We start from the raw sequence: 69,541 nt of genomic DNA on the forward strand, positions 1-69,541 counted from the left end.
CAAACACCCACCTGTAGAAGCTGAGGCGGCGCATACTCCCCATCTGGAGTACTGCCTCCAGGTCTAGGGCCCTCAGTACAAGGAAGGCAGAGAGCTGTTGGAGAGGGTCCAGAGGAGACCCTCAAAGATCATCAGAGGGCTGGAGCACCTCCCCTACAAAGACAGGCTGAGGGAGCTGGGTTTGTTCAGTTTGGAGAAAAGAAGGCTGCGGGATGAATTCATTGCAGCCTTTCAGGACCTAAAGGGAGCCTAGAAACAGGAGGGGAGACAGATCTTTGAAAGGGTAGATAACAGCAGCACAAGGGGAAATGGTTTGAAGTTGAGGCAGGGAAGATTGAGGTTGGATGTCAGGGGGAAGTTGTTTGCTGTGAGAGTGGTGAGGTGCTGGAACAGCTGCCCAGAGAGGCTGTGGATGCCCTGTCCATCCCTGCAGCTGTTCAAGGCCAGGCTGGATGGGGCCCTGGGCAGCCTGAGCTGGTATTAAATGTGGAGGTGGAGGCCCTGCCTGTGGTGGGAAGGTGACAGAGATGATCCTTGAGATCCATTTCAACCTGGGTCATTCTGTGTGATTCTGTGATTCTGTCCTGGTTCTATCAGTGCTCCATGCCATCCTGCAGGCTGTTGTGCAGAGCGCAGTGCTGTGGAGCTGTGCTTCCAAGCTCTGTGCTCTCCAGCACTCTCATGTGAGTTCCGCCTCTCCCAGGAATCTCCTGTTCCAAGGAACCTCCACTGCTCCCTTGCTCTGTGTGCGCATATGTGTGCAGAACCACACACCGACGTGCAAAGACTTCCCCGTGCATTCACACACCTGCAAGCACATCCTTACACAGCCCTGTGTGCACGCTCCATCCATGTGCGTGCAAATGTGAGCAGAACCACACAGCCACGTGCAAAGACCTTGATGCACACACCCACGTTCATGTACACACATGTGCAAACCCACCCCATTGCACACCCACATGCATGAAGACACGAGCGCAGCTCCAGCCTTGCACACAGACACGTGCTGTGCACACTCTGATGTTCAACACCATCTCTGCACACCCCGTATGCACACATACCTGCACTCACAGCTCTATGACCAAATGCCGATTGCATGGCACAGCCAACATGCAGACGGTGGGAAATGTCAGAAAGAAAGATGTCCTGTTATGCTAATTCAATCTCCTCTCTTTAATGAGGGCACTGGGGCACAGCTGTAGCCTCATCTTGAGATGTGGGTTGCTACAGGATTCCTCGTTTGGACGCAGCGGGGTTAACCAGGAGCCACAGTCTGAGGGACACTCCTCATGTGCTCTGGAGATGGAAGTTATGCCAGGAGCAAAGAAAAGACTTTCACAGACAGCACAGGGGAGGAGTTCCTGGGCCAGGCAGTGACATGCAGAGCAGTGTCCACTGCCCTGGGATCTGCGTGTGTCCCGTTCCGCAGCAATGCAGAAGGGCTCAGGGTGCTGCACTGTGGCACAGCTCACTGAGGACACTGGGTTCAGCAGCACCAGGTGGGCTATTGGGGTCCTGGACTTGTGACGGAGGTCCTGCCAGGGACTGTGGGGGTCTGCGAGATCCAAGGGATGACCCAAGGGGGTTAGGGAGGTCAGAAGGAGGAAATAGGGGGGATCTAGGGGAGCCCAGAGCAGGGATAAGGGGTGCTGCTGGGGACTATGGGGCTCTGTGAGGTCCCAGGCTGGCTGTGGGGGAGGTGCACCAGGTCTGAGGAGCTCCTGGAGGAGTTATGGGGCTCTGTGGCGGGGTGTGGGGGATATACGCCCATGGGATGGATATGACAACAGAGCCTGCAGGAGCACAGTGCTGTCCAGGAGAAGGCAGGATGTGCGCTGCAGGTGGGACACTGGGATAGGGGGACACAGAAGGAAGGTGGGGATGTGAGGAGTGGTTTGAGGTAAAAAGGGGGTTGTGGGGCAGTGTTGGAGTGGATTTACTTCTTCCTGAGAGGGGACTGGGGGTCCCTGTGGCCCAAAGGTGGGGCCATGAGCCATTACCCCACACGAGCCATAACCCAAAATGACTACATAACCCTGTACGTGCGTGACCCCATGGCTGCACCTGACCCACGGCCCTGTGTGAACCATAGCCCCACACCACCCTGTGACTCCCTGACCCTGCCTGCCCCCATCACGCTGCGACCCGCTGCCATGTGGCCCCAGAACTCTGGGATCCCTGCCCCCACCTCACCCCCACCATCTAACTCCATGTGACCCGTAACTCCATGACACCCCATCTAACCCTACCATCCCATCTGGCCCCATCACTGTGAGCCGGAACCCCATCTGACCCAACGTCACCCCACAACTCTGTGACCCTGCAGGACCCCCACGTGACCCACTACCCCGTGTCCTCACCCCATGTGGCCATAGAACCAGCTGTGTGTGGGGAAAAGGCACCTCCGCCTCGGGGTGGCGCTGCCCCAGAGCTGCCCCAAAGAAGACATGGGCTGGGCTGCAGCCCTACATCTCGGTTTGGAGAGCTGGGAACTGGCCGAAGGGGCCAGAAGAAGGACGTGAATGCTTCTGTAGGGAAATGCCTGTTGCAAGGTTTGGTGGGCAGGAAGCTTCTGTTTCTCTAAGTGGACGGGAACAGAACAAACCGATCCCACTGCGACTGGGGAAGGGACTGGAGCCAGGCTGATGGCAAGGAGGGATGCTTGAACCAGGAATGGAGCTGGGATGGACTGAAGCAGATCAACTCCTGAATGGGGACATGGGAGAAGAAGTCCAAGTCAGCTGCAGAATGAACACAGAATTCCTTACAAAAAGGCGTCCCAGATTGGGTCAGTTGGAGCAGTAGGGACAGTGGTAAAGAAATTTGGAACAGTTGCTGCAACGACCCCGAGAAATGGACAAAGAACTCTTGACAGCAGCGCAGCACGGGGAGGAAGGATTGCATGGTGGTGCAGAAGAAGGATGGAGAACATCAGCGGTGGAATTCCCCTTTTCCGTAGCGGTCACCCGCTGCTACGGGACTCTGCAAGAAGAAGCTGCAGCCTGCCGTGGTCAGCATGGCTGTGTGTGGCAGCTGTGTGCTGCTGGAAATCATCTGACCTCTTACGGTTTCAAGAGTGGCAGAGAAAGTATTCTAATGTCTGCAGGGATAGCACAAGGTAGGATCAGAGTGACAGAGTGCTGTTGCTCAGCAGACAGATGCTGAGCAGAGCACAGCAGGGCCAGGACATTCTGACCAGGGTCAGGTGAAGACTGCACACGAGATAAGGCACAGGTGCAGGACGGAGCCTGAGACACAGCAAATGCAACAGCTGTAAGAAATCCTGCCTGCCTGTCTGCATAGAAAAGCACACAATAACCCAAAAGGAACAGGTTGGCCGTAGACCTCATCTGGAAAAACAGCAGAGCAGATGCGTGGCGTAGACTGTGAACCTGCAGTCCCCAGCCAAGAGGGAACAGGCAAGCAGGGACTGCCACGGGAGGAGAGCTGCAGGAGCAGAAGGAACTCACGCAGCAGCTGCGCCTTTTGTCCCTCACCACGAGGAGGGAGAGTGCAGTAATGCAATAACGGACGAGCTTTGCTGCTGCACCGAGAGCTGTGCCTGACGGAACGGCAGTGATGAGAGCGTTTCTCGCACACCCCGCAGGCACCGGGGGGATCTGCTGGGATGTGGGGAAGCCCTGCAAAGTTGTGGGACGGCTAAAGAACACCTATGGGAGGACCCCAAAGGGGCACTTTGGGGCAGCTATGGGGCAGAGCCACACCAAGGAGCTGCCTTTACCCAACACACAGCTGGTGGTGGAACTGCTGCTGGCCACGGGCTGTGGGCAGCGATGGGGCTGTTCTGGGGTGCTCTAGGATGGCTCTGGGGCAGCTACGGGGCAGCTATGGGACACACCCACAGCTCAGTGGGGCTGACGTAGCCCCACACGGAGCTGGCGGTGAATCTGCTCCAATCATGAAACCTCTCCCAGAGCCCCCCACTGCCCTTTTGAACCCCATCTTGCCCAGCAAGACGTGGGCAAGGTGAGGGTCAGGGGACGTTACAGGCAGCTGATCCACAGCGGCCCCAGAGCCACCCTATAGTACCCCCTGAACAACCCAAGAACAGACCCATCACTGTCCACAGCCTCATCTGCGGTTATGGTGCTCACAGGGTTATAGGTCATGTGGAGCCTTGGGGTCACGCCAAGTGATAAGGGGTTATGGGGGGTTATGGATCAGGGCTCCACCTTTGGGCCACAGGGAACCCCAACCCCCTCTCAGGAAGAAATCAAGAAATGCACTCCAACACCGCCCCTCATCCCCCATTCTCACCCCAAACCCCTCCCCACGTGCCCCCAGCCCCCCTACGTCCCCATGCCACCCCACGTCCCCACAGCCACAAGTCCCACCTTTACCTCACGCGTTACCTTCTCCTGCGCAGCATTCCGCTCCTGCAGCCTGTGGCCCATATCCCCACATCCCCTCATGTCCTCCCATGTTCCTGTGCCTCCATATCCCCAATGCCCCCCACATCACTTTCACCCACATCTGTGCCCTACACCTGCTTCAGCTCCGCAGCAGTCACCCCAGCCCCAGCACCGTACGGTTGTATGGGATCTGGAAGGAAAAGGGGGTGAGGAGCGACCCCAGGTGGGCTACTGGGGTCCTGGACTTGTGACGGAGGTCCTGCCAAAGACTGTGGGGGTCTGCGAGATCCAAGGGATGACCCAAGGGGGTTAGGGAGGTCAGAAGGAGGAAATAGGGGGGATCTAGGGGAGCCCAGAGCAGGGATAAGGGGTGCTGCTGGGGACTATGGGGCTCTGTGAGGTCCCAGGCTGGCTGTGGGAGAGGTGCACCAGGTCTGAGGAGCTCCTGGAGGAGTTATGTGGCTCTGTGGCGGGGTGTGGGGGATATACGCCCATGGGATGGATATGACAACAGAGCCTGCAGGAGCACAGTGCTGTCCAGGAGAAGGCAGGATGTGCGCTGCAGGTGGGACACTGGGATAGGGGGACACAGAAGGGAGGTGGGGATGTGAGGAGTGGTTTGAGGTAAAAAGGGGGTTGTGGGGCAGTGTTGGAGTGGATTTACTTCTTCCTGAGAGGGGACTGGGGGTCCCTGTGGCCCAAAGGTGGGGCCATGAGCCATTACCCCACACGAGCCATAACCCAAAATGACTACATAACCCTGTACGTGCGTGACCCCATGGCTGCACCTGACCCACGGCCCTGTGTGAACCATAGCCCCACACCACCCTGTGACTCCCTGACCCTGCCTGCCCCCATCACGCTGCGACCCGCTGCCATGTGGCCCCAGAACTCTGGGATCCCTGCCCCCACCTCACCCCCACCATCTAACTCCATGTGACCCGTAACTCCATGACACCCCATCTAACCCTACCATCCCATCTGGCCCCATCACTGTGAGCCGGAACCCCATCTGACCCAACGTCACCCCACAACTCTGTGACCCTGCAGGACCCCCACGTGACCCACTACCCCGTGTCCTCACCCCATGTGGCCATAGAACCAGCTGTGTGTGGGGAAAAGGCACCTCCGCCTCGGGGTGGCGCTGCCCCAGAGCTGCCCCAAAGAAGACATGGGCTGGGCTGCAGCCCTACATCTCGGTTTGGAGAGCTGGGAACTGGCCGAAGGGGCCAGAAGAAGGACGTGAATGCTTCTGTAGGGAAATGCCTGTTGCAAGGTTTGGTGGGCAGGAAGCTTCTGTTTCTCTAAGTGGACGGGAACAGAACAAACCGATCCCACTGCGACTGGGGAAGGGACTGGAGCCAGGCTGATGGCAAGGAGGGATGCTTGAACCAGGAATGGAGCTGGGATGGACTGAAGCAGATCAACTCCTGAATGGGGACATGGGAGAAGAAGTCCAAGTCAGCTGCAGAATGAACACAGAATTCCTTACAAAAAGGCGTCCCAGATTGGGTCAGTTGGAGCAGTAGGGACAGTGGTAAAGAAATTTGGAACAGTTGCTGCAACGACCCCGAGAAATGGACAAAGAACTCTTGACAGCAGCGCAGCACGGGGAGGAAGGATTGCATGGTGGTGCAGAAGAAGGATGGAGAACATCAGCGGTGGAATTCCCCTTTTCCGTAGCGGTCACCCGCTGCTACGGGACTCTGCAAGAAGAAGCTGCAGCCTGCCGTGGTCAGCATGGCTGTGTGTGGCAGCTGTGTGCTGCTGGAAATCATCTGACCTCTTACGGTTTCAAGAGTGGCAGAGAAAGTATTCTAATGTCTGCAGGGATAGCACAAGGTAGGATCAGAGTGACAGAGTGCTGTTGCTCAGCAGACAGATGCTGAGCAGAGCACAGCAGGGCCAGGACATTCTGACCAGGGTCAGGTGAAGACTGCACACGAGATAAGGCACAGGTGCAGGACGGAGCCTGAGACACAGCAAATGCAACAGCTGTAAGAAATCCTGCCTGCCTGTCTGCATAGAAAAGCACACAATAACCCAAAAGGAACAGGTTGGCCGTAGACCTCATCTGGAAAAACAGCAGAGCAGATGCGTGGCGTAGACTGTGAACCTGCAGTCCCCAGCCAAGAGGGAACAGGCAAGCAGGGACTGCCACGGGAGGAGAGCTGCAGGAGCAGAAGGAACTCACGCAGCAGCTGCGCCTTTTGTCCCTCACCACGAGGAGGGAGAGTGCAGTAATGCCATAGCAATAACGGACGAGCTTTGCTGCTGCACCGAGAGCTGTGCCTGACGGAACGGCAGTGATGAGAGCGTTTCTCGCACACCCCGCAGGCACCGGGGGGATCTGCTGGGATGTGGGGAAGCCCTGCAAAGTTGTGGGACGGCTAAAGAACACCTATGGGAGGACCCCAAAGGGGCACTTTGGGGCAGCTATGGGGCAGAGCCACACCAAGGAGCTGCCTTTACCCAACACACAGCTGGTGGTGGAACTGCTGCTGGCCACGGGCTGTGGGCAGCGATGGGGCTGTTCTGGGGTGCTCTAGGATGGCTCTGGGGCAGCTACGGGGCAGCTATGGGACACACCCACAGCTCAGTGGGGCTGACGTAGCCCCACACGGAGCTGGCGGTGAATCTGCTCCAATCATGAAACCTCTCCCAGAGCCCCCCACTGCCCTTTTGAACCCCATCTTGCCCAGCAAGACGTGGGCAAGGTGAGGGTCAGGGGACGTTACAGGCAGCTGATCCACAGCGGCCCCAGAGCCACCCTATAGTACCCCCTGAACAACCCAAGAACAGACCCATCACTGTCCACAGCCTCATCTGCGGTTATGGTGCTCACAGGGTTATAGGTCATGTGGAGCCTTGGGGTCACGCCAAGTGATAAGGGGTTATGGGGGGTTATGGATCAGGGCTCCACCTTTGGGCCACAGGGAACCCCAACCCCCTCTCAGGAAGAAATCAAGAAATGCACTCCAACACCGCCCCTCATCCCCCATTCTCACCCCAAACCCCTCCCCACGTGCCCCCAGCCCCCCTACGTCCCCATGCCACCCCACGTCCCCACAGCCACAAGTCCCACCTTTACCTCACGCGTTACCTTCTCCTGCGCAGCATTCCGCTCCTGCAGCCTGTGGCCCATATCCCCACATCCCCTCATGTCCTCCCATGTTCCTGTGCCTCCATATCCCCAATGCCCCCCACATCACTTTCACCCACATCTGTGCCCTACACCTGCTTCAGCTCCGCAGCAGTCACCCCAGCCCCAGCACCGTACGGTTGTATGGGACCTGAAAGGAAAAGGGGGTGAGGAGCGACCCCAGGTGGGCTACTGGGGTCCTGGACTTGTGACGGAGGTCCTGCCAAAGACTGTGGGGGTCTGCGAGATCCAAGGGATGACCCAAGGGGGTTAGGGAGGTCAGAAGGAGGAAATAGGGGGGATCTAGGGGAGCCCAGAGCAGGGATAAGGGGTGCTGCTGGGGACTATGGGGCTCTGTGAGGTCCCAGGCTGGCTGTGGGGGAGGTGCACCAGGTCTGAGGAGCTCCTGGAGGAGTTATGGGGCTCTGTGGCGGGGTGTGGGGGATATACGCCCATGGGATGGATATGACAACAGAGCCTGCAGGTGCAGGGGGAGAGGAGGGGCCTGGTATTGGTGTCAGGGGTGCTGTCAGGGAGTGTGGTTTTCTGTGAGTTCGGTAAAGAGCCCTGGAGGTGTTAAGGGAGGTCTGAGGGAGGAAATAAGGGGGTTCAGTGGTAGTTCAGTGGGCGATATGGGGTGCTGCTGGGGACTATGGAGGTTTGTGAGGTTTTTGGCCAGCAATGAGGGAGGAGTACCAGGTCTGAGGAGGTCAGTAAGGGGCTCTGGGCTCTCGGGGGGGTTGTGGGGTGCCTACGGGGTCTTGCTGGGGAAATACTGAGGGAGCTATTGGGGCTCTGAGGAAATTGCGGGTGGTCTGTTATGGGAAGGTAAAGGATTAGCTTGGGGGAAGCAAGGAGCAGCCTGGGGGATGGAAGGGACACCTACGAGAATGCAAGAGGAATCCGGGCTGAGGCAAGGGGACAGGTAGGGGAAGAACAGGGGAACGTCCCAGTAACTGAGTTCTTCTGTTAAATCCACGTCTTCTGCTTCCTGACGTAGCTGCAAAGCTGCCAGAGGAGCTGCAGTCCTGCTGCCCGTCTCCTGCCTGTGTCAGAAAAAGCTGCATGTTAGTGGGGTGCAACTGCCATTAAAATGCTGACTCCATAATTGCAGTCACAAAACCATCACCTTCACTATCTGTTACAGGCAGACAACCATGGCTTTGTACAGGAACCACTTGTACAGACCAAGGGAACACCTTCACTCCCTTAGGACGTGAGTTACAGAGGAAGAGCCCCAAAGCCATCCTAAGGCTATCAAGCCACTGACTTTGGAAGCTAAACACACCCTCTACTTCAAGAATTAGCTAGACAAATCAGTGCACCTTGCTGCTGGAGAGGGCTGTGCTGCATCTTCTGCTGCCATCCTTGAGCTGTCATCGCGCTGCCCATCCACAGTGCACTTTGAGGGGCAGCAACCTTGCAAGAAAGAACAGAGAGCAGAGAGTTCTGCCTTGCATTTCCTGCTGGAACACAGAGATGAGCCATACAGCCCTCGCTCTCTGAACGCACACCTCTTCTCTTACCAGCTTTCCATTCCTGCACAACACTGTTCAAACCCTTCCTCTATCTCTCCCTTCAAAACACAATGCGCAGCCTCTCCCCAGCGACGAGCTCCAGGCTGTTTAATGCCTGTGCCATCATCGGGACCTGCAGAACAAACCTTGGGGTTAAAAGGTTTGATTAGACAAGCACTCTGTCTGGCAGAATTCACCATCTTAAACACTTCAAAGAAGCGACTTCTTGAAAGCCCTGAATCTGTGTGACACATCAGGAGATGCTGAACTAAATCCGCAGCCTTCTCAAAAATGGAAGGGCTCTTCAGAACCAGCTGGAGGGGGAACACAGAGGTCTGACATCTTTGAACAAAACCAGGGCCACAGACACTGAGACATACAAACACAGGGAAATCCTGCATGCACGCAGATCAAATGGCATTACAGATCAACACTGCTTTACCTCGTCCGCACCAACAGGCTCTGCAGTGCCCCAAACGTCTGTCAGTGGCAGTCTGTGAGGAACGGCCCTGCAGAACACGCAGAGTCACGCGGGGTCTCCTCCTCCTGCTCCTCCAGACGCCGCATTCCTTCCTCTGGCACACGGAGCTCAGCTGCTGCTGCTGCAGGCAGTGCTTCCCGTGTCTGCCCAGCCTAAAGCTATCAGACAGCGTTAGTGGATGCCTGGTGCTCACATACAAGCACAAGTGCTGGTGGAAAATCACCGCAAAGCACAGATGGAGTGGCTGGTACCCTGCAGTGAGCAAAGGCTGAGATGCACAATGTCCTCACCTGCTTGCTTCTTGGAAGTGGAGGATCAACAGCAGCTCCTCTTGTGATTAAGTCCTCCAAAAACCTTCTTCTTTCTTCCTGATCAGGAGACTGGATAGTGAAACCTTCTCCAAAGTCATTATTAAACAATTTCCGTACCTGAAGCCCAAGGAGAAAACATGTTTCAGATTTAAGGCCACAAAACAATCCTACTCTATTCCAATACAACTCCAATTCTGATTTAAGTTTCATGACTGGCATTTCAGCCACCCTGTTATGGATAGGTTAAAGCCAAGGGGAAGGGAGGGAGAGGGGGGGCAGGGGAGCCTTCTAGCCCAACATCCCCTTATAGCCCACCCTATCACCTTATGGCCCCACACAGCCCAAGATCAGCTCTATAGCCCCTCCATAGCCTCTCACAGTCCCCTATATCCCCACCACAGCTCCCTCTGTCCCATATCCCCCTGTACCCCCAACATAGCTCACATACAAGCAGAAGTGCTGATGGAAAATCACCGCAAAGCACAGACTGAATGGCTGGTACCTTGCAGTGAGCAAAGGCTGAGATGCACCTCACTGCTTGCTTGTTGGAAGTGGACGTTCAGCAGCAACTCTACTCATAATTAAGTCCTCCAAAAACCTTCTTGATCAGGAGACTGGATAGCGAAACCTTCTTCAAAGTCATTATTAAACAATATCTGTACCTGAAGCCCAAGGAGAAAACATGTTTCAGATTTAAGACCACAAAACAATCCTACTCTATTCCAATACAACTCCAATTCTGATTTAAGTTTCATGACTGGCATTTCAGCCACCCTGTTATGGATAGGTTAAAGCCAAGGGGAAGGGAGGGAGAGGGGGGGCAGGGGAGCCTTCTAGCCCAACATCCCCTTATAGCCCACCCTATAGCCCTCCATCACCCTAGGGTCCCACACAGTCACTTCTGGAACCACGTCTTCCATTCACCCCCTATAGGCCCACATCTCCCTATATTCCCCCATTGCCCCTCTCAGCCCCTCTACGTCCCCCCCACAACCCCTTATTGTATAACAACCCTCGCTATAGACCCTCCCCAGCCCACTATTATCCTACAGACCCTCCCACAGCCCACCACAACCCCCTATAGTTCCATTAACCCTTTAAAGGGAGGGGGGAGCCTTCTAGCCCCACAACCCTTATAGCCCACCCTATAGCCCCCTATCACCCTATGGCCCCACACAGCCCCTTATAGAACCATATCCCCCATGCACCCCCTAGAGCGACATATCACCCTATAGTCCTCCTAAAGCCCATCCACTGCCCCTTATAGTCCCATATCCCACTAGAACTCTCCTACAGCCTTCCCACTACCCCTTATAGGCTCCCCACAGAACTGTATAACTTCCCCAATAGCTCCATATAGCCCCCCAACATCGGAACTATATCCTCCCTCCAGAGTCCCCCAGTCTTCTATATCCCCCCATATCCCCTTATAATCCATCTATAGTCCCCCCATTTTCCTATAGCCCCATATCTCCCTATAGCCACAATAAAGCCCCCTATACTCCCATATCCCCCTATAATACTTTTATAGCCCATCCAGAGCCCCTTATGATCTCCCCGCAGAACTGTGTAGCTCCCCAAATAGCCCTCTACAGTCCCATGTCCCCCCAGCTCCCTATAGCCTCATAGCACCCTATATCCCCCTAGAGCCCCAAAACCCTCCCTAAAGCCCCCCAGTGCCTTATAGCCCCATATCCCCTTATATCCCCCGCATAGTCCCCTCTTCTCCCGTATATCCCCTATACCTCTTCTATAGTCCCCACAGCTTTCTATAGCCCCAAATTTCCCCTGTAGCCACAATAAAGCACCCTATAGCCCCACATACCCCTATATCCACCCCCGAAGGCCCCCCAGAGCCCTATAGCCCCATACCCTCCTATAACCCACGCAGCCCTATATCCCTCTCCAGCCCCCCTAAAGCCCCCTAGAGCACCCAATAGCCCCCCCAACCCCATATTCCCCAACATTCCCCTCACAGCTACCTACACCCCACATCCCCCGATATCTCCCCACATCCCCCTACACCCCACATTACCCTATACCCCCCTCCCATACCCCATATTACCCCACAGCCCCTCTGCAGCCCCCACAGCCCCTAAACTCCCACATCCCCCCGTATCTCCCCCACCACCCCCGTACCCACAGCCCACCTCAGCCCCGGGGGGCACCGGGAGCAGCGCTGGAGGGCTCGGAGGCATTAGGGTGGTGCTGCCGGATGCGGGCAGCAGCGCTGATGCGGTTGGGGCCCCGAGTCCTTCAGCCGTCCCAAATCCCCGCATCCCACGGCAGAGGGAAGGGCGGGGCGGCTGGGGCCGCGCGCGGTTCCTCTCCTCTCCCCGGCCCGGAGCCGTTCTCCCGCACACCTCCGGCGCCGCTTTCCTCAGCACCGCTCCCGTCGTGCCGCGGTTCCGTCTCGGTGCTGCCCAGAGAGCTCCGGCGCGCTGCGGATGCGGATGCGGCTGCGGGGCCGTCGGTGTCTGAGAGGAAAGGCGGTCGGCTCCGAGCCGGAAGCAACGGCCGCTCCCGCGCTCTGTGCCTCAGCCAATCGGAGCCGGCGGCGCTGCCGCCGACCAATCAGACAGAGATCAGAGGCGGGCCGGAACTGCCGCTGACCAATGAGAGGCCGGGCGCGGGGCGGATCGGCTGTTGGTGGGGGCTCGGGGTGCTCTCTATTGCCATCGGGGGTGGGATTGGGATCGGAATTGGGATTGGGGACGAGGGATTGCGACTGGGATGAGGGATTGAGATGGACAGGTGGATGATGGGCTTGGGAGGAGGGACTGGGAATGAGATTTGGAATTGGGATGTGGGATATAGGATGTGGGATTGGCATGTGGGGTAGGATGTTGAATGTGGGATTGGAATGTGAGATTTGGGATTGGGATGTGGGGATATGGATATGGGATGGATATGGGATGGGATATTGGGAAATGGGATATGGATGGGATGGGCTCTGGATATGGGATGGACTTGGAATGGATATGGGATCACAGAACCGTAGAATTGCTCAGGTTGGAAAGAGCTTCAAGATCATCAAATCCAACCACAGCCCAACCGTGAAATCTGTTCAGCCGTGCTTTGGTCTCTGTGACGTCTATAAAGGTTGAGGTAAAATGCCCAAAGTAAAAGGAGGGCTACAATCAGTGATTTCCGGGAACTCTGTAGAACTGAAGAACTTCTGAAACAAACTGACATTTCTGTTCAGCAGAGGGAAATTAGTCATTTCAAGATAAAACCTGCTGTCCAGAAAGTCTGCAGATGTATGGTGGAACATCCTCTCTAGGCACTAAGAGCAAGGTTTTTTTTCCCTTTCCCTTTCCCTTTCCCTTTCCCTTTCCCTTTCCCTTTCCCTTTCCCTTTCCCTTTCCCTTTCCCTTTCCCTTTCCCTTTCCCTTTCCCTTTCCCTTTCCCTTTCCTTTTCCCCTTCCCTTTCCCTTTCCTTTTCCCTTTCCCTTTTCTTTCTCATGTTGTGCAGACTTTCTCATTGAGTGTCTGAAATGTAAGGGAGATACTCCAATGTAGTTCACCTTACCTTTTTTGTAAATAGTCAATATGGAAAATCCCAAACTGCTGTTCTGAATGGCACCACCCCAAAATACATGATATGGGTTTTTTGTTTGTTTGTTTCTTTGTTGTTTGTTTGTTTGTGGAGATATTTCGTGTTGATGACTTTTATTGGTGGATAGGAGCCTTAGAGAACTCCAGGGTAAGGACTCGAGAACTTTGATCTCATTTGCAAATTCCCTTGCATCCCTCTGGGCATGCTTTTAAGATGTTGGTCTTCCTCCAGAGAGATTTTTATTATTTTTTCCCCTCACTCCCCTTCACTCTGTTCCCTCCCTGTCCCTCTTCCCTCCCCTTCCCCGTTTCCTTAACTTCCCTTGCCCGACCTTACCTTCACTTGCGTTTTATTTTTTACCTTTTTTTTGACTACTGACTGGGTCAACAGGAAGGACGTAGACACCAAGGAAAGCATAAGCTTATTTTATTGCCTATTTCAAAGCAATACGAAAAGAAAGCAGTGCCCTGTAGTGAAAAGATAAGCTTAGCAGGAAAGGAAATAAGCAGTGCAGTGGGTCTAATCGTTACCGCGTCATAATATAACGACATGTAGCGCAGTGATAGTGATTAAGAAAGATGCATCACCAGTTGCCCTGCTCCTTTATCATCATCCAGATTCACAGTTGCTGGGGAGCCCCCGTTGCAGGAAGGATCTGGAGAACCCGTCCCAGCAGTTGGGAACTCATACGGCGATGTGTCCACCCCGGAGGTGAGGTCTGCAGAGGCACTGCAAGCACGTCCAGCCTTGATGCCCTTGAATAATCTGGGGTAGGCAGCAGTCAGGTGGAACGTCCGGTTTCCTCTTTCTCGTTCTGGTTTTCACCCTGAAAACCCTGTCCGGGGTTCAAGGAGGAGCAGAAAGAGCTGTGCCATCTGTTTTGGTGTAGCACGGGCCTCTTTGGCAAGACTGAGCGCCCAGACCCCCGGCAACAGGCTTAGTCGGGTGACAGACATTGCAGCCGAGTTCCCTTGTGAGCAAGGCTCCCCACCTGACTGTGAGGTCACGCGGCGCAGTGCTCAGAACCCACGGAGCACTCGGCAGAGGTGTTTGGCCGAGTGCTGAGCAGGAACGTGCACGACGCGCGACTGCTGGCTTCCCGCCGCTTCCTCTTTCCCGTGGCGAGGCCAGCGCTCTACCGACGACAAGTGCTGGCCGGAGGGCCGGGTTCGGTGCCATGGCACGGCGCACGAAGCCCGAGGTGGAGCGGTACGTTGCCTTTGTGCGGTCCGCCGCCTCTTCTCCGAGAGAGGTGAGTGCTGTGGGCCTGGCCGGGACCGCCAGTGGAGCTCCTGCAGCCTCCCCCGGGTCACGATGGGGGCTGCTCCCTGCCCATCCCGCCCCCTCGCTCCTCCCGCGGGTGCCGGGCCTGAGGGGTGGCCGTGGCCTGGCCCGGTGCGTGGGAGGCCGGATGGCAGGGGGAGTGGAAGCTGAGGGAAGCGGCTGTGTGGGAGGGCACGGAGCTGACTTGCTGGGAAGATGGTTTGCCAGGGCTGTGCGCTCTTGAAACCGGTGAGCCCTCGGCAGATTTACGAGGAGCCCAGCACTGTGAGTCCGTACAGATCCCTCCGGTTTTGTGGAACTGAAGAGCCCAAATAGGGGACAGGTGTTCCTAACTTCTGGTTTTCTTTCACATGCTGCGTGGTTGATATTCCTGTCTGTGTGGCAGCGCTGTGGAAGGTCAGGAAAAAGAGAGGGAGAGCTGGGCCAGTAGAGTTTTGCTGCTGTCCCTGGCAGCCAGATGATTCCCTGCGATCTGGAAACGGTGCACAGATCGTAGAGAGCCAACCAGTGCAGTTAGTGGGAGCTATTTAATCCCCAAAGGTGCTGCCCTGCTGCTGTGAGTGGGTTTTATTGCAGAGGCAGCAGATTCGGCAGTGTGTTGCAGAGCGTGAATGCACGCGGGCTGCCGTTCTGCAGCAGGGTCTTAGTGCGAGGCAGCGTGCATCTTCATGTTGAGCTTTTCCAACAGCAACAAAGTTCTCCTGTGGCTTTGTTGAGCTGACTTGGGTGCTGTTTAGACTATGCAGTGTGGAGCGTACCGCTGCCAAATTCAGAGATGCTCTTTAACCGTTCTGAGATTCCTGTTGGGCTCAACAAAAACCATCGCCTCTCTTCTTGTTGTGCTCGAGGTCAAGTTCTGCGGTTTGGTTTCATCCTTGCAGTGATGCTTACAACTCATGTCTAGCACAGTCAGTGGTGGAAATAGTTACTGGTTATCTTGTGTTGATTTTGGAAGGGAGGGCCTTTCAAGGCTGCCAACATGTCTGATGAAGTTTCTTTTTAACCCTGTTTACAAGGAGATGTCAAGCATGGTCACGCATCAAGCATGATATGCTCTGGCGTATGTCAGAGTGTCCTTGTTTTACTTCAGAATACAGACTGAAGCTCAGGAGACTTGCGTGAATAACTTCCCCCCCCCCCTCCCTATTTGGGGGTGGGAAGAGGGTTGGAGATGAAATTCAGGCGTATCTAGACTACAGAGACTTGTTTCACGTTACTTAGTTTACGTCTGACGTGAAGTTTTTGCTTGTGACTTACTAGTTCTCTAGCTCCTTCATGCAGGTAGAATCTGCTTTTTGGATGCAGTAGTCTATTTCTGATGTTTTCAGCCCCTTCACAACACACACTGCGTGAGTGAAAGGTGAAACGTAAGTCTCCAAAGGTATCTATGGAGGGGTAGAAGGAGGAAACAAAAGTGAAAGTACAAAAAGCAAAGCAGATGGCAGAGCCGGCAGGAGGGGAAGATGGCAGAAGCATGAGCAGGAGGAGCTGGGGTAACATCTTCACTCAGTTTGTAGGATTTGTTTTCTCCTGCAACACTGTTACGTTGCAACAGCAGCAATAACAAAAAGCTCAACTGTAGCGGACCCATTCTCCTAATTTCTTTGGTCAGAAGTGTTTGTGAAATGTACCAAGTATAAAGATCGGTCGCTTGCTTTGCTAGTCGCCTCAGTTTTCCTTCGGTAGCCTCTGCCCGTGATTGGAAACAAGATTCCTTTCTTAATCCCGTCTCTTTCAGAAACAGAGGCTTGAATACAAGAAGTAATGGTAATTAACTGTTAGCAGTGTTATGCGTTGCTAAGAAGAGTGCTCTCCCTGTTCGGTTACTTTAAAAGAAGTGTACGTCTGAAATGTGCCTGTCATGTTTGTTTTCTTTTTCCATTCAGAAATCATTGAAAGGATTCATCTGTGCTAAGCTGTATTTTGAAATAAAAGAATATGAACTTGCTAAAAGGTAATACGTGTTGATGTACGTGGTTGATCTGTTCTCGAAAGTGTAATAGAAAAGCTAGTTGAAGTAGAGAAATCAAGATCACGATCATGCCATTTCTGGATGGAAAGGATTGGGTGCCACCGAAATCCTTCTAAAAGAGCAACTGCATTAGTTATGTGGCACCAAAGAATTCATGGAGTTGAAGTGGCTTTTATTTCATCATATGATGCATCTCGTTCTGTGAGCTGCTGCTTTTTTAATGAACGTCAGTACTTGCTGGCAAATAAGTAGCTCTGGTACGTGTAAAAATAATGTTTCTCACATTAGGGTCTAGGTCAAGTATCTAGAAAGAAATGTAGCCCTGCTCTCCATTTGACAGATTAAATTCCCTTTAGCTTTAGCTACACGGTGTGGGGGGACTTGTATTATTGAGAGTATTGATCTTTCTGGGTTTTCTTGCTCTGTAGATATATATCTACTTATCTCAGTGTCCAAGAGAGAGATCCCAGAGCACACAGGTTTCTTGGACAAATCAGGACGAGACAGAAAAAGCTGTTGGGTGTTACAAGGTAAGTGCTCCAGTGACCCCCAGTCACGTCCAGCTTTCTTCCTTTGTAAATGGACTTTTAAAATGCATCTGTGCTGTGCATTCCTTAAGCTCAGAGAGAAAATGTGTTGTTTGTGGACAAATTAAATTGTATGATGTACATTTTTTATTGCCACATCTGTCTATGACGTACTTAAGAAAGGATTCTTTTTTTGGTAGAATTGGCATCAGTTTTTAATTATTTTTTTTTTTCCAGTTGATTTTTTCTTTTGTGTCCTGACTTGATCCTTGTGGTAGCTGCTGTGATAGTCTTACTGTTGCCCTTTGGACTAAGGGTCTGTGCCTGCAGTGGAATTGCCTCGCAGGGATGATGGTAATCTAGTTGCAACTGGAAGACTCGACCGAGGGTGTTTTTCAGTGGCACTGTTTGTTTGTTGCTGGTGGTGGTTTTGTTTCAGAGGTAGAGAGGTGCAGGGCAAATAAAGTGCTGATTAGGCAAGTGCATACATGTGAACGTCTCGATCAAAATTCCTTTGTTCAGGCTTTGGGCAGGGGGAGGGTGTGCTGGAAAGTCCTGTTGCCAACAGAGTGAAGCGCTCTTGCCCTTGATGATGTACTTCTTCTTTTTTTCCATAAGTCACCATATTGAGTTAGACGAGAAGTCATAGTCCAGCTGCCTACATACAGCAGTAAGCAGATGTAGAGGAAGAGGATCTGGTTTTGGCATTCTTCCTCAGTCTCTTCTGAATTCCAGCAGTTATCTGAGTGCTATAATCTAGCGGTGGCCTTTTCAGAGTGAATTCAGAAAGTATTTACTGAGAGTTGTAGTTGGAATATTTGGGTCCGTTGAATGGCCATCATTTTCTTTCCTATTTTCTTTTCCCATTTTCGTTCTATCCGGATTGCAAGATCAAGGTCCCAGTAACCTTTTTTGTCTTGCTTGTGCATGGGGAAAACTAGCGTTCTCTGGAGCTGAACCCAATATACAGAAAGATCTGGTGCTGAAGATTGCGGAGCTATTCTGCAATAAAGACATCAGTGATGGAAGAGCAAAATACTGGGTGGAGAAAGCTGCCAGGCTGCTCCCTGGGAATGCTGCTGCTCTCAGATTGAAGGTAAATTCCAGCTTCTCATCTCTGCTCTGTGCCTTGAAGAAACTTTCCGTATCTGACTGGGTGCTTCTGGCATGTCATCTAGTCATCTCTCAGCGTATTTCCTTGGCTAAATTAGTTTAGCATCAGGAATCTTAAATCTATTACATGTTAATTTCTTTGCTGTCTGATGTTTTGGTTTAGCTTGCATGAAAATTGCAGCTCTGGGCTTTCCCACGCGTTTGAAGATTGACGCGTTCAAAAATGTGGGGAAACTGTGTCAGCAATAATATCCAAGAAGTTGAGTTTAGATAGGCAGTACTTGATGTGTCTATTGCGACTAAGCTGCTTTTTGTTTTTTTGAGTTTAAAAATGCAGAATGTAGGAAGTGCTGTCATTCTCAACGACTGTGTAAATGCTTTCAGTTATGCAGTGTCACTTTGGCACTTAGTTTTATGTAGCACAGCTGCAGGGACACGGAGGTTCTTAGAGGCTTCTGTTGGTTTTCTGTTGTCCTATTTGGAGCAGCTATTCTGTAACAAGGTGTGCTGTCTCTGTCTCAAACAGCCTGACAGTCTTAACTTAGCATCTACAAGAGGCACACTGAAGTTTTTTCCCCTGTTATCTCGTTTCTAAGATGTTGGAGTAATTCCAGCAAGTCTGTAGTCTGTGTAGTGGAGGTGAGCAAACTGTCAGGTAATGTGGATGTTGAAAAGACTGATGCAGGAAAAAAATTAATTATGTTGTCTTCATGTTTAATAGGAGAAGTTACAAGAATATAAAGTTGAAGATGGCTGGAATGAGCTCTTTTATGTGACTCAAGCTGAACTCTGTGCAAGACCTGATGACGTCTAACTTAACATCAGACTTGTTGCACTGTACCGCTCATGCAATAAATTGCAAGATGCTGTGCTCCGTGTTCAGGAGGCAGAGAAGAAAATACCTCTGGAGACAAGCTTGGAATGGTGCTCCTGTGTCGTAAAGACACTTGAGGTTTAAAAGCAAGAGCGTAGGGATCATTCCTTAGGTTTTCTTCAAATACCTATGGAATACCTTTATGTTCTCTTAATTGAAACACTGTCTTTAACAGAATGAAATTCAGGAAATTAAATGTAATAACTCCAGTGTGAGTGTGTCATCTCATCGATGGCCTGCTAAAAGCCGTGGAACAGATGGTTCTGATGGTTCTCAGCGAGCACAAAATCTTCAGGAAGCTCCCTTAACAGGTAAGTTGTTATTCCAGAGAAAGCAACTGCAAAGAACTGTGTTTTGTGCCAAAGCCCAAATCCAGCTCCATGGGAAACACGTGGCCCCCCATTAACTGAATGTGCTGCAAGTTTCAAAGCCAGCCGTAATACTGCACAAGAGAATTTTGGATCTGGCTTTGCTACAATGGAAGGTCAGTGGGACTGGAATGGTGAGAAACGAATCCACTGCCTCCTAGCGTGTTGCCTGCCAGAATCCAAGCAAAGCTAATACAAAAGCATCTCTTCAACAATTTTCCTTTAAACTTGAACAAGTAGATGCTCCAAAGACCACTCAGAATTACTTGAAAACTGCTTTTTCTATAGCTGTTCTGTATGCCTAGTCCAAAATAAAGCAAGTGATGAAAACTCTTGTTCCAGTAAGAATCCTAACTTGCAAAGTCAACCTAAAGTCAGCCTACTATCCGTCGTTCAGGTGGATTATTATATACCCTGTAAATATATTAATATATATGATATTTATATTATATATGTGTCTGTTACATTTCAAAGACTGAGCAGTATTCCGGTTGTCTCAGGAGCATGGAACTAAAAGATGACTTCTTGAACAGTGAAAGTTTCAGTAGCAGCTACCCTGGTAATAGGTTGAGATTAGTTAGTAAAAAGCACAGATTTCCCATGAGTAATTTGAAACAAGTCCTCTTTAGTTGCTGTTTATTACTGTCTTCTGGAATTTCAAACGCTTGAAGTTATTCAGTAGTCCAAGTTGATTTTTGTGTTGCTTTTTTTTGCGGGGAAACCAAGCCTTACAGATTTGCAGTTCCCATGCCACTCTTAAATAATGGTGCTATTTGAAAAGTTCTAGCCTTACTTTAAGATGTTCTGGATATCATTAGGAAAATTTACAATGTAGGTGCCAAAAATTGTCTCCATATTAAGCTACCTCATCATCTGTTTTCCACAAATTTTTGTTCTTTGCGGTAGGTGTCACAGGCGGGACTGAATTGGAAAGTGAAAGTGCTACTGCTATGGAACCTCAACCAACTCCTGGTGAGAAAAATACAGGACAACTTCTGCAGGATCTTTCTGCATCTCCCCGGGGCACTGGCAGCAGTGCTGAAGGCACTCAGACAGAAGTTAAAATTCAAAACATGAAAGTAAGAATGAAGTCTTTACAAAAGTTTTTGTCACTAAATGCAGAGAATTATTCTCAAACCTCTACTACATGACTATTTTCACTTTGTAACAAATAAAACATGCAGGGGGAAACACCATCTGACTCCTTTCACTGTGCCTCAGGTCTTTTCTAACACTGGAAGTGAGGCACAGATCTTAGGTTTCTCAGGGAGAGTAAGGAGTTACAGCTGTATCCAAACCTGGAAACAGCTTTGGCTAGTAAAATTCCTCCTACCGTGTAGGTAAGGATTAATAGATTTCAGGGAGAGATTTTAAAGAGAAACGGTTTATTTTATGGAATGATACTACTTCAAGGGAATAGCAGTCACTTTGGTCACCCATAGTGTAACACCATAAATGAAAGCAAAACCCCATCTGCAGGACAAAATCGGGATTAAGTGAAAATCAAACAGCTTTGGGAGCCATTTCAACTTTTTCCCTTGATTTTTCCAGCTCCTGGAAAGAGAAGCAGCTCTAAGGGAGCGAGAAGCCTGCCTGGATAAACTAAAAGAGGTGTGGTAGTTTAAGGATGCTTATTGCCTTACGTGCCATTTCACTTGGTGTTTGCTATCTGAAGCCATGATGAGCTTGACAGCCTTAATGCTTCTCTCTTTAAAGTACTTGAAACGTGGAAATGGAAATTCATTGGAAGTTATTTGAATACTGAAATGCCACTTAGCTTGTAGTTGTTTCTAGAATACTCCGGTTAATCATGTTTGAAATGTGATATTTCCACAGCAGAAGGATGCAGAAGTGCAAGCGCTAGAAACGTCACTGAGGGAGATCTCCAAATGTCGGGACGATCTCAGAGAAGCAAATGAATCCTTGAGAAAACAGGCAAGAGGAATTATTTCCTACCATCAGTAACTGTATCAGTCTGAGTAAACAGTGTTAATTGTCTGAATAGGATGTTTGCAAAATTGATGGTTTTCCAAGACAGGAATTGCATGAATGCATGAAATTACTTTCTGACCCTTTTTTGGGTGCATCTGCTCCCATGGTTACTCAGTAGCTTCAGTTGTTTTCAGGACTGCTGATGAAAGCAGTACTGTCTCTGTTCTTAATGTCAAGCTGAGGCAGCAGTTCACATTAACACAGAGTTAAAACTTTCCACTCACTCGACTGCTGAAGCTGACCTAAATGCTGACAGGGAAATGGATCTTTACCAGGGATTCTTCGCACTAACTGAAGAAACCAAATAGCAATCTAGAGTTCAGGGCATCAGACTCTGTTTCTCCTGGCAGGTATTTGCATTAACCAGTAGTTCTGGAAGTAAATGCTGACTTTTAAAGGTCTTTTGTTTCTACATGAACAGCCAGTTGGAGTTGCTTCCTGTGTTTCAGGATGCCAGGCAGTGCTGCCACAAGTCAAAGTCATTTGTGTTAGTGTGAGAGGGAGCTGAGCATAGATGGCCATTAGCACATTTCCAACTAGTCAGCTGTTGTGTAAAGTCATAAATAAAAACGAAACCCCATATGCAGGCAAAGTCAGGATGAAGTGAAAATGGAATAGGTTTTGGAGCTACTTCATCTTTTTTCCCTTGATTTTTCCAGCTCCAAGAACGAGAAGATGTTCTAAGGGAGCGAGAGGCCTGCCTGGATAAACTAAAAGAGGTGCGGTAATTTAAGGATGCTTATTGCCTTACGTGCCATTTCGCTTGGTGTTTGCTATCTGAAGCCACTATGTGTTTGCCAGCTTTTATGCTTCTCTCTTTAAAGTACTTGAGATGTGGAAATGGAAGTTTGTTGGATTGTTTTAATACTAAAATTGTAGTTGTTTCTAGAATACTCTGGTTAATCATGTTTGAAATGTGATATTTCCACAGCAGAAGGATGCAGGAGTGAAAACACTAGAAACGTCACTGAGGGAGATCTCCAAATGTCGGGACGACCTCAAAGAAGCAAATGAATCCTTGAGAAAACAGGCAAGAGGAATTATTTCCTACCATCAGTAACTTTCCAAGTTTGAGTTAGCGCCGCTACTTGTCTGAACAGGATGTTTTCAAAATTGATGATTTGGTTTGTCCGAGACAGGAATGGTGTGATTGCATAAAATTATTCTCACCCTCTCTGTTTCTGAATTCTTTAGGCATTTTTTTGAGTGTGTTCTTTTATGTTTCTTCTTTATGAAAAGAAGAGAAAGAATAGAACTGTTGTTTATTAAATCACTTTGCTGCTCAGGAGCTCTGTCAAAGGATTTCAGAGTGTTGTTTACAAAAAAAAAAAGTGTTTTCCATTCACTGATGTTTGAGTCTTTTTCAATTCTTTCAGTTAAATGATGAGATTGTTCAGAAGTACTTGAATGAACAAATAAGGACAGGAGAAGCTCATTTCAGCTGTCTGGAAGTAAGGTTTTTTCTTATCTGTGCATGCTTCCTTCGTAGGTAAGAAGTAAAATAGAATTCATGGTTCTTTTTTGTTGTAGTGGAAACATCAGTTTATAATGGCAGAGATGTATAAGGATACCCGTGAAGTGGCACAACAGACGACACCTTTTGTGCAGGAAGAAGTGAGGGCAGCATCAAAAGGGGATAAGGTAAGAACTGGGAAGGTGAAAAATTCACTCAAAAGCCTTTTGGCATTGGAACATGCTCTGTATACCTGTTGAAATACGAAAACGTAGCTGCTACTTTTTTACATTCTAATAGGTATTAGGTTACAGAAAGAATAGAGTCTATTTGGGGGAAGCAGGCAGTAAATGGAAAGAGTAAAGCTTGCTGCTAAAATTGTCTTCTGAATTTTATGTTGTGTATGTATCTACTTTTTATTTGTTTGCTGTGTTTTCCTCTCACCTTCTCTCTCATCTGTCAAAATTAGATTCTGCTCATCCTCCTCCTTTGTGGTCATCCAAGCTGCGGTCTAGTTTGCTTACAAGAGAAGATCTCTACTAACTAAACAAGTTCACATGAGAACTCCCTGCTGGCCCTTGACACAAAGACAAGTCCGTGCAGGTGATGGCGTGGTCACCTGTACCAAGTGGGAGCTGTCTGCAGACTCCTTTTTAACAAGGAGCTGCCCGTATTTCTCCCGCAGCCAGCGGGGACTTCTCAAGCCCTAGATACAAGGCCCAACAGAGCAGGCACGGCCTGTTCCAGATTACTGCTTCCTCAGAGATAATGTCTTCCACGGGCTGCCGGTAACTTCTGTCCTGAGCTTTGTCTCCTTTTCCGTTAAATGATGCATAATTTGTCAGAACTAACGTGCTCTGGCAGGCATGTCCGTCTGCTACTGTTTGGTTTAGAAGGTCGTCAAGTTGAAAGCTGAAATAGCTGATGATGTGAATGTGTTACAGCTACCACCGAACTCTGAAGTTTATGGGCTCCTGACTGTTCTTATGGATTGGATCTCAGATGAGCACCTTAGCAAACTCCAGAGACAAGAAAGAAAGGACGGTCAGAAACCTCAGTCTAGCGAAAGAACCTACATCCAGGAGGTAAAGGGACTTGAGTTTGCTCTGGTTCATGTGTTTTCAGAGTCACGTATATATCGACTGATTTTATTGTGAGAGTAGAAAAGGTCAGCCTGTTTTGTATAGACCTCGGATAGAGTAACAAAAGCAGAACGACAGTTACTAAGTCAGTATGAATCCCAGCAGTCAGATGGAATGGCTGAGTTGTCACTTATAAAACAGAGCCATCATTTTGAGGGAAAAGAGTTGTGTTCAGTCTCAACTTGCCTTTTATTACCAGTGGCTGGCTTTTGCCAGCTGGTGATTTATCTTGTATTTTGTGTGTAACACTGTACAGAATTCATGTTTTCCTACAGAGATGCTCGCACCTAGTTCAAAATATTTTAATGTCTACATTGGATGTCAGAGTTTCAGTTAATGACTGATAACAGATGATGCTATGCTCTACTGAAAGCCCTTCCTTCCATCTCTCTGGGGATAACAAGGCTTGGAAATCAATGTGGTATTCTGGAGTTCTGCTTTTACTGCTTTCCTTTGTTCTGTGAAGGGTTTGTAGCACTGGTACTGGCCTTGATAGTTGAGCTCACACGCCATATCTCTGCTTTGCATGCAAACCTGTGTAATTTAAAATCTGTCTAAGGAGGGAATTCTTTACCTCTACAGGCCGTGACCAGTGAGTGCTTGCACGTGCAATCTGACAAACTCCGGGAGTAATATGAGGTTTTGGTTTGGTTTGCTGGGGTTTGGTTTTTGGAGGCTTGCTGTCACTTGTAGCCTGCTCACACGCTAAGCTGACATTCTGCATGTAAGTTTGCCTTTGTGTGTTTTTACAGCTGCTGCCTATGGCTGCGGAGCAGCTGCAGTGGATGCCGTTTGTGAATCCTAAACTACACATGCCCCTGATTAGGCTGATATACTGGTGTGTAAGACAGCTAGAGAATGATATTAAGGTAAATTCTCTGCAGTTATTCGGGTATTTTTAATACACATAGAAAGTGGATATTTTCAGGGTGTATGTATGACAGAAACCTGGCTGTCTTTGCTAAACATCAATTTGTAACAGAGAAATGGAAAAGTTGGGCAAAAAAACCCACTTCTCATAAACTGAACTTTCTGAGATCATTTTATTGATTTTTGCACTGTGTATCAAAACATATTTTTACATACATATTTTACATACATACAGGCGATTGCTGTTGCAATAGTGTCCAAGCATCTCAGGAAATACATTTTTATAAATGTGCTTAGCAGACTTGGGCGTTAGGAAAGGAAATACATTTTTGTTTACTTTCTGTGCGAGATTGACTGAAATTGATGACAAAATGCGGCAAAGCAGCATGGGGACTTTGGCTTTGTTCTCTGCTGAATGTCCCTCTGAACTCCCTGTTGTTTCTCTTGACAAGGAGAAGCTGTTTTAAATGATCACACTGGAAAGTTTGATTCTGAAATAATATTTCTGCACAGATTACGATGACAATTTGAATTACTGTGCCTTACCCGAACGGAGTTCTTAACGTTCACGTTTAGATCTGTGAATGCTTTTGCAGCTCATGACTTCAGGAACCTGCACAGGACAGCACAGGTAGCACTGATTGAACCGGGGTTTCCTCTGCAACCAGAGGCAGCTCAAATAACATCAGCATATCATGGGCCCTCTCTCCTCGGTCTCTTTGTGCAGTTGGTGTTGATAAGGCCCTGTGCTAATGGCGTTCTGTTGCTTTTGTAACGCAAGCAGGTTCTGTTGTGATACACGATCGAACCATTTGCTATTTCACACGTAATCCCTAGGGGAACAGAGTAGATGGGAGCTTCATGTGTTTTCATATTTACACTCAACGTGCACACTGTTTGATACAGGACACAACAGTGGCAGAAATGATGTCGGGACTTGCTGAAGATATTTGAAGATATATGTGAGCCCCCACGTCCTTTTGGCAGCTGGGCCGGCAGGGAGCTGTGCTGGTGTTTAGCTGTGAGGTTTGCAGGAAGAGGCTGTAGGAGTGGGAAAGGCTGCAGTCACCTGGCCAGGTGCATCCAGTGCAGCTGGAGCTGGTCCATGGGGCTGGTCACGACCGACTCAGCGTTGGAACGTGATCATGATGCCAGTGCCACCCCAGTTGTCGGAATGGAGCAAGGAGAAACCCGTCTGGGTGATGATACGGGAGAGCTGTGGTTGGTGGCCAAGAGGAGCTCGCTCCCTCCTGCATGGGTTTGTGACCCAGCGAACTTGAGGTGCAATCAATTTGTTCAAATCAAAAATTGGGCGCAAGTGCAGTCAGTTTGCAACTGAACATGAAGTGAACATGTATTCAGAGAAACCATTCACAGCATAATTCCACACCCAGATCACACATGCGAAAGTGATAGGTATACAGGAGACTGGAGAATTAAATGGGAAAAGGGGGGAAAAGCTTACTTTGGTGAACTGGTAACTTAACTTGGTTGCATTTTGGAATATGCATCCTTGGGGTTTGCACTTTTCCATTGCCAGCCCTAGGAATGCAGTACAGGATGGAACCAGCTGAGAGCGATCTGTGCTGCAAAGCCTCCCTTTGGGCTCCAGCAGGAAGTCAGGTCTCTCTGGGCTCTGCAAGTACTGTCTGTACATTATGCCATTGCCTAGAAGTTCCATACCATAGGTGAAATGAGCAACAGCCAAGCAAGCATACTTGCTCCAGTTCTAGAATAAGCTACAGTGTATGGTGGTTGCCAGAGTAAGAACAAAGGAGTTGCTTAATGCACAAAGAGTAGCTTTTCAGAGTGACATCTCCACATGCATTTGCAAGAAAACAGGGCCTTCAGGGATGCGACGAGGAAGGCTAAAGCCCGCCTGGAACTGAACCTGGCAAAGGTGATAAAGGATAATAAGAAAGGCTTTTTTTAAGTACGTTAACAGTAAAAGGAAGACTAGGGAGAATGTGGCTCCCCTGATTAGTGATGGGGGTGTTCTGGTAACGGGGGATGCTGAGAAGGCGGAGGTACTGAATGCCTTCTTTGCTTCTGTCTTCAGTGAAAAAGCTCCCCCTCGGGAATCCGAGACCCTGGAGGTTAGTGAAAGGGTCTGGGTAATGGAAGACTTCCCTTTAGTCAGGGAAGAGGTGGTCCGAGAGCGCCTGGGCAACACCAATGTTCACAAATCCATGGGACCCGATGGGATGCATCCACGGGTGCTGAGGGAGCTGGCAGAGGTGATTGCTGAACCGCTCTCTGTCATCTTTGAGAGGAGAACGGGGGAGGTGCCTGAGGACGGGAGGATAGCCAACGTCACTCCGGTCTTCAAAAAGGGCAAGAAGGAAGATCCAGGCAATTATAGGCCAGTCAGCCTCACCTCTGTCCCTGGAAAGGTGATGGAGCAGCTTGTGCTGGATGCCATTCCAGACAACTGGAAGAAAAGGAGGTTATCAGGAGTAGTCAGCATGGGTTCACCAGGGCGAGGTCGTGCTTGACCAACCTGGTAGCCTTCTATGATGTTGTCTCTGGCTGGGTGGATGGGGGAGAGCAGTGGATGTGGTCTACCTTGATTTCAGCAAGGCATTTGATACTGTCTCCCATGACATCCTTATAACAAAGCTGAGGAAGTGTGGATAGATGAGTGGACAGTGAGGTGGGTTGAGAACTGGCTGACTGGCAGAGCGCAGAGGGTTGTCGTTGGCGGTGCAGAGTCTGGTTGGAGACCTGTAACCAGCGGTGTTCCCCAGGGGTCGGTGCTGGGTCCAGTCCTGTTCAACATCTTCTCAATGACCTTGATGAGGGGGTAGTGGCCACCCTCAGCAAGTTTGCTGATGATACGGAGTTGGGAGGATTGGCTGACACGCCTGAAGGCTGTGCTGCCATTCAGCGAGAACTGGACAGGCTGGAGAGCTAGGCAGAAAGAAACCGGATGAGGTTTAACAAAAGCAAGTGTAGAGTCTTGCATCTAGGGAGGAATAATTGCATGCACCGGTACAGGATGGGGGATGAGCTGCTGGAGAGGAGCTCTGCAGAGAGGGACCTGGGTGTCCTGGTGGACGACAGGTTGGCCATGAGCCAGCAGTGTGCCCTTGTGGCCAAAAAGGCCAATGGCATTCTGGGGTGCATTAAAAAGAGCGTGGCCAGCAGGTCGAGGGAGGTGATCCTCCCCCTCTACTCTGCCCTGGTAAGGCCTCATCTGGAGTACTGTGTCCAGTTCTGGGCTCCCCAGTACAAAAAAGACAGGGATCTCTTGGAAAGAGTCCAGCGGAGGGCCACAAAGATGGTGAAGGGCCTGGAGCGTCTCTCCTATGAGGAAAGGCTGAGTGAGCTGGGCCTGTTTAGCCTTGAGAAGAGAAGACTGAGAGGGGACCTGATCCAGGTCTATAAATATCTAAGGTGTGGGGGGCAGAGTGGCGAGGCCAGACTCTTTTCAGCAGTGTGCGGAGACAGGACAAGGGGAAATGGCCAGAAGCTGGAGCATAGGAAGTTCCGCACCAATGTGCGCAAGAACTTCTTTAGGTGAGGTGACGGAGCACTGGAACAGGCTGCCCAGGGAGGTTGTGGAGTCTCCTCCTCTGGAGATATTCAAGACCCGCCTGGACGCCTACCTGTGCGACCTGGTGTAGGGATCCTGCTTTGGCAGGGGGGTTGGACTCGATGATCTCTAGAGGTCCCTTCCAACCCCTATGATTCTGTGATTCTGTGATTCTGTATTTGCAGGGGTCTGATAACTAATGGGAAAGTGTATCACAGCCCAATGGAGGCAGCAGTGTATACGTATCCTTCCAGGAGGTGTGTATGTAAGTATGGAAAAGTGACCCCTCAAAAGGAGGGTTTGAAACTGGGGAACTGAAACTCTTCAAGAGCTGATGCAAATGAGGCAGTCCTCTTCAGGCTTCTCTGCTGGAGACTTCATGTGAGATCCTTTGTCCCAGGGTCCCAAAGAACTAACAACAAGCGAAGGCACTGAAATCACTACAGCGGGTGAGGGCAAACAAGTCAGAGGGCCATCTGAATATCAGCGCTTCTGAGCTGTTTTCAGAGCACTGGTTTTTAGTTCAACGTTACGTGCTGCAATTCCCACCCCACTTTAAGCCCCCATCGATCTCTCCTGACTCAGCTTTCTCTACCCCTGTGGTCCTACCTGTGGTGTCAGTAAGGCTTCTCCAGCAGAAATATAGAATGACATGAGAATGTATTGCTTTACTACTGTGTGGAAGGAAAATTGATTGCTCTTCCACTGCTAATTAGCTATGGCTATGTGGAAAGCGGCCCTTTCCTGCAGTAGTGAAATAGAGATGCAGTTGAGTTTGATAGAGAGGGGGAGAGACTTATGAGCAAAAACATAGACATAAAACACAGGCAAAAGTGCAGAAATTACAGCTGTTAATGGCCATGTACAAAATGATTGAAGAACCTGTTGCTTACCCAGCCCATTGAGTCCTGCAGTAATTGTTCTCTAATTGACATCAATGACAAAATCATCACTGTTTTCCCAGGGACTGGACATGAGCACAAACACTTTCTATTTGCCACAGGTTTGAATTGAATCTTAAACATCTCTCAAAAAGGAGAAGATTGGAATCCTGGGGATCCCTGGGGATCCTGTTTACACCAGAACAATCAGAATTGCGCAGAGCAATGCTGATTTCCATCTTCTACCCTATGCAGAGAGCTTACTAGCTTGTGTTTCTTCTATGCTTTGGTGGTCTCCAGACTGGGAGATGTTTCTATGAACAACGTCTTTATGCAGTGATGGGGTGGCCGAGGGCTCTCAGTCAATTTGATCCAGTCCAAGTTAATCTGCCTGTAAGGAAAAGCTTATGTCAAGCAAGCAATCTGCGGATTAACTCTGCATTGCCTGCACAATTAACATGCACAGCTGATGATTCATAAGATTTCAGAGGCTTGAGTGCTTTGTTTTAAAAAATCTGTCGTGGCCACAGCTTTCTTTCAGTGCTGCTTTGTTCAGATTTTGTGTTTTTGTCACTGGTGGGATTTGCGGCCGCAACAACGCAGTGGCAAGGTGCTGGCAAGCATTCCCAGCACAGTGTGAAAACAAACTCCCTGTGGATTGTTGAAGTCCTGCAGCATTTGTCTTCTGGCCCTTTTTTCTCTCTCGGTGAGCTGACTTGACTTTTTAAGGAGAATAGATTTCACCAAGGCAAATTGATATTTTGTCCTGCAATCTAAAGCTGATTTATGATGGGTCACTTTATTTCCATACAACTTCCGTACAACAAGCAAGTCAAAATGTCAATTCATATTGCCATTCCTTCAAACCTGAACTACTGGGGACCCTTTGAGCCGCTGTTAAAGCCACAGAGCAAAAGCCATCCGGGTGCAATCCCCAGCTGCCCGCTGCAAGAGCAGGAGGACGGGCTCCCAGCACATCCATACTGTGTGCTTCTGGGGGTGCTCCTCTATGGAGAGACTTCTTTGTTCTGTCCAAAGCTTCTTAATCAAAAGACCTCTGCTAAGTGTCAGCAATGGATGCAGTATTTCCTCCTCTTAGAGATTTGATGTAGGGCCAGAAGCTGCCACTGAGCTGCTCTTAATTTCTGAGCTGTTGAGAGTAAGCCATGTGTGCCGTGGCCCCTCCTGGCAGGACGTGACTCCAAGCTGAGGACCTCACAGCTGGACTCCATCAGCACTTCCTCACTGAGCTACCCCAAGCGCCACGTAAGAGGCAGCTGTCTCTTCTGGCCTGCATTGCATTATACATTGCATTGTATTCAAAAAATAAAGAAAGGAAAAAGCAGTGCAAGAAGAGAGCATTCACCTCTCACGTGGCTGGATTCCAGCGGAAAAAAAGGGAAAATTCAGGAGCAGCTTTCCCTGGCTGCCTGCAGACAAGAAGTCCTGCTGGCCTGCTCCTGGGCTGCCAGCAGAAGCTCTGCCATGGACTTGGCAGCACTGTGCCCAAATGCTGCCCGCTTTGTGCTGCACTTCCCGCTGGGCTGGGAACACAGGCTGGAGGAGCTCTGCATGGCAAAGCAGCTGAGTGTGAGCCGCCTGCTGAGCACCTCGAGGCTGCCTTTGGTCCTCGATGGAGGTTGCCTTAGCATAAGCCTTAGCATAAGGCAATCTGGCTTTCACTGCCTCTGGCTCTGATGCCTCTGAGTTTGCCACCTTTATGAGGATGAGCGACGACAATGCCAACGCTGAACTTCAGGACTTTTTCAATGCTGTGTAAAATGAAGACTTAGTAGAACAGCTTAGCAACAGCCCAAAAGGATGGAGGTGGTCAAGTAAGCATTTCCTTCCTGCACATAAATTCAGCTTTGCTCTAAGCAAATTCCTTGGTCGCCTTGAAGCAGCCCAATATCTCATCCTGGACACCTTGATGACCAAACTTGAAATAATGGTGATTTTGGCAGCTGCTTTTTGACACTGAGGATTCATCTGGAGATACGCTGAGCCAATGCACCTATTGAGGTCCAGAGGTGCACTCTTTGTCCTCTAGCACAACGGGAAACTCTCCTCTATGACACTGCTACAGACGAATGATTGGGCAAGTGGTGCTATCCACCACGTTGTGCCATAGGGGTGATGTGCACCAATAATGCTGTGTTGTTAATTTTCTCCACAGTGCCGTAAGTAGAGCTTGCCTCGTCTGTAGAAATGAGGCAGGTGAACTGGAGTGTCTATTATTTGTAGACACATTCTGTGCTGTATAAATGAATTTTTCATAGGAAAACTTTGTACAAAAAAAAAAAAAAAAAAAAAGGCATTGGAGACTGCTTCATAAATAATAGTAACTGGGAACTTCAAATATAATTTGGGGAATGGGTGAATATCCTTTCAGTCCTTTCCCCTTAAAGCTATCCAGACGGAACCCTGCATGCACTGAAAACAATGGTGCTTTGACCCTGGGGAGAAATCTCAGCTGTTATGGACAGCAGCAGGATTGTAAAACACTGAACCACAGCTTGTGTTGACTTCAGTTGTCTTGCAAAATTCAGCTGCCTTTGATCAAATACGATGTGCTGGTATGTTGATGTGTTTGGGATGCATCTCTTGAAAAGTGACATATTGAGACTAGACTGAAGTACAGTCCAACTTGTGAGGGAGAAGGAACACTTCTGTGTCAAGCAGGTGACCTCTGTATTGTCTTTGCTGCACTCTATTCAATGCCAGTTGGGAAGAGGCTCGGGGAAGACATGAAATATGGCAGGAAGTGCTTGAGCAGCAAGGAGCCCGCAGGCATGAGAGGAGCACAGAGACCCACCATCAAGATAACAAACACGGAAGGGTTGAGGAGGGAGAGAAGGATAAGTGAGAGGTCTGGCTGAGCAGACATTGTGTGTGGATGCTGCATTAGACTCTGGTGCAAAGAAACACCTACACACCTGCCTTTCTGTACTAAGACAAGGAAAAATATTGCTGCATCTTATATGGAGGTGAGGAGCAGGGAGACCCAGGAGAGAGCTGTGGGATGTGGGTGAGGCCCTTGGAAAGGCAGGGTGCCCGAGGGGTCAGTAAATGCAGGGGCACTAAAGGTGCCTAAATTGGAGAGGACCTCACAGCCCCACGCCGGGTCTTCTTAAGGTGAGAGCACTTCAATGTTTTTGTTATGAGTGAGACACAAACCGCACTGAAAATCAAGCATGGCCTAAAAGGCTTTCCTGAGCTGAGCCCTTAGTTCCAGAAAATACGGTTATGAATTTATTCGGTTATGAATTTATACGGTTATTGTATTTTCTACCTATTATTTTTGAAATTTCACGTGTATAGCCTAATTTTTAAAACAGCCTAAGAGGCTGGACTCATTCAGGTTCCCATAACACACTTCATGTTCTAGGGGAATTTTTCTTCCCCCCCCCCAAGCAATAACTGCTTATTTAATACTGCGGCCTTTAATACAGTTATTTAATAACTGCTTAAAATTAGGCTATACACGTGAAATTTCAAAAATAATAGGTAGAAAATACAATACTGTCTAAAGGCAGCATCCTGCATGAGTGCTCACCGACAAAGCACTGGGGCAGGAGCGAGGGAAAGCCGTGCTTTGTCCCTCAACAGCTGCCTGACACAGAGGCAATTAGCTGGGCACTAATTGGGTTAGGGCTCAAGCGTGTTCTGTGGGCATGAAGGAGCGAGGTGCCCGCCTGCCCCCAGAGCTGAGAACAGCGTGGGCAGCAGTGAGCTCTGCCCTCCCACCACACCTTTGTGCACGTGCTGAAGTTTCCCCATCCCGTTCTTTGCCTACCACCCTGCTGCTTTTCTGGGGAATAGAGAAGCTGGCTGCTCTCAGAGAAATACGGGGCTGGACAGGCACATGTATTGAAATGTATTGCCCAATTAGTGCTTCTGTTTTTATTAATTCGTCTTGGAAATCGTTTATAATTCATAATCGTTTCTAATTCATCTTCTCAGGGGAAATAAGACTTCGGGAAAAAATTGAATCCCACAAACAATTAGTAAAAGCGACAGCTGTGCCATAAGGGGGATGTATTTAGGGAGAGAGGCGGGGGGAGAGAGATGTTCCAGGCAGGAACGTGCGAGTCTGGGGGACGGCAAGGTCCTAAAAGCGCAGGAGCGGTGCTCGACACGCACCCACCAGCCGCCGGCTGTCACCGTTGCTCAGTGTCACATCGCACCGCGAGCGCTGGGGGGCCGGGAGGGCAGCGGTGCCGGGCGGATCCCCGCAGCGCTCCGCTCCCAGCGAGATGCGCTGCGCGGGCCCTCCCGCCGCGCCGGGCTCTCAGCGCGCCGCAGCCCCGCGGCGCTCCGCCGCTTTCCGCTCTGACTTCGGGGCCTCGCACCGCGTGAGGCGACGTCGGTGCCTTTGCGCCGCCCTCACCCCCAGGAGGCGCCCCTCCAGCACTCGGAGGCGTCCGTGCGGGGAAAGTTTGCTCTCGGCACGCAGCCACGCGCGCCCCACACACCCGCCCCCGACGAGCCGCTTCCTGCCAGCACGGCGGACGCACGCGCGGTCCCACGCGGACTTTCCGAAGCCGGCGCGGCCCCTTCTGCTGTGCTTTTTCCCTCCCCCTCTCAGCAGAGGTAGGACGGGGGGTTGGGCCCACCTCCCGCCGCTCCTCCGGCCGACGCCGCTGGAGCTCGGCGCTCCGCTCCGCTCCCTGCGGCCGCCCCATTGGGCCGCGCGGCGGCAGCGCGATGCGGCGGGTGGGTGCGCGGCTGGGCGGGCCGGGAAGTTGGAGCGGGAGCCCCGGTGGCGCGAGGGGAGGGCGGCTCCGGAGCTGCGGGGAGCAGCGAGGAAGTTGCGGGGTGCCGCGGTGCGGAGATTTGGCGGCGTTCGGGAGAGCGACGGCGCGCCGTGCCCGTCGCCGGGCGCCTCTCGGGGCTTTACGTAACGGCGGCGGAGCCGGGAGCGGCGGAGCGGCTCAGCCCGTCCCGCGCTGCGCGCCGCGCTTCTTCCCGTCCCCGGCAGCGGCAGACGAAGAGCCGCTCCGCTCCGCCGTCCCCCCGGGTTCCCTTCCCCACTGCGCCGAGCGGGGCAGCCCCGGCGGGAGGGGTGCTGCGCGCCCCTGCCCCGGTCGCCCCTTTCCCCATCGCTCCCTGCGTTCTCCCCTTTCTCCCGCTTCTCTCCTTTCCCAGGGCTTTCGCATCCCGCAGCCGATCCGCTCTTCGCGTATGTTGGCAGTGTGCCGTTTTGTTTCTCCCCTCTCCTCGTAGCGAGGATCCCGCTCCGCACGACGTGTGCGGGGTTGACTTTGTGCCCCCGCTCGTCTTCGGTCGGTGCCGGGGATGGCAGCGCTCCCCCCCGCCGCGCCCCGCTTGCACTTCTCCGGCCCGTCCGCCGCGATGTCTGCCCACTGTGTAATATTAGGCTGAGCTCTGGGAGCCTCCGCGAAGGCACGGAAAGCGCGGAGCTGCAGCCCCGGTCCTCGCTGCCGCCGCGCTGCTCTCTCCCTGCGAGGGGCCGTGTCCGACGCTGGGCTCCGGCTGTCCCTGGGTGTCCCGGGAGAGCGGCCCCGGCACCGACGCTCCCGTCCTGGTCCCAGCCTCCGGAGGTGCCCGGTGAGTGCTGTGATTCGTTTTCTTTTTATAAAGGGATGGGTGGATGCATGTATGGATGCTGGCGCTGGGAGCTCCGCTGGTCCTCAACGCGAAACAGTAATAAGGATGTGAAATAATACCTATGATTTAGCAGCTGGCCCAGGGCAAAAGCCCTTGCCCTGTCCCCCAGCGGGATCAAAGCTCTCCTGTGGCTTTGGAGGGATATTGGAATTGCTCTTTTTGGAGTTAAACAGATTGGACTCGCTGCGGTTTGCTTCAGTCGCACGAAGGAAGCACACCCACCGGGCAGGGAGCAGGGAGCAGGGAGCAGGTGGCGGCCCAGCTTCGAGACACCGTGGCCGTGCCGTGGCAGCAGCTGTAGGTGGCAGCAGCTCTCGGAGCCGTGGTTACTCGGCTCACTGCAGGGGTGCGGGGCTGCAGCTCCTCGGAGCTGGGCGGTGTCTCTGGGCACCGGGCACATGCCGAGCTCCTGAAGCCTCGGAGCAGCTGCGGGGTTTGAAGACTTGTCCTGCTGCAGGAACAGGGTACAGAGCTGGGGTAGCTGTGTGTTTGTGGGTGTGTAGGAATGGAATGTTGTTTCTGCATTAGATGTGAAAAAGGGGGAATTGATCTGAAGAAGTAGAGCACAATGTATTTGTATTTTGCAACTTGTCCTTAGAAATAGCTGATGTAAAAAAGTAGAAATACCGTATTGTTAGTAACATGCTTTGGAAATATAATTGCTGAATTGTGTGATTAATTTTTGCTTGCAAAACTGCAATAGTTTTTAAATGTTCCAAATAGTATAGATATAGTATTATGGACTAGAAAGCATATTGTAGGGCTGTTCTGTTTGGATAAGAGACCCTCAGCAAAAGAAAAACAAACTTAACAAACATCAAAGCAGGCAGGGCCTCCACACAAGACTGGCTTGCCTTGCTCTGTGGGTAGGTTGGGATGCAACAGGCAGGCATCAAGATACTCCCCCCTGTCCTCCTTCCAAGCTTATCTCTATGCAAGGACGAGCAGATGTGCAGAAACAGTGACCAAGTGTTGAGTGAGCAAGTGTGAGAAGTTAACTAATTAGCGATATATGCTTAGCTAGCAGCAATTTATGTTTATCCAGTATCCATATGTTTAGTTGAGCATTAGGAAAATTGTGAACCTGAAGTACTCAGCCAATGAGGAACCAGGGGAGAAAGAGATAAGCATTGAATAATAGGGCATAAAGGATGTAACGCTGTTTTTCTGGGCACTCTCCTGCTTGCAAGAAGCCCGCCATTGCAATTGCAAATAAAATCTGCTTTATCAGAGATACTGTCCTGATAAATTATTCGTATATTTCCAACAAGGGCAAGGAGAGGGATAGCCTTGGGGTGGTTGGTGGCAGAAGGATGTGCGAAGGGCCAAGTTAATTGAAAAGCTGGCTCAATAGGGTTGTCCTGACCTGGAGACATGCAGAGGTGAGCAGTGTTTAGTCCTGGAGTCTCTTCTATTGGGTGCTGGAGCACACAGAGGTAGAGGTCAGCATGCAAGGCATTCTGAGGGCTGGGGACTGAGGGGCAAGATCCACAGTGTGTCTGAGGATGCATTTTGGTGTCACAGACGGTGGTGACTGCACAGCTCTGGGGTTAGGAGAGGAAGAGCGGTTGCAATCCAGGGTTTTGGGAGGCTGCACCATCAGGGCAGTGTCAGTTCTCAGCTCGGGTGACCCCAGGGAGCTGAGAGCATTGATGTAGGTGACAGCTGCTGAGCTGCAGCCTGACGTCACTCTGTGAGCTTTACACGGGTAGCCCTGAACACGGCCGTGTGCACTGAGGTCTTTGCATGCGGCCGCGTGGTACTGCTCACATTTACACGCACACAGGGATGCGTGCGAGTGCACGGGCCTCGAGGAGCTGCGCTCACCGGGCGGCACCGCGGTACCAGGCGGGCCCCGGCTCCAACCCGGCATCGCGGCCCGCACACCCCACCCCTCCGGCTCTCCTATTGGCCAGCCGTGCCCCATCCGGCCCTCTCATTGGCTCTCACCGCCGTCTGTTATGTGCACGGTCACGTTACGATGAAGTCTGTGCTGGTACTGAGGAGTGGAACGGCTTGTGTCTGCCGGTAACTGCCAGCAGCGCTGCGGCGATTCGGGCAGTGATGCACAGCAGCTGTCGCGCTGACACGTGCTGCACTGACCCGCGTCTGCAGGGCGGCACGAGTGCCGTACGGATGGAAGAACCGGGTCCGTGTTCTTCTGTTGTGCTCGGATCGGTTCGTGGAGTTGAAGCAATTCGAACATCTCCTTATTGCTCCTGAACAAGATTTTGCATAAAATAACTGATGCTTGTGTAGGAATGGAATGTTGTTTCTGCATGTGACATTACAAAGAGCAACTGGTTTGAAGAAGTAGAACATCATGCATTTGTATTCTGTAACTTATCCTTAGAAATAGTGATCTAAGAAGTAAAATTCTGTATATGTTAGCGGTATGTTTTAAAACATTATTACTGAATTATGTGATTAATTCTTTCTTGCAAAACTGAATAGTTGTTAAATGGTCCAAACAATGCGAGTATAGCATGTTAGGGATTAGAAAACATACTGTAGAGTTGTTCTGTTAGATAAGAAACTGCCAGCAAGAGAAAAACAGATGTAGCAAACATCAGAGAAGCCAGGGCCTCTACACAAGGCCGGACTGTCTCACTCCGTGAGGAGTTGGGACGTGACAGGCAGGCGCCAAGATAGCACAGAAACATAAGCTCTTAGTTGTTTAATTACCCCTAGCATTTGTGCCCTTTACACTGGTCACTGTTCTGGTCATCCCTCTGTCCTCGCACAGAGATAAGCTGGGAAGGAGGACAGAGGGGAGTGTCTTGGAGCCCGCCTGCGGCACCCTGAGGTTCCCACAGAGTGGGACAGCTCTGCTTCGTGCAAAGGCCCTGGCTCCTTGAAAGCGTGTTCAATGTGTTTCACTTCTGCTGGCCTAACGAACCACCTCACAGCGGGTTTCCCAGCTCAGAACACTACACCCACATCGCTTAGGACATCTAGAGCCTACCGCAGCTTTGTGAGAAAGGATTTCTCACGTTAACTCGGTAACTGCGTTTCTAAAACACGTTACTAATGTGCGCACGGAACTTCTACTTTTCACATCAGCTGTTTCTAAGGATGCGCCACAGCGCGCTTCTTCAGATCAACCGCCCTTTCCAATACCCGACGCAGAAGCGACGCTTCCGCTCTCCGCGGCGCGTCGCTACGGGTGAGGAGAGCGGCTCGGTACGCCTCACCGCGCCGAGCTCCGTAAGACGCGCGAGGGCAGGCCGGCCGAGGACGGGACCGGCGGCGCCCGGCAGCCCGCGCCGAGCGGCCCGACGTCCCGCGGCTCAAAGCGCCGCCGCGCGAAGCGCGAACCGGCCGCTCGGCGCCGCGCATGCGCCGCGCCGCCCCGCCCCGCGCTGTGACGTCGCGCGTCGCCGCGGTCGGCAGGGAGGGCGTTCCGCCGCGTGCGGCGGGGAGCTCCCTTAGCGGCGCGCGAGCGCCGGCCTTCCGCCGTTCCCTCTCGCTCGCTCCCTCTCCCTCGCTCCCTCTCCCGGCCATGGCACGGCGCACGAGGCCCGAGGTGGAGCGGTACGTCGCCTCCGTGCAGGCCGCCGCCTCCTCTCCCAGAGCGGTGAGTGCTGCGGCCCGGCCGGCGCCGCCGGCGGCGCTCCCTCGGCCTTCCCCGGGCCGCGGTGGGGGCCGCTCCCCGCCCGCCCCGTCCCTCCGCCCCTCCCGCGGGTGCCGGGCCCGAGGGCGGGCTCCTCCGGCGGGGAGTCGAAGCCGAGGGAGGCTGCCGGCGGGCGGGCGCGGAGTCGCCTCCTCGGAAACGCGGTTCGCCGCAGCTGCGCGCCTCGGAAAGCCGCTGAGCCCTCGGCGGCTTCGGAAGGAGCCCGGCGGCGGGGCGGAGTTCGGCTCCCTCCCGTTCCGTGGGCACGGTCCCCGGGCTTCCGGCCTTCCCTCTCTCGAGGAGCCGGAATAGGGAACGCGTGCCGTTCGGCTTTGGGCTCGTTTGGCCGCTGTGCGGCTGCTGTTGCCGTGGGTGCGACGGCGTTGTGAAACGCCGGCAGGAAGAGAGGGAGAGGCGGGGGGAAATAGCTCTGCTGCCTGCGTTGGTGGCTGGGCAGCCGGGTGATCCCCTGCTCTCTGGAACGACTGGCTGTGGAGCGCGGTCGGTGATGGAAGTAGCTGCTGGTCTTCCTGTTGCGTTGATTTTGGAGAGGAGGGTTGTGCGAGGCTGCCGGCGTTTCTTTTGAAGTTCCTTTCCAGCCCCGTTTACGAGGAGGCGGGGCAGGCGAGAGAGGAAGGTGACAGAAGCATGGACAGGAGGAGCTTGATTTGTGGCATTTGTTTTCTTCTGCAACGTAGATAGGTTGCAAGAGAAACAGCTTGTATGTAGCTGACCCCATTCTCCTCGCTTTAGTCGGAAGTGTGCTTGTGAAAAGTAACAAGTGTGAGGACTTGCTTTGCTACTAACCTCAGTTTCGCTTTGGTAGCCTTTGCCAGTTACTGGGAAGAAATGTTATTTTCTTACTCCTGTGTCTTTCAAAAACAAGGCCCAGAGTACAAGGAGTGAACTGGAGCTGATAACTGTGAAGACACTTTTGGAAGTATTATGCACCCCTGGAAAGAAGGGTCTCCCTACTCAATTACTTCAAAAATACTGTATATTTAAAATGTACCTTTTGGTTTTTTTTCTTCAGAGATCGTTAAAAGGATTCTTTTTTGCTAAGCTGTACTTTGAGATAAAAGAATATGAACTTGCTAAGAGGTAATAAACGTTACGTATGTTGTTCTGTTCTTTAAAGTGTGATGGGAAAGCTAAATGAAGTAGAGTGGAGAAATGAAGACCGTTGTCATGCTGTTTTAAGGTAGCAGCAAATGGGAAATGTGGTGCCATTTAAATCTTCCTAAAACGGCAACTTAAAGCATGGGTAGTTGCATGGTGCTGTAAAAACCCATCCGGTAGAAATGTCTTTTATGCCATCGTGTTTGACCCTACCTGTAGGGAGGTGTGCTGCCTCCCTGGGGCAAGGGTCAGGGACATTGCTAGGAAACTTCCTGGTCTGATTGGCCCTTCTGATTATTACCCGTTATTGATAGTTCAGGCTGGCAGCGATGAAGTCGCTGAGAGAAGCCTGAGGTCTATCAAGGAAGACTTCAGGGGACTGGGGTGGGTAGTTGAAGGAACAGGTGGTTTTTTCTTCCCTACCTTCAGTGGCAGGGAAGGATACCGACAGCATCCAAAAAACCCGCCTCATAAATAAATGGCTAAGAAGTTGGTGCAAGCACAGGAACTTCGGTTTTTTTGACCACGGGGCAATTTACTCTGCGCCTGGCATGATGGCTGCAGATGGAAGTAGCCTGTCTCCAAGGGGTAAGAGGATCCTAGCCCAGGAACTGGCAGGGCTCATTGAAAGGTGTTTAAACTAGGTATGAAGGGGGAAGGGGACAGAATGAGGGCCACTGGGGTTGAGCGGGTAGTTCGTGGCTCAAAACGGAGTTCGATGGGTGAAAAGGGTGGAGTTCAAAGGGATGGAGAGAGGCAGGGGGGTGCTGCTTCCCTAAAGTGTCTATACACTAATGCACGCAGCATGGGAAGTAAACAGGAAGAGTTGGAGATCTGTGTGCGGTCGCAAGGCCATGATCTCATTGCCATCACGGAGATGTGGTGGGACAGCTCGCATGACTGGAATGTTGTCATGGAGGGCTATGTGCTTTTTAGGAAAGATCGGCTGGCGAGGCGGGGGTGGTGGAGTTGCTCTTTATGTGAGAGAGCAGCTAGAATGTATTGAACTCCACCTGGGGGAGGGTGAAGTAGCAGTAGAGAGCTTGTGGGTGAGAATCAAGGGGCAGGCTGGTATGGGTGACACCGTTGTGGGTGTGTACTACAGGCCCCCTGATCAGGAGGAGGAGGTTGACGAGGCCTTCCACAAGCAACTGAAAGTAGCGTCGCAATCCCAGGCGCTAGTGCTTATGGGGGACTTCAATTATCCGGATATTTGCTGGAAAAGCAACATGGCCAGGCATGCGCGGTCCAGACGGTTCCTGCAATGTGTCGAAGACAACTTTCTGATGCAGATGGTGGAGGAACCGACGAGGGGAGGGGTGTTACTGGACCTTATTCTCACAAATAAGGACGGGTTTGTTAAGGAAGTAAAAGTTGGGGGTAGCTTGGGTTGTAGTGACCACGAGATGGTGGAGTTCAAGATCTTGAGTGGAAGGAGCAAAGCAAAAAGTAGGATTGCTACCCTGGACTTTAGGAGAGCCAACTTTGATCTCTTCCGGGACCTACTTGGAACTATCCCGTGGGCTAGGGTGTTAGAAGGTAAGGGGGCCTGTGAGAGCTGGTTGGCATTTAAACAGCTCTTCTTCCAAGCCCAGGATCGGTGCGTCCCTGTGAGCAAGAAATCAGGAAAGGGTGGCAGGAGACCTGTGTGGATGAGCAAGGAGCTCATGCGCAAACTCAAAGGGAAAAAGAAGGTCCATGAAATGTGGAAAAAGGGTCTGACCACTCGGGAAGAATATAGAAATGTTGTCAGGGCCTGCAGGGATGCGACGAGGAAGGCTAAAGCCCACCTGGAATTGAATCTAGCAAAGGTGGTAAAGGATAATAAAAAAGGCTTTTTTAAGTATGTTAACAGTAAAAGGAAGTCTAGGGAGAATGTAGGTCCCCTACTAAGTGAGGGGGGTGTTCTGGTAACGGGGGATGCTGAGAAGGCGGAGATACTGAACGCCTTCTTTGCTTCTGTCTTCAGTGAAAAAGCTCCCCCTCGGGAATCCCAGGCCCTGGTGGTTAGTGAGAAGGTCTGGGTAATGGAAGACTTCCCTTTAGTCAGGGAAGAGGCGGTCCGAGAGCGCCTAGGCAACACCAATGTTCATAAATCCATGGGACCCGATGGGGTACATCCACGGGTGCTGAGGGAGCTGGCAGAGGTGATTGCTGAACCACTCTCTATCATCTTTGAGAGGTCTTGGAGAATGGGGGAGGTGCCTGAAGACTGGAGGATAGCCAATGTCACTCCGGTCTTCAAAAAGGGCAAGAAGGAAGATCCAGGCAATTACAGGCCAGTCAGCCTCACCTCTGTCCCTGGAAAGGTGATGGAACAGATTGTGCTGGATGCCATCTCCAGACAACTGGAAGAAAAGGAGGTTATTAGGAGTAGTCAGCACGGGTTCACCAGGGGGAGGTCGTGCTTGACCAACCTGGTAGCCTTCTATGATGTTGTCTCTGGCTGGGTGGATGGGGGGAGAGCAGTGGATGTAGTCTACCTTGATTTCAGCAAGGCATTTGACACTGTCTCCCACGACATCCTTATAACGAAGCTGAGGAAGTGTGGATAGATGAGTGGACAGTGAGGTGGGTTGAGAACTGGCTGACTGGCAGAGCACAGAGGGTTGTCGTTGGCGGTGCAGAGTCTGGTTGGAGACCTGTAACCAGCGGTGTTCCCCAGGGGTCGGTGCTGGGTCCGGTCCTGTTCAACATCTTCATCAATGACCTTGATGAGGGGATAGTGGACACCCTCAGCAAGTTTGCTGATGATACGAAGTTGGGAGGATTGGCTGACATGCCCGAAGGCTGTGCTGCCATTCAGCGAGACCTGGACAGGCTGGAGAGCTGGGCAGTAAGAAACCAGATGAGGTTTAACAAAAGCAAGTGTAGAGTCTTGCACCTAGGGAGGAATAATTGCATGCACCGGTACAGGATGGGGGATGAGCTGCTGGAGAGGAGCTCTGCAGAGAGGGACCTGGGTGTCCTGGTGGACGACAGGTTGGCCATGAGCCAGCAGTGTGCACTTGTGGCCAAAAAGGCCAATGGCATTCTGGGGTGCATTAAAAAGAGCATGGCCAGCAGGTCGAGGGAGGTGATCCTCCCCCTCTACTCTGCCCTGGTAAGGCCTCATCTGGAGTACTGTGTCCAGTTCTGGGCTCCTCAGTACAAAAAAGACAGGGATCTCTTGGAAAGAGTCCAGCGGAGAGCCACAAAGATGGTGAAGGGCCTGGAGCATCTCCCCTATGAAGAAAGGCTGAGTGATCTGGGTCTGTTTAGCCTTGAGAAGAGAAGACTGAGAGGGGACCTGATCCAGGTCTATAAATATCTGAGGTGTGGGGGGCAAAGTGGCGAGGCCAGACTGTTTTCAGCAGTGTGCGGAGACAGGACAAGGGGAAATGGCCAGAAGCTGGAGCATAGGAAGTTCCGCACCAATGTGCGCAAGAACTTCTTTAGGTGAGGTGACGGAGCACTGGAACAGGCTGCCCAGGGAGGTTGTGGAGTCTCCTCCTCTGGAGATATTCAAGACCCGCCTGGACGCCTACCTGTGCGACCTGGTGTAGGGATCCTGCTTTGGCAGGGGGGTTGGACTCGATGATCTCTGGAGGTCCCTTCCAACCCCTATGATTCTGTGATTCTGTGTTACGTTCTTCTTACAGTTCCTGTGAGCTACTGCTTTATTTAATGAAGGCCAGTGCTTGCAGGCAAATATGCAACATCTGTACGTGTAGCAATAATGTTGTGCCTCACTTGAAGATCTAGATCAAGCCCCTTGAACTAAATACAGCTAACTGTCCTGTGTGACAGATTAAAGTCCCACGTTAGCTGCAAGGTGTGGGGGGACTTGTAATACTGAGGAATACTGATCCTTCTGGTTTTTCTTTCTTTCTTTATTTACTCTGTAGATATACATCTATTTATCTCAGTGTCTGAGAGAGAGATCCCAAAGCGCACAGGTTTCTGGGACAGATCTACGAGGCTCAGGATAACACGGAAAAAGCTTTTGGGTGTTACAAGGTAAGCACCTCACTCACCTCCCTGATGTCCTGCTTTATTCCTTTGTAAATGGACTTGATCTTTGTGCTTCCTGCTCTGATAGTCTTCTTCCCGCTGCCCTTTGGACTAAGAATATCTGAGCCCTGTAGAATTCTGCAGTAGGGATTATGGTGACAGCAGTAATCCACCTGCTACTGAAAGACTGGACTGAGAGTGTTTTTCAGTTGCATTGTTTGTTTTCTTGTTAGCGGTGGGCTTTTTGTTTGTTTGTTTCCTCAGAGGTAGAGGGAATGGGGCAAATACAGTTCCGATTAGGTAAGCATATAAATGTGAACTTCACAGTCTGTGTTTCATTATTCGGGCACCGGGGAGGGAGAGGATACACACAAAAGTCTTGTTGCCAGCACAGTGACTGAGTGCCATCAGTCTTTGTGACTTAATTCTGTTTTCCGAAAGCCTCCGTATTAGGTTAGGCTAGAGATACCCCTGGTCTGGCTGTCTGAGTAGAGCAGCAGCGGGTGGTAGAGGAGCTGGTTTTGACATTGTTTCTCTTACGGTGTTCTGAATTCCAGCAGTTGTCTGGGTGTTACAAACCAATGGTGGCCTTCTTGAAAGGGAGGCTTTTCTTAAAGTAGTGAGAAAGTATTTATTGATAGTTCTAATTTGACTTGCTGGGTCTGTTTAATGGGGGACATGTTTGACATGTTTTCTTTCTTGTTCTACGTGGACTGCAAGATCAAGTTACTAGTAACCTTTTTTCTTATGTGTATGCATGGGGAAAACCAGCGTTCTGTGGAGCTGAATCCAATGCAGAAAGATCTTGTACTGAAGATTGCAGAGTTACTATGCAGTAACGACATCGCTGATGGAAGAGCAGAGTACTGGGTTGAGAAAGCTGCCAGGCTCTTCCCTGGGAATCCTGCTACTTACAGATTGAAGGTAAATTCCAGCTTCTGATCTCTGTTCTGTGCCTAGAAGAAACTTTTGTTGTGTCAAGTGATGGGAAAACCATATTACCCAAGAGGTCAAGATTAGATAGGTTAAGTATTGTCTCTATTACATGACTACACTGCTTTCTAGTTTTTTTTAATTTGAGTTGAAAACTGTCAAGTGTAGGAGATGCTGTTATTCCCTAATACTGTGTAAATGCTTTCAGTCATACAATCTCACTTTTGTACAGGCGTTAGTTTTCTGGAGCGCAACTGCAATGAAATTGAAGTCTTGAGAGGCTTGTGCTTTGGGATTTTTTGTGTGGTTATGTTATTTTATTTTTTTAGACAAGCTGTTCTGTATTGACGTGTGGCATCTTTGAACCAGGTGGTTTGACAGTCTTAACTTAGCATCTAACTTAGCATCTACAAGATGCAAACTCTAAAGCTTTGGGTTTTTGTTTTTTTTTTTTCCCCTCACTTCTAAAATGTTTGTCAAACTCTCTGTAGCACCTACCAGCTTTCCAGAGCAGTTTGAGTAATGTAGCCTGTAATGGCAATGAGAAAACAGTCAGGTAACGTAGTTGCTGAAGAGGCTCTCGTAGAGAATGAAATTTTAACGTGTTGCCTTCGTATGTGATAGGAGCAGTTACTGGAACGTAAAGGCGAAGATGGCTGGAATCAGCTCTTTGATATGACTCAAACCGAGCTCTATGCGAGACCAGACGATCCCTACCTTAACATCAGACTGGTTGCTCTCTACCGTTCAAATAATAGATTAAGAGATGCTGTGCTTCATTGTCAGGAGGCGGAGAAGAAAATACCTGTAGACTCCAGCTTGGAGTGGTGTTTGTGCGTCGTAAAGACATTTGAGGTATTTAATCATGTTTTGATCCTGTCATAATCTCCCATGTCCTTGAAACCGGTGTTATTCTCTTAGTATCGTTACAATGGCAGCTAATTCTCAAGTGGCTTAACTCCTTTAAATGTAATGTCTGTGGAAACAATGATTTATTTAGGATTTTCTTAAGCCTTAAAGAGTTGTTTAGTTTCTAGCTGAGGTACTAAGTTAGATATAGCAGTTCCATCAGGGAGGGAATTGCTGAGGCATATAGTTCCTGGAACATTGCTGCTGAAGAATACGTTAACATCTCACCTGGGAAACTGGATTATGTAGCAAGATGTTCTGGAGAAACTCTTGCCTTCATAGAAGGATGGCGGTTCCTCATTCTGTGATGAACTTGATTCTTTAGGAATACCTTCAATCAGTACGGGACTTGGAGGCTGATAAAAATAATTGGAGAGCTGTCAAGAAGGATCATCTGCTGGCCTATTCTAGCTTGGTTAAAATGATGCTTGCTTCTAGAGATGTTTGAGAAAGCAGAGGGGCCCTTGAAAGGTACTCTTTTAACTGTTCTGCTTATTTAAAAAAAGAAAAAAAAAAAGAAAAAAATTGAATATTTTTTCTGGGTCACCGAACTTCTAGCAGGCATCATTTTCAGTGAGTAGCTGTTTTATGGATGGAAGAGGAGTTCCTCTGTACTAACTGCAAAGGGCAAACGTTGCTAGGCTTGATCCGCAAGCTGTGTCTGAGCTAAAGGCCTCAGAGAAGACTCAGTGATAGGGGTCTAGTATAAATCCTGGGAGACCAGGACTTGGTTGAAAATGAATCTTTTCTATGTTCCAGTTTTGATCGTGTGCTTCACTCTGTGAAGCCGTGTGCGAATGGACCTGATGAGCTGTCTCGTACCTTCCTTGAAATGAAAGGACACTTCTACATGCACGCTGGAACTTTCCTGCTGAAAACGGCCCAGAACAACGAGGCACAATGGAGAGATGCATGTGAACTCGCAGCATTGTGTTATCTGAAAAGTTTCCATGTAAGTCACTGTTCAGTTTGTGCCTGTAATTGTTGCAGTTCTTGGATGCTCTCACTGTACGTGCACTGAACGCCTGCATTCCAAAAACTAACTACTGTTTTTGAGGCTGTCTCCTGGCCAAATCTTACCCTTCCATACTTGTTTAAAAGATTTCAAGTATTGTGAAGAAAATCTCATCTGTTTCACTTGTCAGAAGTAAAGTGACTAAGGGCTAATGAGTGTGTTTCCTATAGGCTATTCCCTTCTCTGTAATGCAGCTAAAATAACTAGTATTAAGGTTAGTAGTATGGGGGGGAGGGGAATGACCTGAGTAGCTCTCATATACTAATTGCATAAGCAGCAGAGCTTGATCAAGCTTAATTCTTTGCTTTATGGAATAAAATCAGCTTTCCCTTTTGCACAAGTGCTTGCGTTCAAAACATCGCTTTCTCTTGTGCGCTCTTACAGCTATTTGCAATTGTTCAGTTACTCACCTTGTGTCCTTTTCAGGAAAGAAACAAGCTTGTTTCCTAACTTTTAAGACTAAATGAGGGTGAGTTGTTTTTTGTTGAGAAGAAGCTGTAGCAATTCTTTTCTTTGCCAGATTCCTAAACCAAAGTCAAAACTAATAAGAGGAGATCATGCTGGGCAAGATGCGCTGGAAATGTTGGCCTGTGACCGAAAAAGCCAGTCTGGTAATAAAAACTAAGAATTATAAATGTTCCGTAGTTCCATTTTATGAGCAGTTAATGTCAGAGTTAATGGCTTGTTAAAGAGCACACTTGGCGTCTTGGAACATGCTATCAAACGTTCTGTATTTTGGCTACGTATGAAATACAAAAGAGCGGTTTGATCCTGACACGTAACGGGCTTTTTCTTTTTATTTCCAGGACATTAAGATAGAATTTAACTATCAGTGTCTCCGAGTCTGCTGGTTTCTGCCTACTAATATACTATTTGTAAGCATTGCTAGTCCCAAGTATAAAAGAAAATATTGCTCCTTTCCTGTCGCTTTTGTTCCCTTCTTTGTTCCAACAGGTTTGGTGCATTTTTTTTCTTTTGGTGAAGCCGAGGTAGTTGTTTTCAGTCTTCATTATCCTGTGGGCTCTAGGTGAAAACGAAGAAAACACCGGGCATCAGGCTGAATTGTTCCTGAATAGATGAGACTGACAGCTACTTATTTTGAAGACAATTGCAGTGTCATTGTAATAAAAATACACAGTAATTCTGGAGAACTGGATTTGAAAATGCCTTGGGACTGCTGTCAGCCCATATGCTAAAAGGGTGACTTAATTATAGGGAGAGTGTAAGTTAGAAATTTGTAAATATCTTAAGGGGAAGTCTGGATTCCCAGCCTAAAGCAGCAGGAACAACCCACTGCATCAAATATTGTTGTCCTTGTTTAAGTTGAGTGTTCTTATGTGACATTACGTTTTTCTAGGTCATATGTTGCTGAACTTAAGCCACGGCAAGGAAGACTTCTTGAGAGATTGTGGAAGCTTGCAAACAGAAGTGGTTTATTTACATTGTTTGAAGGCCTGTTTGGGAGTGGAGCTTCTAAAGAGAGGTCTTTTCTCGGCACAGATGATATGGGAGATGTCAGTCCCCAAGCACCAGAGCAGGGAGAACTGAGTAAATGCGATATTGGTAAGAGATGCTACTTAAACTCAACGTAAGCATGACTCTGTATTAGAGGTTCTTCTACAAGTGCTTCATTTGCCACAAAAGACAAGTGTCTGTAATAGCTGCTCGTGGTTGCCCTACTCAGAGGGTGCTTTGCAAGAAGTTTCACTTTCAGCTGTAGCTGAGGGGCAGTATCATCATGCCAGGTTCTGAAGAATTTCTCACATACTTCTTGCTTCCACACTGTTGTCTTCAAGTCTGTTCTGACTCATTTCCAATTGAAGCTGGAAAGTGCTTGTATGCTGATGAGTGCTGATAGGAAGGCCCACATTATTTATGTGTAATCTATGAACACAGGTGACAGGCATAAAAATGAAATAATTCCAGGATGAATTGTGAACTAATGATATCTTCCCATTTTTTAGGCTTAACTTGATGATGAAGTCTGGCTTTGAATTTGAGTGTAACAGGAATAGAATGATACCTTTCCTAACGAGGACGCAGATCCTAGCTTCTTGCAACCCTTGTTTTTGCATAGGTGCTGTTCGGATGCACAGTGGTAGTCTCCAGCACCTTGCATGGCTTGGCTTGCAGTGGAATTCCATGTCAGTGTTATTCCCACTGCGCAGATCATTACAACAACTTTTCCACTTGCCCCAAGAGACATCGAGACTGGAAACAGATGCTCCTGAGTCCATTTGCCTGTTGGACCTTGAAGTAAGCAAGCTTCCTAAGTTCTTAAATGCATTTAAATGCCTGTTTTTTGCTACCTAATACCTTCTGTTTGTTTGTTTTCACCAAAACAGGTTTTTTTACTCGGGATGGTGTTCACTAGCAACTTAGAACTGCAAGAGAAGTTTAATACTCAGCGTGGCACACATCAACCTCTGTTCTTACCGTTGCTGCTGTGCAAACAGTTCTGTACTGAGAAGCAAAGATCCTGGTGGGATGCTGTTTGTGCTCTTATGCAGAAAAAAACAACGTAAGGCTGCTTCAGTTTGGAAATATTGGAACCAACCTTCTAGATGGCTTCTGAATTGATTCCCATAGGTTGCGTAAAACTAGTTCCTTTTGTTTGACATCCTTTAAATGTTAAATGTTTTTTGCTGTAGGCGTGTGAGATGCTGAAGAACTTTATAAAAATGGGCTTTACATTTCTGACAGTGCATTTGTAAAGAAGAGCTAGCTTAGGACTGAAGCTGCTTGTTATGTTCATCAAACAAATGACGTGTGAACAGATGAAAAAGAGGGAATACTAATTGAGGAATATTTCTTTTGATATTCAGACCAGACTCAGCAACCAAACTGAAGCTTCTTGTACAGCACGGATTAAGTACTGTGCGAGCCCTGGAGAAACACGGCCTTCAGCCTGCCTTAATTATACATTGGGCAAGAAGTCTGCAAAAAACAGTACGTTAAGATTATCTGTAAATAAGTATCATCTGTTTTTCTCTAATTTTGCAAACTTAATAGACTAAATAAAATCAGATGAGAATGTAGTATTGAGAACTGCTGCTACTAATTTTGATGGGATGTCATGCAAGGCAGTTGCTCTAGTCAAATACTCTTACCTCACTACTCTCAACTGCATCAGAGAAGAATAAGTATGAATAACACTCTATTTAAATATTCTGCGATAGTTTGAATTTCTCTTTCTTCAACAGGGCGTTAGCCTTAACTCCCACGACCAGAAAGAATATATTGGAAGAAGCGTCTACTACTGGAAGACAACTTTGCTTAGCTTGAGAACTATCAAAAAGCACAGAAGTATTCCCGAACCTGCGTATCCTCTCTTCAGACATTTCCATAGTGTGGACATCCAGGTACTGATGGATTATTCAAAGATGAGAGTAAGAGGGGTTGTATGTCACAGGCTTACATATGAATTGTTAGCTGGTTGGTTTGTTTTTTGTTTCAGTTGGCTTTGTGTGTTGATGGGTTGTGGTTGGTTTTGTTTTTTTTGTTTTTTTTGTCACTGTACTGCTACTACTGAGATTTGGTAGTATCTTTCTGTTGAACTTCTGAGTTTTAAAACACTCTGATTGGAAGATTCTGAACTGCCTTAGTACCTCCTCCTATTTGACTACTGCATGGGAATTGCTGAGTCAAGGCCTGAACCTCTGATTAATCACCTGAGGTGAGCATTGAGGCAGCCCTGGGAGCATAGGTGAAAGCAATTCACCTGTGCTGCAGGAAGGGGTGGAGCCTGGCTCCACCTCTCCTAGACCCATTTAAGAGCTGACTACCAGTGGGGAAGGATCTCTCTCTCTCTCTTCGGAAGATCCACTCCACTGGAGTTTCCTGAGCGAGCCCACGATATGGGTAAGCATCCTATTTATTCTCTTTGTCTTGCTGTGCCTAACTCTCTTGCTTATTTCATTGTTGTAACATCTTAATATTATTTGATTATATAATATTCCTTTATATAATTTTCATTGATTATACAACTACTTACTAGATGCTTACAGTCACTGACTGTTCCAACTGTCCACACTGTGTCATGTGTGATATGTCTTTTGCTTTGGTTGTAGGTCTTCCAGGTTGCAGCCTATGAAGAAGAGGCACGTGTAGTTTTTGCAATGCTGGATGCAGCTGAAGGCAAAATTGATGCTTTACTAGCGTTTGAAGCTATTAAGAAAGTGGTTTCGTACTGGAATCTTGCCATTGTAAGTTTGTAAATTGCATTACCTCAGAATGCTTTTCTATTATTTACATTCTGACTGATTATTCCTAATCCATATTCTGTTACTTAGCTTTACCAAAGAAAGGCAGAAGAGGTTGAGAGTGATGATACGTTACCAGAAGAACGCAAAGCCTATCTTGTTAAAAGAAAGCATTACCTGATGAAGATCATTGACGAAAGCTCCTCTGACCCGTCAGTAGCTGACAAAGTAAGTAAAAGAATTAATGCTTGTGTGAGTTGTCGTCTTACGTTAATGTTAACAGATATAGGGCTTTCCTGGGGGAACAAAAACAACAAAAAACACCCAGAATTTCTGTGCAGAAAGCCTTGCAAACTGTTCAGCCGTAGATCAGAGCACAGCTTCTTGCTCTGAGGAAGAATTGCGATCATGACTTGCATTTCAAATACATTTCTAGCTGCCGGTATCTGTTAAAGCTGTAACGGAAATGCTGAATGCAGTGATCCAGGAGCTTGGAGAGAATGGTGAAGAGGGAAGTCTTGCCTCCGGAAATATCTCACCAGCTGCACACGTGGAAGTAAAATATTCAGTTCCATCACCTAAGAAGTTCTCTTTCTCGCCAACAAATACCTACCAGGTACATTAGCCGGTTACTCTTCTAGGGAAGTGTTACGTTTGTATAAAAAAATCCAAGTTCAATTAGTTTTTTTCTTTTCTTTCCAGTTTTCTCCTAAGACTCTCTCTCAGTGGGCAGAAGATCACAAGTCCGTACTTCAAAATCTGTGTCAGCACGTGCAAGCTTTAACGGTAAGCAACTTTAGTCACTATATTCGATGCAGAATGGTTGATCTTTTTGTTCTGGTAAGTACTTTGTGACCCAAGCATTGAACTTCCCTTACCAGGCTACCTCTTAACTCAGTGAAGATAACTGCTATAAACATCTGCTTAAAGTGAGTTCAAGAGTAAAACTTTGTTGCCTACAAACTCTGATTTGGTACTCAGATATGGGAAGTAATCCTGAGGATTGTGCGTGCAGAAAGTTGTGCTTTATTCAGCTTAGCTACTGTCATCTTTGTCAAAGAGGAGGAATGATTACCTCGCACGTGTAAAAGAACTGAGACCTGAGGCTAGAAAAAATGTCAATCCTACTGGGGACTCGCTGTAATAACCCAGCCTTTTCTTGGACTTCCCCCAGACGGCGAGCTCGGGCTTTACAGGCTAGAGGTGGAGCTAACACAGAGACCTCTGGATTTTCAAAAAGGAACAAGAAGGCTGAGAATCAGGTGCTTTGTTTGACGTTTTTACTGGCTGTCCTACTTAAGGATTCTGCCTGTCTATAGGCACGTTTGGTTGGTTTGGCTGGAACTTAGGAGCCTGGTGCTTATGCCTTCGGTTCTTTGTGATACAGAGCTGCGCCCTTTGCTGCCCAGACCAAATGCACGTGTTGTTGGAAGAGATTACTCTATGCATTTTACTTTTTTTTCTTTAATGCTTTTAAAGAGTGAGAGTGGTATACGCCTTCAAGCAGGTAACATATGAAACTTGTTTGTTTGTTTGTTTTCCTTTTTTCCTTCGAGCACTGGTTTGGGGAAATATGGATGCTTTCTTCTCTGCCGCTATGTTTCCCGCAGTGGAATTTGGGGAATGGCTTCTGTTGTTGGTTTTTCAATACTGAAGAAACATAGCATTCTTTTTATTCTGCCTATGTAGAACTCCCTTTGTTTCCTCTGTAGTTTTGAGTTGTGCTCTGGAACAGAATGTTCAGCTGAATCTAGAACAGCTGCCAAAGAGGAGTCTGTGGGCAAGTGGCTCTGGATTTCCCAGGCAGAGGTCGTAAAGCTCCTTGCCTGCTCACAAAGCGTTCTCATTGTTTTTATACAGTGTTCTATTTTACTGCTGTATTGAGACTTTTATGAAAAATCCTTTGTTTCCCAAAGGTGATGCTGAGAAACACGCCTCATGATGACTTATGCATACCTCGCATTTCATATCAATTCTCCCTTTGGGTCAAAAGTAGACCAAATCCTTGAAACCGTGCCTGGGAATCCCACTGATATTGAAACAGTTCAGCAGTGGTGCCCATGGTCAGAACGCCCTGCGGCGGCAGATCCTGGCATTGACTGTGAATGGAAGAACTGACAACAAATCGCTTGATATCAAAATTGACCCGGTGGATATTTACAAGCGCCGGGAGACCCAGACGGGATCTCAGAGTTGCATGGCCAGGTACAGAAGTTGTTTTACTGGTGGTTTTTTTGTTTGTTTTCTTTTGCAACGTTAAGGATTGTTAATCATTCCTCGCCATCCTTGGCTTCACTGCGCCCTCCTGTCCAATTGACACCAGCTTTTTCATCACCTCAGTTGCCTTCAAAAAAAAAAAAAAAGCATGACAAAATCAATTTGATGATGACGTTATTTATTTATTTACCGATATTCTTAAGCACTTAGCAGAGTTTTGCTGGGCATAGAGAAGTTTTCCTTGTTTTTCTTCGTCTTGTTCCAACTGACGTAATTCTCTCCTCCCTCAACCCCGACCTAACTGCGTTTTTCCTCTGCCCTCACGAGAGAGAAGGAACGGAGCGCCAGAAGCTGCGGCGCGGCTCCGCGTCAGTCCAGTCGGAGCTGTTGTTTCCGCGGTCTCTGGTGCCCCCTCGTGGCCAATCGGTGGAATTGCGGCCGCGTATGTTCGGTGCCGCAGGCAGCAGTACGCATGCGCGCAGGCACGCGGAAGTGGCGTACGTACGTTCTCATCGCTCTGCGCAGCGAATCTGCCGAGCTTTGTTAGGGTTAGTCCTCCAGGCAACAGCACGCATGCGCCAGAGAACTCATAAATAGCTTTCAAATCTACCAAGCCCTGAGATGCAGTCGAGCAGTCAATTCCTGCTGGCTCAGCAACGGTTTTCTCTCTTGCTGTCGGAAGTGCTCCTTGTCTATTTCCTCCGACGGTCTGACGCTCGAGCCTGCCTCGGGAACAGGCACATGCGTAGTGCGGTGCGGAGGGTGGCGCTTGCGCAGTGCAGCGTCTAGGCTTGGGCACGCGTAGTGCTCTGCCGAGAGGGGCGCATGCGTAGCGCCGAGCCGCTACCGGCACATGCGCACTGCAGTGCCCGGGCTCGCGCGTGCGCGTTGCTCTGCCGAGGCTCGCTGGTCGCGGGTTGCTGCCGCGTCGGTGCTGCTGCACGCCAGTACCGCGACCGCGAATCTCCGAGCTGCTCGCGTTCCACTGCCGCTGGGAGGGCTTTTAAACGGCTGGGGGACGGTGCAGGGCTGGGGGTGGAAAGGGACTTTGCTGGTTCACCGGGGCGGAGAGGAAGTTGGATGCCACGAGGCGCTGAGGGGCAGCTGTGAGCCCAACCGGTCCGCTTCCGCGTGGGCTTGGGCATAAAAGGGCGGAAATAGACGAGGGGCATCCTGGATTAGAAGGGGGAGAATATCGCTGGGCCGGCGGCCCGGGAATCGACTGCTTGCCCGTCCCCGTCGTGGTCTGTCGAAACAATTGCTGTCTTTAAGTGGACGGGCGCACGGTCGCTATTAGCTGGAGGACTGATCACCATAGAGAGCGGCGCATTAGCTGCGCAGAGCGGTTAAAACGCCACTTCCGCATTTGTACGCGCATGCGTTGTGCTGCTTGCGGGACGCGGCGACAGACAGCGGCAGTTCCGCGCATGGGCCACGAGGTGGCAGCAAAGACCGCGGAAAGAACTTTTCTGACGGGATCGGCCCGCGTTTTTCTCCCCTGGCGACCCGTTCTCTCTGTCTTGTGATGGCGGGAGAAGAGCGCGAAGTTGGAAGCGGGGGCGTTGTGGGGGGAAAGACGAAGAAAAAAAGAGAGAGACTACCCCAAACCCAGGCAAGCTCTGCTAAGTGCTTATAAGTAGCTGTGAAAAAATAAGTTCTTTTTTTTTTTTTTTTTTTTCTTTTTGCCAGCATCTGTTGCATTGTTTCTAAATGTTCACAGACCAAAATGCAACTGCCCGGCAAATTTAATGATAACGAAATTAAAGCCCATTGGCAGAAAGCGCGGGGCCATATTAATGTTCACTCAGCCTCTGTCTTGTTCCTACTTTTAATGTATTTTTTCCCAAGGGCCTTTCTTCAACTCCAGGTTTCATTTTTGGCTTTTTATTCTTTTTTATGCCCTAAAATTTAGGCCCCAGCAGGTCTACGCAGGCAGTCACAGCACAGAGTTGCTGTTTTGAGATTAGTGTGGACCATTACAGCGTTTCCACAAAGACTAACGAAAACTGCAGTTCTCCACCTAAGTTTGCAGATGGAAAAAATTAATTCACCTGCATAGAACGAATCGATGCGTCACAGCTGCCATCGGCAAGATGGCCCGAGAGCTGTGCGGGTCTATCAGGCTCAGCTGCAGCTTTTCATCTTTTCAGCTGCCCTTCTCTGGTCCTCCTGCAGCTGGACAGATAGCCCACAAGGGCACGGGGTATACGCAGGCCCTCCCCAGCCAGCTGCGGCAGGCGCTCCTTTTTTGAGGATTACTTGTTCACATACCCAGTTTCCAGCTCATTCCCTTTGGAAAGCTTTTCTTGCGCTCCATGTTACTAGCGCACAATAGAAGTTAAGCCAGTTAAGCCTCTCTCAAGCCCAAGGAGTCCAATGTGCAAGTGTTTTTTGTTTGGGTCTGTCTGTTTTTTTTCCGGGTGTAGGGGGCAGGGGGTGGGCATTTGAGATAGCTGAGCTGTGTGAAAAAAGTCAGTGTCAGAAAGGCCTCTCTCTGATGCCAATGAATATGTCGTTTCCTAAAGCCTGGTCAGTCTTCTCTGCTGGTTGCAGAGAGTTGAGCTATTACGTATGGCCAAGACGAAAGTGTAATCAGTGAAATAGGTGGAGTTGCTCCTTCTGGTAATTTAATGCCTCACCGTGGTATAGGGCGGATGAATGCTGGCTTTGTACCAAAGCACTTGGTAACCCTGAGACTCAAACCTTAATGCTTTCCAGCAAATTTATATTTTCAGGTAGTGCCGCAGAGATGCGGTGACTATTGTTCACGTATTTTCACGTGTCACTGATTACATGGGTTTTCGAAACAGGCACAGCAGAAAACTATTCTCATTGACCGGAATGATTTCTAGTAGGATTCTGTTGTTTTTGCCTCTGGGCCTTGTGTTAAAATAGTAATTTCTGGGGGCTGGCAGGTGCTATCAATATCAGAGATGGGCAAATAAGGCATAAATCTGTGTCCTATAGTAAGTTGGATATGAGCGAGCCGGGTACTTTATTATGGGAAATTGTAAAGCTGTTTTTCTAGGAATGGTGCAGCTGTGTCTCAGTTGTGTGCGCAGTTGGTGTCTAGACTAAAGGAGACTTGTTAAGCGCTCTGCTGACACGTAGGGATGGATGGAAAATTACAAGAGGGAGCTTGAGCATGTATGTATAGAATGTAAGGACCTGCAGTTAAGGATTTGGATTGGCACCTGAGTCCGTGCCTTCAGATGATGCAAGCGCTATGCCTTATCACCCAGTGGAAACGGTCAAAGAGCTGCTTTGGGACAGAATGTTTATATTGCTCAGGAAGTGTGGCCTTCCAAGGTACTTCAGGTATCCCGAAGAACAGAAGCAAGCAGTAATGATTCCTTTCTCTCTCGATTCCAATACTTGTAGGTAGTGCGCTTGAGAAAGACTTTGGAGGCTTTCCTCAGCCTCTTGCTTTCCTCATACCTTTACAAAAGCGGACTGCCAGAAAACAAGAAGACTTCACACGTGCGTTTTGAGTTTGGTTATTTTATGGTGTTTTTTAATTTTTTTTAGATTTTTTTCAGTCCAAATGTAGTAAATTCCCAGTCATACAAGTGATAAATTTTCAAGGTCTTTGTGCCGATGGACCATGCTTCAGTTGAACATCAAGTGGAGCAGGAGGTATTCTTCATCTATGTGGATGAAAATATGGAATCTTGATGGGATGCTGCCATATTATGGAGAGGAATCTCCGCATCCCCCAGGCTCAGCCAATACACGGACACAGATTTCTGGATGGTGACCATCACTTTCTGCCACCGCTCCTGCTGCCTAGTTGCTCGTCATCGTCGGTATCCAGCAGGAGATCACGAAGCTGTGGAGGCACAGTTGTATCCAGGTCATCATCTGAAACTTCTTCCACCAGATTGGAAGGGACCAGTCCTCTTGTGCCATCCGTCAGCTCTCCCAGAAACCAGCCATCTTCATCTACGTCTCCGAAGATGTAAAGGTATTGTCCAGCAGTCAGTGGAAGCTCGTTTTCTGGGTCCTCATTAGGGCCCTCAAAAGGATTGTAGCTGTGACGAGCTATGAATCTTCGAATTAGTGCTGGTGATCGTCTGCGAGAATGCAGGCTGCAGCTTGCCATCAGCCACCCTCCCGACTTCTCCAGCCATTCCTGTTCTGGATTTCCGTGCGGCTCCAGCTTTTTCCCACTCTCCTTTTCCAAATGCTGCCCCTGCAGCTGGTTGGCTTCCTCTGCCTTTTCTGCGGCCCCTCTGGATGTGGAAGAGGCCTCCTTGAGCTGCCGGACTGTTTCCCGCAGCTGCTTGGTAAGGAGGCTGAGCGTATGCGTCTTGTCCTTGAGCCGCTCCACCTCCTCCCTCATCTGCTGAGAGCTTCTGCTCCTCAGCAGGCAGTTCTCCTCTCCAAGGAGGCTGCATTGTCTCTGCAAGTCCTTCAGTGCCCTCAGCAGATGGGCACTCTGCTCCCGCAGCTCCCTGTGCTCAGGTGGGCAGGCCTGTTGTTGCTCTGCAGCCTGAACACCCGCTTCTGCTACAGCCCGACGGCAGGCTGGCCTTTGCTGTGTGCGCGGCCCAGCGGCTGCAGCCCTGGCCCCGTTGCAGGAGGCGGGCGGCTGCCCCTGTCCGTGCTCCAGGATGTAATGCAGGAAGCGTCTCCTCTGCTCCTGCAGTTCGCGCTGGAGGCGCAGGACGTGGGCGGCCTGCTCTGCACAGGGCTTCCTGCAGAGCTGCCGCTGGACTTCCTGCTGCAGTCTGTGGGCCTCTCTGCTGCTCTCGCCACTCAGCAGCTCCTTTGCTAGCTGCCGCAGCAGATCCCGTACCTGGCGGTTGGCGTTGTTGCACCGCTGCTGCAGCCGCTCCTGCGTCTGGCAGAGCTGGGCCTCCTTCATCTGCAGCAGTTGGCGGATGTCCGCCTCCCGCTGCCTCTGGCTCTGCTCCCGCAGGCGCTGCAGCTTTGACGCCCGCTGTCGCTCCCAGTTGGAGCGCAGTCGGTCGGCCAGGAGCTGCCGCTCCCGCTCTGCCGCCTCCTGCAGCTCACGTCTCTCGACGGCCCGGCGGCGCTGCATCTCCTGGGAGCGGAGCCGCTCGCCCTCCAGCTGGGCCCGCAGCGCCTCCAGCTCCCGCCTGTGCTCCTCCCGCTGCGCGGGGCAGGCAGGGGGCTGGGCCGGGCCCCGGCGCAGAGAGGGCTGGCAGCACTTTGCCTGTCTCTGCGGCATGGTCGCAGGGACCTGAAGAGACCCTCAGCCTCCAAAAGCTGTGGCCGAAGGCCGCTGAAAGCTACTCTCCTTCCTGGGGCCTGCAAGGACAGCTGCCCCTGGCCCCGTAGCGCCCACTGCCTCTCGTCCCTGTCGCAAGGGTGTGCAGACAGTGAATGCCGTGGGGGGGTGCGCCCACAGTCTTCTATGCTGTGTGCCTGCCTGGCACGTAATGGAGGGTGGGGCAGCGGCCTGCAGTGCTATTGGGCAGTGCAGCCTTCCGGCCTAACTCACAATGAAGGGAGGGTGGGGCTATAGGGCGGGGCGGCCTTCTGGCCCCAGCTCAAAATGGAGGCTGAGGCACGGTGGCTTCAAGCTGCGTTGGGTGGCAGAGACGTCGCGGTGTTGGACAGAACTGCCTTCCGCAGCACTGGGCTGTGTGCATGACCTTTTGTGGTGCTGGAATATGTGGACTTCTCTGGCACTGGAGAAGAAAAGCAGGATGCCATCCAACTCATTGTGATTTCCATTTCGATTCCCGTAAAGGAACTATCTCACCATACCTACCAGCCAGTTAAAGGAAGCTAGTTGCAGGCGTACTCTGCTTAAGGAGCTGCTGGGGCAGATGGCCAGGCTGTCACGAGAAAGCAGCAGCCTGAGGTGCTCCTGGAAATCTCTGAGGGAGACGGATAGGAGGTGGTGTTGTGGGAATCAAATGTTGTTTCTGCATTAGAATTGGATAATATTTATATTTCGTGAACTCCGTTGTCATAGTTCTTTTGGGGAGTCCTTCTACTTAACTTGGGGAAGATCTCAGATAGTTTGCATCACTTATCGTCTAGCCAAATCTTCCCAGGAATGCCCGCTCTGTATATAGGTGTATATATGTATATTTTGTCACACACATTGCAAGAATATCCTGCACGAGATCAAACCGGAGAAGGCTGGACCCTGTGTGGGGCTGGTGCTGCAGTCCAAAAACTGGGGTGGAAAGACACTGCTTTGAAGGGGTTGGGTATGCTCAGCCCTTTCATCCCCCAACATGTATTGCCCCAGCCCCAGCTCTCTCAGCCTGTCCTCACAGGTGAGGTGTTTGATCCGGAAGTGGTGCGCGCACGGTCCTGCTCCTCTGCGCAGGCACCCCGCCGATCTGCGTTATGCTCGGTCCTCCGGGAAGTAGTGCGCATGCGCCGTCCAGCTTTCCAATAGCATCCATTTCTTCGAAGCCCTGAGATGCAGGTGAGCAGGCAATACTTGGACCGCCGGCTCCGCGACACTATTCTCTCTTTTCCAATCCAGAATGCTCCTTGTCTATTTCCTCGGGCGGTTTTATGCCCCGGTCTGCTTCCAGAACGTACTGTCTAGGCGGACCGTGCACCCGCCGCTTGCGCAATGAGGCGACGAAAAAAGCGAACGCGTAGGTGCGTGCCCGAAAACGAGCGTACGCCGTAATCCGCGCGCGAGAAGCGCATGCGCAGTGCCGTGCCAAGGCGGCCGCACGCGCAGTTCGGTGACATGCTTGCCGCATGCGCACTGCAAACGATGGCGCATGCGTTTTGCGGCCGTGAGGAGAGCATGCGCATCGCGGTGCCGAGACTGGCGCATGCGCAGAGCGGTGCGAACGGTCGCGCATGCCCAATGCGCTCTTGCAGCTGGCGCGTGCGCAGAGCACTTGGCACATGCGCATTGCGGGGCACAGACAGGCGCATGCGCCGTGGCGGGCAGAATCCGGCGCATGCCCCGTTCGGAGCAGAATCCAGTGCGCGCGTAGTGGTGTGTGGTTTTTTTTTTTTTTTTTTAAACCACTGGCGCATGCGTTGTGCTTTCTCATGAACCGCGCGTCCGTACTCCGTGCTGTTGTCTCGAGAACCGCGCCTGCGTAGTGCGGTGCCTAGAGAGACTGCCGCGTGCGCAGTGCCTAGATTCGCACGTGCGCGTTGCTCTCGCGAGACTTGCTTTTCCAGGAACGCTGCGGTGCAGAGCTGGGGCTGGAACGGGACGTCTGCTCCTCCACCGCGGCGGCAAGCACGTTGGTTGCCACGAGGCGCTGAGAGGCAGCCCTGAGCCGACCCGGTCCGTTCCCGGGTGGGCTCGGGCATAAAAGGGCGGAAATAGACGAGGGGCATCCTGGATTAAAAGGGGAGAATATCGCTGAGCCGGCGGTCCGAGAATCGGCTGCTTGCCCGTCCCCGTAGTGGTTTGTCGAAACAATTGCTATCTTTCAGTTGACGGGCGCGTGTTCGCTATTACCTGGAGGACTGATCACCACAGAGAGTGGCGGATTAGCTGCGCAGAGCGGTTAAAACGCCACTTCCGCGTTTCTACGCGCATGCGTTATACCGCTTGCCGGCCTAAGCAGCGGGCAGCGGCAGTTCCGCGCATTGGCCACGAGGTGGCAGCAGAGACCGCGGAAAGAACTTTTCTGACGGATTGCCGGGGACCCGCGGCGCAGTCCCTGGCGATTCGTTCTCTCTGTGTCTCGTAATGACGGGGGCAGAACACGAAGTTAGAAGTGGAGGGTGTGTGGGGGGAAAGACGAAGAAAAAAGAGGGAAACTTCTCCAAACCCAGGAGAGCTGTGCTAAGTGCTTATAAATAGCTGTAAAAAAAGAGGTTTTTTTTTTTCCTTTTGCCAGCATCCGTTGCATCTTTTCTAAATGTTCGCATTACCAAAGTGTAACTGCCCAGCAAATTTAATGATAACGAAATTAAAGCCCGTTGGCAGAAAGCACAGGGCCGTATTAATGTTCACGCAGCTTCTGTCTTCTTTATACTTTAATGTATTTTTTTCCAAGGGCCTTTCTTCAACTCCAAGTTTCATTTTTGGCTTTTTATGACCCCACACATCAACCCCGTGTCCCCACATGTCCCCTCATGTCTCCTCACCTCCCCCCACACTACCTGTCCCCCTTCGCTCCGTGCCCATGTCACCGTGGGGTTGAGGGCAGGGTCAGGGATGCCTGTGGGGTGCGTGGAGTCCTGGGAGAAGTTGATGGCTGTGCGCAGTGGGGTGATGGTGTCCTCCGCACACGGCTGTGACAGTGGGGTGGGGGTAGCGCCCCACAGGTGGGGGTCATTGCCCCCAGAATGGGGCTTGTGCCCCACACACGTGGGCCGCTTGTATGGGGAGTGCATTCTGGAGATGATCTGTCTTTTCTCCAAATCTGCAGTGACTTCAGCAATCCCCTGTCGTGCCGCAACAGAAATGGGGTCCTGCAGTACGTCAGTGATCTCTGACTCGAGGAGTGCAGGGGCTGCATGAAGTACGCACTCTACAGCCTCCCGACTTCTTTGGGGTTTGGGATCGATGTTTGAGCCAAAGGGCTTCACGCTGCCATGCGGGCAGGTGCCAGGTTCACCCACTGAGGAACCAAATCCTAAAATAATTTCACAATGGTCTTTAATTGCTGTGCAAGTAGATGACACAGATTTCTCACTGGGGAGCCAAAGCTGACCCTGGCAGTTTGGCAGACAGCACTCGCTCCATTCACACCGGTAGTCTCAGCCCTTTTGTTGCACATGCAGCTTCTCAGCATCTTGCTGTATCAGTATAGAAATCTGTGCTCCCCTATTTATTAGAAATGCCACCAATTGCCATTGAGGACAGACTGGAATCAAAACATGTGGACCATCCTAGCTTGTCCATCGAAAACCCCCTCCCTTCCCCCTTGCCCAATTGGCTGCCAGTCATTACTTCATCACTTTTTTTTTTTTTTTTTTTTCATGCTTTTATGGGAACTTTGAGATCACAGCCTGAAGCAGTGACGGAGCACCTGGTGAGGGGTGTAGCCCTGCAAGCACTGGTAATGGAGGGACTGATGTTTATTCCGTTTGTTTGCTCTTGTCTCATTCCTGGAATGCTTCAGTCAGTCCCAAGGTAATGCTGGTTGGCTGACTGAGCATTGCAACTCTGGAAATGCCTGGAGCTAATGCGCTTTTCTGTAAAGGGATCCTGTGTTCTCCAGGTTTCCTCTGTAACTCTTCTTAAGTTCAATACCTTCTTGTGAAGTCTCTGTTCCCTCTTTCATGATTCTCATTGCCTAATCTCCAACCTGAGACTCCAAACTCGGTTTGTCTGCTACCACATTGTCCCAATCCATTTCATGACGCGTACCCTCTGCATCCCCCTCCATGTTCCCTCTGTGACCTCGTGTCCCGCCTGTGTCTGTGTCCTCCCTGTGTCCTCTGCCCACGTCCCCTCTGTGTCTCCTGTGCCACGTATTAATTCCGCCCATGCTGAGTATTGTTTAAGGGCACGTATTTAAACTATGTTCCGTGTCTCTTTGGATCCCGTTCTGTTTTGCAGCACGATGGGGTTTAAGGGTTCTCGGGGCTCCTCTGGTGAGTGGTTTAAGCACTGTGAAATCTGTGCAGCGGATAATGAAATGCCGCGAATCCCTTGTTCGTGCATTGCTTGTATGCAGGTGGGTTTTGCGATGGCTGTAGGACGCTCACTTAAAGATGGAATGGGGGTCACAAGGGGCTCGCCTTGCTCCCTGGGCCCAATAAGCTTCCGTCCCAATAAGCTTCGTGGCTAGTAGTAGGGTGAGGTGCATGTATCGGGCTGGGACCTGAGCTTAAGAAAACCCCCGGCCCCAGTGGCCGTTTTCTTCATCCGCACGTAGTGTAATACAGTCTCCACTACTTGAGCATACTGAACACGAGTATTCTGTTCCTGTCTTGTCTGGTTCTCTCCTAGACCTCCCTTACAAATTTGTCAGTAGTAACAGATGTCAGGGCCCAGTTCTCAGAGCACGCTGTGGCTGTCCACCCCAGGGTCCTAGGGTTCTTTCTGTTTTTATGGCAGACCTGGCTTCGTATTCATAGGAAACAAAGGATTGTCTTCTACTGGACCACTTCATCTGGATCGCCCCAGGTATCTCCATCCCAATTGTCAGGGGATGCTGTTAGTTTCCTAGTCTGTATGATAGCCAGTCTCCCCACCCCTCTTCCTTCCATCCCCTGACTGCCATTCAATAGCTAGCTCTGCAGCTGTGGGACCCACCAGTGTGATGAAGCAGTACCTCTGGTGTGCTGAATACTGGCACTGGCACAGAGAGGCTCTATGGCTGATGTGAATCTTCCTGACTGGACTACTTGGTGAGTTTCCCCAGAGCTGTTGAGCACACAGGCTTCCCCACCTACCCTGATTGCTCACCAGGCCATCGATGTTCTTTGTGGACATGGCTTCAGGTATCATACCAGAGACTCCTTAGAGTCGGAAGCGACCATTTATGATGGTCTAGTCCAACTCGCCCACAATGAACAGGGACATTCACAGCTAGATCAGGTTGCCCTGCGTGTCACCTTGGAGGGGACAGGGCATCCACCACATCTCTGGGCAACCTGGTCCACTGCGCAGAGTCACAGAATGTCCCGGGTTGGAAGGGACCTCGAGGATCGTGAATCTCCAACCCCCCTGCTACATGCAGGGCCATCAACCTCCCCATTTCATACTAGACCAGGCTGCCCAGGGCCCCATCCAACCTGGCCTTGAACACCTCCAGGGATGGACGGGGCATCCACAGCCTCTCTGGGCAGCTGTTCCAGCACCTCGCCGCTCTCTCTGTAAAGAACTTCCCCCTGGCGTCCAACCTAAATCTTCCCTCCCCCAGCTTAAAATGTTTCCCCTTGTCCCTTGCTGTGAAAGATATTTTCCTGATATCTAACCTAAATTTTCCCTTCTTCTTTCCTTTAGCTCCTCTTTGGGTATCGAAAGGCTGTTACCAGGTCACCTCGGAGCCTTCACTTCTCCGGGCTGAACAGTCCCAGCTCTCTCAGCCTGTCCTCACAGGTGAGGCGTTTGATCCTTCGGTTCTTTTTTTTTTTTTCTTGTGGCCATCCTCTGCATGTGCTCCAACGGGTCCATGTCTCTTCTGCACTGAGGGCTCTTCATATGGACACAGTACTCCAGGTGAGGCCTCTTCAGCACAGAGCAGAGGGGCAGGATCACTTCTTTTCACCTGCTGACCGCACATCTTTTGGTGCAGACCAGGATGTGGCTGGTTTTCTGGGCTGGGAGGGCACTTTGCTGGCTCGTGTACAGCTTGCCGTCCACCAGGTCTTTTGGGACAGGCCTATGCTCAGCCCTTTCATCCCCCAGCATGTATCGGTAGTGGGGGGTTCTCTTGTCCCAGGTGCAAGACACTGCACCTGGATTTGTTGAAGCTGATGAGGTTTGTCTGTGCCCGCTGCTCGAGCCTGTTGAGGTCCCTGTGGTTGGCGCCCCGTCCCTCTGGCGTGTCACTGCTCCCCACAGCTTGGTGTCGTCAGCAAATTTTCTGAGGGTGCGCTCGATCCCGCTGGTGATGCCACTGATGAAGATACTGAAGAGTCTCAGCCCCAGCACGGACCCCTTTGAGATGCCATTCATCACCGATCACCATCCAGACACGGAGCCGTTGGCTCCTGGACTCGATGCTGCAGCCGGTTCTTTGTCCATTGAACAGTCCGCTCACCGAATCCGTATCCTTCCAATTTGGAAAGAAGGATGTTGTGTCAGAGGCCTTGCTGAAGTCCAGGTGGATGATATCAGTGGTTCTTCACTTGGCTATTGATGCAGTGACACCATCACAGACGGCCACTAGATTGGTCAGGCAGGATTTACCCTTGGTCCTCTGGGTGCTCCAACAGGTCCCTGTCTTTTCTGCACTAAGGACTCTACACCTGGGCGCGATCCCTAGATATGGGATCACGTAGAGTATCGTCTCAGATAAGGGAAACCACTTTACTTCACAAGTCCTACAGGAGCTAATGAGAACTCTAGAAATCAAGTGGGAGTTCCGTACTCACCGGCACCCTCCTTCTTCAGGGAAAGTAGGATGGATCGGTCAGATGCTGACAAAGCGCTTGTCAAAATGGATTTTAGAGACCAAATGACCATGGCCAAAGCGTTTACCTGTAGCCCTTCTCAGAATACGAACCGCTCCCAGAAAAGACTTGGGAGTATCAACGTATGAAGTGTTGTTTGGGTTGATGTACTTGGGAGGGAGGGGTGAGATGCCCTCTCTTGAAGCCAAGGATAAGTTTCCTAAGAACTACATACTCGGGTTGTCTGCTTCTCTGTTATCCCTCAAGGGACATGGACTGCTGTCTCGAGCTCCACCTCTGGAATTTCTAGTGCCCTCATTCCGTGCTGGAGGCTGGGTCCTAACACGCACGTGTAAGGAATCAAAGCTTCAGCCCGAGTGGGATGGACCATTTCAGGTGCTGCTGCAGTGGATGTCGTCTGCCTTGACTTCAGCAATGCTTTTGATACAGTCTCCCACGACATCCTGCAAATGAAGCTGAGGAAGCGTGGGATAGATGAGTGGACAACGAGGTGGGCTGAGAACTGGCTTACTGGCTGAGCTCAGGGGGCGGTGATCGGCGGTGCAGAGTGCGGGTGGAGAGCTGTGAGTGGCGGTGCTCCTTGGGGGTTGGTTCTGGGTCTGGTTGTGAAAGGTAGGTTGTGTTTTTGCAGTAGAAGCTTTTAGTGTTTTCGGTACGTAGTATTGACCTTCACTGAACTTATAACCCTCTTGTGAAATAGCTGTTTTCCTTCCACTAAGAAAGCTGTTGAACAGAGTAGAAAGTTAAAGATTGGGGGCGTTCTGACTGGGGTAGAAGTGAGCCAGGTGCAAAACAAGGCAAAGATGCGGGGTGGAGAAAGAGAGCCCAGCACAGGACAGAACGCATGTGCTCACTCTTGGAAATATGGCCCTCGTATCTCCATGGAGAAGTACAAAACATACGAAAGAACAACGGGTTGGTAATGGACCTTATATGGAAATGTATCATAGCAACAGCATCGGGGAGAGTGTAAGCCTGAGACGCTCAACCAATGAATGCCAGGAGAGCGTTACCTGCGTTGGGTTTGGAGTATAGAACGGAATGAATTTCGCTGACTGTTGCACAGTCCCTCCCTCGCTAACAGGGGACATGAGCCTGTTATTGCAATGACGAATAAACTTTGCTGCTATCACTGAGATCCTGGCCTAACCTGAATTTTTTGGCTTTGAGTGTTTCTCACAAATGTGGTGTCAAAACCAAATGTGGTTAATCATTTCAAGCCATGGCTTGGCTGCACGCATCTGCCCGCTTCATACGAGGTTTTTCATTACCTCGGACGCTGGCTGCAAAAAATAGAGTAATAAAAATCTTGGCAACATCAATTTGCTGGTTATTTGTTTATTGACAAGTACCCCTACGCACTGAGCGCAGGTTTGGTGGGTTTGTCGAAGATTTCCTTCGTTGTCTTTGTCGTCTTCCCTTCCCCCCTCTCCCTTCTGTGTTTTTCCTCTGCCATCAAAAGAGAGAAGGGGCTGGCGATGGCTTGGTGCAGACCCACAGCAGTCCTAGCGGCGAAGTGATTTCCGCGGTCTCTGGTGCCACCGCGTGGCCGATCGGCAAAAGTGCGTCGCGGTTGTTTCCGCGATCTCTCGCGCCCCCTCGTGGCCAATCGGGGAAACTGCATCGAGGTTGTTTCAGCTGTCTCTGGTGCCCCCACGCGGTCAATCGGCAGAATTGCGGCAGCGTTGCTACGTCGCCGCAGGCAGCAGGGCGCGTGCGCGCAGGCACGCGGAAGTGGTGCTCGGTCCCCCGGGAAGTAGTGCGCATGCGCCACAAGCTTTCCAATCGCACACATTTCTTCGAAGCCCTGAGATGCAGGTGAGCAGTCAATACTTGGACCGCCGGCTCCGCGACACTTTTCTCTCTTCCGATCCAGAATGCTCCTCGTCTGTTTCCTCGGGCGGTTTTATGCCCCGGTCTGCTTCGAGAACGTACTGAACGCGCTGCAAACGACGGCGCGTGCGTTTTGCGGCCGTGAGGAAAGCGTGCGTATTGCGGCGTCGAGGCTGGCGCGCGCGCAGAGCACGTGGCACTCGCGCATTGCGGGGCACAGCCAGGCGCATGCGCCGTGGCGGGCAGAGTCCGGCGCATGCCCCGTTCGGAACAGAATCCAGTGCGTGCGTAGCGCTTTTTTTTTTCTTCTTCTTCTTTTTTTTTTTTTTAAACCACTGGCGCATGCGTCGTGCTTTCTCATGAATCGCGCGTCCGGACTCCGTGCTGTTGTCTCGAGAACCGCGCCTGCGTAGTGCGGTGCGGAGACTGCCGCGTGCGCGGTGCCTAGCTTGGCCCGTGTGCGTTGCTCTCGCGAGACTTGCTTTTCCAGGAACGCTGCGGTGCAGGGCTGGGGCTGGAGCCCCAAACGTCTGCTCCTCCACCGCGGCGGCAAGCACGTTGGGTGCCACGAGGCGCTGAGGGGCAGCCGTGAGCCGACCCGGTCCGTTCCCGGGTGGGCTCGGGCATAAATCGGCGGAAATAGACGAGGGGCATCCTGGATTAGAAGGGGAAATTATCGCTGAGCCGGCGCTCCGAGAATCGGCTGCTTGCCCGTCCCCGCAGTGGTCTGTCGAAACAATTGCTATCTTTCAGTTGACGCGCGCGTGTTCGCTATTATCTGGAGGACTGATCACCATAGAGAGCGGCGGATTAGCGGCGCAGAGCGGTTAAAACGCCACTTCCGCGTTTCTACGCGCATGCGTTGTACCGCTTGCCGGCCTGAGCAGCGGGCAGCGGCAGTTCCTCGCATTGGCCACGAGGTGGCAGCAGAGACCGCGGGAAGAACTCCGGCGGCATTGCCGGGGACCCGCGGCGCAGGCCGTGGCGATCCGTTCTGCGTTGTGATGACGGGGGAAGAGCGCGAAGTTAGAAGCGGGGGGAAAAGACGAAGAAAACAAAGGGAAACTACTCCAGACCCCGGAAAGCTGTGCTAAGTGCTTATGAATATCTGTTAAAAAAGAAAACAGACTCGTTTTTGCCAGCATCCATTGCACTGTTTCTAAATATTCACATACCGAAATGTAACTGCCCGGCAAATTTAACGATAACGAAATAAAGCACTTTGGCAGAAAGCACAGGGCTATATTAACGTTTGCTCAGCCTCTGTCTTGTTCACATTTTAATGTGTTTTTTTCCAAGGTCTTTCTTCAACTCCAGGTTTCATTTTTGGCTTTTTATTCTTTTTAATGCCATAAAACGGGTAGTTTTAGGCTCTAGCAGGTCTACGCAGGCAGACACAAAGTTGCAGTTCTGAGATTCTTGGGGACCGTTACATCATTTCCACAAAGATTAACAAAACCTGCAGTTCTCCACTTAAGTTTACAGATGGAAAACATGAATTCAGCTGCATGGAAAGAATCGATGTGTCACAGCTGCCATTGGCAGGATGGCCAGAGAGTTGTGCAGGTCCACTGCTTGCTCAGCTGCACCTTTTTGTCTGCCCTTCTCTGGTCCTCCTGCAGCTGGACAGATAGCCCACAAGGGCACGGGGGACGCAGACCCCCCCGGCCAGCTGCAGCAGTCGCTCCTGCCAGTGCTCCCTTTCCTCCCGACCATTCCCATTTTGCAGGCTGGTGCCCTGTGTGGCAGAGGAGGAGAGAGCTGCGGGCAGAAGGAAAACAGGGTGCTGGGATTCCTCCAGCCCGCTGCCAGATGTCTTCTCTGGCGTGTTGGGGGTGGGCAGAGGACTGTGGGAGCAGCTTCGAGGCTCTGGGCAGGAGGAAAGGCAGCAAAGATGCAGCTTCAGGCAGCGGACTCTGAGCTGGAGCGGTGCAGCCAGGCACGGCTGCACAGCTCACAGTCTGGACACACGGAAGAAGTTCGTCCAGCTGAGGGCTGCAGGGCTGTCCTTACCAAGCGCTCCCCCATGCTGCAGTTCTGCATGGGCACCGATTGCTCAAGCTCTTCCCACTGCAGGAGCTCAGAAGCGACAACAGCCCCGACCCCAAACCAGGCAGGTAATGACAACATACACACACAGATACACACCCGCTACAGAATCTGGCACTCTACAGTCCTCCCAGAGCTTGTTGCTGCTTTTTAGGCTGCTCCACCGCTATTCTGTCCTTTTCCCTTCATTCCCCTATGTCTCGCCCCCTTCCTTCGCCCCGTGCCATCCCCATTCCTTTTTCAGGCTTCCTCCTTTCTTTCCTCACTTCCTTCCCCGTCCCTTCCCCCACAGGCAACGGCCTGTGTTCTGCTGCTGTTTCAGCTGACAATCCTGAAACCACACTTTTCAAAGACATTGGATCAGATCGCATACTGTCACTGATTTAAAAAAGAAAACAACGAGTGCAGTATTATGTATGGATAACAAACTCCTACCTGCTTGAAAAACAGTAGCAGCTCCTCATCCTGGAGTGTCACCATCACCCCCACGTTGGGCTGGCACTGCTCATCTGCCCCGCACTGCTGCTCAAATGGCTCCTGGCACAGCCTGCCACCTCCTTGTGTCACCTCCACGTGCCACCTCCTCTTGCCTCTGTAGTTCTGACCCCACGCGTCAACCCCATGTCCCTC

General features: G+C 50.5%; 1 protein-coding gene, 1 long non-coding RNA gene and 3 pseudogenes across 7 annotated transcripts; 3 read left to right on the forward strand and 2 right to left on the reverse strand.

The window, feature by feature from the left end:
- Positions 1–1,133: 1,133 nt before the first annotated feature.
- LOC149911654 (uncharacterized) lies at positions 1,134–4,415 on the reverse strand (annotated as a pseudogene).
- LOC149911655 (uncharacterized) lies at positions 3,199–13,934 on the reverse strand (annotated as a pseudogene).
- Positions 13,935–15,179: 1,245 nt separating this feature from the next.
- LOC149911656 (coiled-coil domain-containing protein 138-like) lies at positions 15,180–31,700 on the forward strand. 5 transcript variants are annotated; one of them, XR_016463046.1, is made up of 15 exons: positions 15,180–16,621; positions 17,068–17,169; positions 17,404–18,262; positions 19,001–19,464; positions 20,428–20,600; positions 21,073–21,132; positions 21,358–21,456; positions 22,173–22,232; positions 22,445–22,543; positions 22,890–22,964; positions 23,044–23,154; positions 23,911–24,051; positions 24,861–24,977; positions 28,699–28,778; positions 29,517–31,700. XR_016463046.1 is itself a non-coding variant. In XM_090133454.1 (14 exons), the coding sequence occupies exons 5-14, from the start codon at positions 20,472–20,474 to the stop codon at positions 28,711–28,713; spliced, it is 906 nt and encodes a 301-aa protein (XP_089989580.1). In that variant the 5' UTR covers positions 15,180–16,621; positions 17,068–17,169; positions 17,404–18,262; positions 19,001–19,464; positions 20,428–20,471; the 3' UTR covers positions 28,714–31,700. The 5 variants fall into 5 exon arrangements, 3 of the variants coding, with proteins under 3 accessions (XP_089989580.1, XP_089989579.1, XP_089989578.1); XR_016463047.1 differs by having other exon boundaries at positions 28,699–28,770; XM_090133454.1 differs by having other exon boundaries at positions 28,699–31,700.
- A 1-nt stretch (position 31,701) lies between these two features.
- On the forward strand, positions 31,702–36,257 carry LOC149911657 (uncharacterized). Its single transcript, XR_016463062.1, has 2 exons — positions 31,702–33,987; positions 34,543–36,257. It is a non-coding gene; the product is annotated as an uncharacterized LOC149911657 (long non-coding RNA).
- Positions 36,258–38,407: 2,150 nt separating this feature from the next.
- On the forward strand, positions 38,408–52,463 carry LOC149911658 (ranBP2-like and GRIP domain-containing protein 3; annotated as a pseudogene). Its single transcript, XR_016463045.1, has 18 exons — positions 38,408–38,602; positions 39,672–39,739; positions 43,645–43,756; positions 44,522–44,674; positions 45,308–45,538; positions 45,918–46,063; positions 46,352–46,544; positions 47,128–47,218; positions 47,965–48,170; positions 48,685–48,863; positions 48,953–49,128; positions 49,433–49,556; positions 49,811–49,969; positions 50,678–50,812; positions 50,900–51,037; positions 51,246–51,425; positions 51,512–51,595; positions 51,984–52,463. The product of XR_016463045.1 is annotated as a ranBP2-like and GRIP domain-containing protein 3 (transcript).
- The last annotated feature ends 17,078 nt before the right edge of the window (positions 52,464–69,541 follow it).

Source organism: Phasianus colchicus, unplaced genomic scaffold, assembly GCF_987193195.1.
Source record: "Phasianus colchicus unplaced genomic scaffold, bPhaCol1.hap1.1 HAP1_SCAFFOLD_62, whole genome shotgun sequence".
NCBI lineage: Eukaryota > Metazoa > Chordata > Aves > Galliformes > Phasianidae > Phasianus > Phasianus colchicus.

Coding starts and splice junctions, on each gene's coding strand:
- LOC149911656 (XM_090133452.1), top strand. CDS start 20,472: ATGGAACCTCAACCAACTCCTGGTGAGAAAAATACAGGACAACTTCTG. Junction 20,601..21,072: donor TTAAAATTCAAAACATGAAA/GTAAGAATGAAG, acceptor TGATTTTTCCAG/CTCCTGGAAAGAGAAGCAGC. Junction 24,978..25,884: donor AGCTAGAGAATGATATTAAG/GTAAATTCTCTG, acceptor TGTTTGATACAG/GACACAACAGTGGCAGAAAT.